The sequence below is a fragment of the Empidonax traillii genome, unplaced genomic scaffold (genome assembly GCF_003031625.1).
Source record: "Empidonax traillii isolate 1590-97213 ecotype Southwest subspecies unplaced genomic scaffold, ASM303162v1 scaffold428:size834259, whole genome shotgun sequence".
Taxonomy (NCBI): Eukaryota; Metazoa; Chordata; class Aves; order Passeriformes; family Tyrannidae; genus Empidonax; species Empidonax traillii.
The window spans coordinates 676,761-747,787 of record NW_020955621.1 but is presented as its reverse complement, the minus strand read 5'-3'; the positions used below and the strand labels follow the sequence as shown (position 1 = coordinate 747,787).

The following is a 71,027-nucleotide window of genomic DNA, read 5'->3' as shown; positions in this document are numbered from 1 at the left end:
GGAACAGAGCTCTCAGCCAGCATTTGCTTTATGTAGGGGAGAACAGTGGAGATCCCAGTGGAGACTTAAAAATGAGCCTCCCCAGCCTTCTCTGTGCGTGGCTGCTCTCAGCTCCAGCGAGTTAGAGGCATTGGGTGCTTTATCCCACCCCACAGTGCTGCCTGCAGGAGCTTCCTCCAGCAGTGAGACAGAGATTTTGGGACCTCCCAGATCTGGAAGAGGTGTGAGGATGCAGAATTAAGCCAGAGGAACTGCAGCTTTTCCCTCTCTCACAGTTTGACCCTGTAAGCATACAAGATACTATAGAGAAAATTAACTCTACCTTCACAAAACTTAAGTAAAAGTAAAACTTAACTAAAAGCATATCCTCCAGCATGTAATCTTGGTGAATTAGGAGAGACAAAGAGAATGGAAAGAAGGAATTGAGGGAAAGTCCCTTTTTTCTTCTCTGAGAGAACAAGGGCTGGCAACTGTAGAGCAGAGTTGTCTGACAGCTCCCCGCCATACCCTTGGCTCTAACAGGAGAGCTTGTCTGCACTGACTGATGTGGCTCCACACCAGACACAGCAGGAACCATTTTTCAGTGTCCTTCAAAAATGGTTGCAATTATGTTCTCCAGAGCCATCCTTCTGATATCCCTTGCTCTGACTCTTTCCCCACCCAGGAGCTAACCCTGAATCACTCCATGTGCGGATGGGGGGTCAAAGGCCAGAAACTTCCAAACTCAGAAAAGAGAAAAATTACTTTTTCCACCAAAGAAAGCAGAGGGGGGAAAAAAACCCCAACACATAAAACCAAGCAAACCCCTTGCTGGCAACAGTTTGCCAGGGCAGTGAATTAAAGAATCTCTATGGCAAGTAGAACATCAACATGGAATCCTTCTCCATTGCTGAAGGCTAAGAGTTGCAAGTCCATCACAGATTTCAACTTCCTGGCTCAAGCTGTGGAGCTGCAGTTTTTATTTCTGCTATTTCTAGTTCTGTCCAGAGTAGAGGCTATTTCAGTCATCCTTCATTTTGTTGGACATGCCTTATGGTTATGGGCCTTAACTCTGCTCCAGCTTCACCAGGAACAGGATTGGGGTCAATATGCTGAGTTCCTGGCACTGGGCACAATCTGCTCTTGCTTTTTGGGAAATGAAGGAAGTTCTGCTCCTTCTGCTCAGATCCACAGGCTAACAGTGCATAGAAAGGCTCAAAATACCTGAGAAGGCTGGAGAGCAAAAAATGCATTTTTGGGAACAGAAGAAGTCATCTGACCTCTGCTTCTAGGTCCTCTTTCTGTCTCCAGTCACCTCTTTTCCCTCTGAGTGAAGTAAGAAAAGATTTTTTTCTTTTTTTTTTTTTTCTTTTTTTTCAGAGAACCTCTAGCTGCCCCATCCCTACAGCATCTAAATTCACTTGATCCCTTCCAGGAAGCCACAGGGGAAATCCCACCCTTTACCAAGCACCCAGTTCACCATGAATGGGGTCTTGAGATGCCACTGTCTGCAGGTGCCAGGTGCAGCTCTCCAATGAGGGTTTCATCACTGGCTTGCCAGCTCAGGTAAAAACCAGCAGCAGGCTGAACTTGTGGTATGGTGACAACTCCTCCAGGACCAGGGCAGAGCTCTGGGATCAGGGCTGTGCCCAGACTGTGCCATAGGTCAGTCTGTGACACTTCACCATTACAGCCCATGTTATTTGGAGCCAGAGACCTGTTTGGGCACCACAGTTCCCTTCTGTACCCAGCGTTTCCCTGAGGAGAATCCCTATGTTGACATAAGAAGAAATCAGTGTTGGCATAGCTGGTGAAACACTGAAGACTTTATTTACAACACCACTCACACAGTGGGGAACTCCTCCAGCTCACCTTTGCGCTGGTGTAAATTAGGAGAAGCAACACTGTGGTACAGTGAGATAAACTCGTGATGAGTAACAGATTCCCGTGTATTTCCTTATCTCAGTGCTGTGACCTGGCTGCTGAAAAGCAACCTCAATCCATCACTTCTGGAGAATAAATTCCTTTACCAAACTTCAGGCCTGGATTCTGTCAGTCTCTGGCCATTAAGGTTAGGAGATTACTTTATGCTGCCTGACCTCTGACAGTATTTTAGGGGCTCATCTACAGCTACCGCTATTCATAACTTTTTAATATTTTCATATTTTTATAGTTTTACTTTCTTCAGCCTGGCTGTAATAATAATGAATGTGAAAAAAAAAAAAAAGTTTTGTTAAAATAGCTACCTCATAGGGGTACATACACAGTGGGCATAGAGGGCAGAGAAATTTTTCTGCATATCTATCAGATTCCTTTGGTATAACCTTGTTTTCCGTCAGTCTTATGAGCTCAGTCCCGTGTCTCATACTCATTTCAAATTGCATTGTCAAACTGTTTTGAAAGAAGAGTGTTACAGCTTGCTAACAGGTCATGGGATGCCAATAAAGCAAGCATTTACTTGTTCTCATAAAAAATCCTTGCCCCCTGTTGGATAACTGGCTAAATTTATACAGCCTCAAACAATTTCTGTATTGAGGTTTGTTCCATTCTTTCAGCAAACCCTCAAGCCAAAGGATGCTCCAGTTACAACACAAAGGGATGTGTGGCTTTGACAGCAGTTCCACACCTTAAACTTCCAACATCTTATATTTATGTAACTCAAAGAGAACTAGAGTCAGAATTGGTGATAACTGAGCATCCATAACTCCTTTGAATTCCACTGAGTTGTACCTTGGACTAATCTGTCGAAGGATTCGTTACTGAAGAGAACAAAGTCAAGGTGGGTTTGTTTTAGCTGGGAGACAGGAGAGTTCTGTCCCCAGTGTTCAGATGATTCACCCTGATGAATTCAGTTTTGCTGTGGTTAAACTCATGTAGCAAAATGGAGTGGGTACAAGAGCTGGTGCATTTAGGAGTAGGTGAGGGATATCTTCCTACACATTTCGCCATCCAAAAGTGATACAACGGGGAATCTTTTTCATCTTTTTATGGGTACTTTTACTTTTGGGTCATAAAGTGATCATTCCACTTCATAAGGACTGTTATTGGTTCAGGCAGAAAGTATGGGATGATATTTGAGGACACTGATCTTGTTGGATTCCTGGTACAAGGGGGACTAAATAGCAATAAGTAGGAAGGACATGAGGAATGATTAAGAGTGGGGGGATAAAGAGTGTTTTGCAGTCACCAAGAGAAAGTGGATGAGGAACAATAGGGCATTATTTGTCATCCATGAGGACTGAAGAGTGTCCAGTGAAAAGAGCAAGTAGCAGATTTATTTTAAAATAAACAAGGGGAAATACTCGTTCACACAATGCATAACTGAGTCATGACTCATTGCTGCAGGATGTTGTGGAGGCCAAAAGCCTACACAGGTTTAGACAAACTCAGGGAGAAGAAGTCTGTTGAGAGCTATTGAATAAGATGGTTCAGATGCTACTTACAGTTCATAGTCCCTAAAGCACTGGTTGCAGGGATCTAGGTTAGGATGGCATAAGCAGGGCATAGGCAGCTTAGTACTTACTGTGTTTGCTACCACTTCCCTCTGGAATCTGCTTCCTGTTGCTGTCAGAGAAAAGACCAGGCTAGGTGGACTTTCTCACTTAGAAGGCATTTGTGTTTTGCAACACAAGCCCATTTGTGAAACTAATGGTGGTTGGTATTGATGACTCGCCTAAGGGGAAGATTGCTGTGAGGGGGCCTGCTGTGAGTGTGGGATGTGTGTGCACACCTGTTGTATGGAATAAACCAGTGGTCAGTCATGCATCCGAGTTTGGGAGTACCATTACTCATCTGCTTTGCTTCCAGGCTGTGTGACAGGTTTTTGTGAGCAAAATCACCCCTGAGGAGTGCTGCGTTTGTCACATACTTGGGATTTTACTGTGGTGGGGAAGGGCAGAGCGTTCAGCCAAAAGCCAGGGTCCAGCTAGTTTTGCTGCTTCAGGTTCTTCTAAGAGGGGAGTGAAGGGAGGAAAGGCTGTGTTGGTTCTTAAATAAGTGATTTGTAATAGGCTGTGTAAATACAGGTTGACGCTCAGTGTTGTAGAGCACTCACTGGACCCTCATAACAGTTTTGGAGAGCTTGGTTTTCCTCCAGCATCTCTGCCTGCTGTCAGGGACTCTAAAACACAGAGGAGTTAAAGTGGTTAGACCTCAAATTTGTAAGAAGACTCTTGTTTGCATCCATTGCTCAACCTTCCAGGAAGATCACTGCAAATTTCATCCTTCTGTCTATTTAATCTACTTAATCAAATCTACAAGTTCTTATAAAGCTTTTATATCTGAAGTTGCCTCTGACTGCATGGGAAAAAGGGAGATTTGCAGCTGGGCTTGAGAAACAGTGAGGATTACAAAACTGCTGCTTTTTTTCTCCTATTCATCTAAGTGTATCCAAGTTCCCACTGCAAATTATGAGTATGTAACATTGGGAAATGGTGGCCAGGTAAGTGCAGGGTTAATAATATAACCACAGAAGAGAGCAAATCTCTAATTTTTTACCAGCCCAAACATCCCTGCAGAGCAGACAGGCCTTCAGCTGTCAAAAAATATTTCCTCTCTGAGTTTCAGATAGAGAGTGAGGTGGAGAGACTGGAATGGCAAGGAAGGTGTGAACAGGTAGAAGTCAGGGGCCAAGGTTGAGAACCAAGCAAATAATCAAGTGAAGTGTATCTTCTTCCATGGGAGTCCTTGCCATTGCAGTGGTGATCTGTAGTAAAACATATTCTGCAATCTCTTTGCTTTGGCTCATAGGGCAGAGATTAGCTGATCCATCCAGTTCAGAAAGCATTGAAAAATCACATGTTTTCCTTTGTTTTGCTTTCTCCTGGCCTTTTGTGAAGAAAAAGGATATGCCTGTGTTTTATTGGACTTGTTTCTTCTGTCGATTCTCTGAAAATATTATAGAAATTTGATCTGGCCATGTTTCCCCCTAAACCTCTGGAAAAGTTATTGGATTGGTCAGATGAAAGAAGCTGTACAAATTAGCTATCAGCTGCTAGATATTTGGCAGCCTGGGCAGTGCCAGTATCAATCAAGTTCACCATTTAGTGTTTCGCTCATTCTGCTGGATTAAAAAACAGAACTGCTCGGCTCATGAAGAAAACCACCAGAACTCATCTTCTCCCTGCTTGGGTTGCTCTTTGCCCAAGGAGTCCTTGAGAGCATTTTGTTTCCAGTTGCTGTGCTGTGGAATCACAGCTTATCTCCCCGTGCTATCTGAGAAGGTGATTTGTTATGCGCTGTTTTGGTGAGATGAAACAAATTACAGGAAATCGAGCTTGGATGGATGGGAACTCTGGCTGACACTGGGTGGCACTGAGTCTGTGCTGAATCCCTCAGGTTTTAATTAAGGGGCCTTTTTGCTTCTTGTTCAATTTCCCTGCTTTAAACCATATGGAATTAACTGTCCTTGGATGAGGGAGGAATGAGGTGAGAAACTCCATCAGCTTTGTGCTTTCCCTCTCCTGCCAGAACTGGCTCCTGGAAGGGATCATGGCTCCCGCTGTCAGTGGTCCCCTTCTCCAGGCATTATAAAGTGCTGCACTGAGTCCTGACGTTTGTCTTTAAGTCCCTAAGACAATAAAGTCATTAAAGGAAACTCCTGTGTCAACAATAAATAGAAGATCTATATTTTCTTAGGCGATTAATACCTGAAAAAAGAAGCCGAATCTGTTAGTCCTGAACTGAAGACCCTTGCAGAAAACCTGGTCCTGGCAGAACCAGCCAGGGGGACGGAGCCTGTCCTGCCTACTGCTCCCACAGTGTCTCACATACATCTCCTGGCAGTATGACATCATAGCAAGGATTTGCCACTACCAGCCAGCTCAGAGCTGAAGGCCATCATAGGGGAGAGGATGTGGGAGAACTGATTTTGGGGAAAGCAGCATCCTTTTAGCTTTGTGCCCTCTCCTACGTTAGAAATCCTCCTAACACAACAGTTCTGCAACCTTCCTACCAGCATCTCCACAGAAAGCCCCTGACAAAACACTCACAGCTCCCAACAGCTTGGTTTGAAGTGATCTTATTAAAAGTGAAATCCTTTATTCCACTGACAAAAAGAAGTTTGAGTTAAAGACAAATTACTTAAGCCATTTGGCAAACACATATATGCCTTAACATCTTGTTGACCTGATGGATTCATTGCTTGGATGGGGAGGCACAAATTGCTTCTATCCTCCCACTTGCTGCCTCTGGAGCCTGCTGTATCCCACAGTCTGCAGCCTCAGTGGCTGAAATGTCATACACTGGGGGCAAGAACTCTGCAAAGCCTTCAGAGACACCCTCTCCACCCATCTGTCCTTGCATCCAGCTGTCCTGTGGCAGCTCTGTGCTTTGGGATGTGCACGATGCATCATCCCATGAAGTCTTTAGGTTTGTTTCCCTAAGCTACAGAAAGGTGCCCTTAGACTAGATCTCTGTGGCTGTCCTTTCTTAACAAAAAAAAAACCTGTATTTCTTATATTAATTTTTTCTGCGGGTTCAAATACAGTTTTTTCTGCCCCATAATGCAGAATTTTACCAATTTGAACTAACCTAATTGCAAATCCAATTACATAATTGTTTTGACTACAAAAAACTAAATGAAGAGTTTCCAGAGATTTTTATTTTGCAGTGTTTAAGTAGGTTTGAAATGCTAGAATTTAACTGAGCTTTTAAAAAAAACAAAAAAAAACAAACAAAAAAAACCACAAAAAACCAAAACAAAACACAAAAACAAACAAACAAACAAACAAAAAACCACACAAACCAACCAACCAACCAACCAAACACACACACACACACACACACACACAAAACAAACACCAAAAAAAAACCTTTATGCTTTGGAAGATGTTAACTTTGGCTCCTAAAATGTATTAGCCCTAATACTAAACACATGCTGTCATAACTCAGGAAAACAGAGACACACAGACTCTTTTTTTTTCAGTGATTTTGGACATTGTCTCCATGTGCAACTTTATACATAAATAAGAATTCTCTCTCTCCCACCCCACCCATGCATTTTTAATATTCTCTCTGGAAAGGGTTTCCTTAAACACTTTAAGGAAGCTTCTTCAAAGACTTTTTCCTTCCTCCCTCCTTAAATCAAGAACTTGGGTGGCCTCTTTTCTGATAAAGGGTGTCAGCCCTTTGAGCTTTGGGGTTTCAGCTCTTTCCTGAGCATCTGTCCTGGCTGATGTTTGCACACACGGTGAAAGAAGCAGGTGCTCTAGGAAGGCTCCAGGAGAAAATGTTACGCCAGCAATGTTCCCGTAGCAATAACTGCAAGGAGCAGAAATTTAGAACTACCTTGGCAGCTGCACTCATGAGCACTTTGGATCCAGAGACTGATGCATTTTAAAAATTGCTGTTTTGGGAGTGTTTTGGAGCCCAGATAGCTCTGACAATGCCCCAGTAACCTCATTGCAGTTGTTCCTCTCTCTAGCACGATTGGACAGTGGGCCACTGTCCAACTGCACTGATCTGTCCTTGATTCAAAAAGGCTGAAAGAAGAGGGGGCTCAGCAGATAGGATGGGTGGGGGTCTGGAGCATGTGTTGTACAGGGAGGGGCTGAGGGAACTGGGCTTCTTCAGCCTTAAAAAGCAAAACCTGAGGGTGATTTTCCTGCTGTCTTCAGCTACCTTATGGGAGGGTATTGGAAGATGCAGCTAGATTTTTCTTGGATATGCACAGCAATAGGACAAAAAGCAGTGGACACAAGTAGGAGAGCGAGAAGCTCACCTACTAAGGAACAGAAAATGACTAGGAGGACAGACAAGCACTGGGCAAGCAGGCTGACCAGAGAATGGGAAATCTCCATCTTGGAAGACAGCAAAAACCTAGATGAGGTCCAGAGCAACCCATGTAGTTGGTCCTGGTTAAGTGAAGAGCTGGATTAGGTGGTGGCTAGAGGTCTCTTCCAACTTGAATTTTTCGGTGTTTCTGTAATTTCTCGTGTATTGTTCCTTCTAATTTTCTTCTGTGCTTGTGGTTTTATGTGCTGTGCCTGGTCATCTCTGAAAACTGCAGGAGAAACAATTTTGTCTGGCCCAGAATGAGGGTCTACTGAGTGATGCTTTTGGCATCCATCAACAGTGATCAATCTTCCACCTTCGCAAATATGTCATTATAAATCATGGCTTGCTTGTTTAATTGACCTTCCAGTCTCTGAGAACTTCTCTTGTGATACTACAGCAGTAAAAAAAAAAAAAATCACAGGATTGGTGTTACACAGGTTGGTAAGAGGAAAGGAGACAGTGCCACACACTAGTAGAAGATGTCTGGAGTAGTTTCATTCATTCTGCCTTCATACAGGATCTTCTCTCAACAGTATAATTCTCTATAGTATAATTCTTCCTTTTGATTACTGCAGCACACTGCCAAATGTGAAGATAAGGATCCTGAGTCACCTCTCTCGACTTAGTAAAACCTGTGGTCTAATCCAGCAGAATACCGACAGCACTGAAAGGTAAGATCCAGGGGAAGCCCTGTGTCACAGGAATAAGAGAAAAAAAGAGAATAATTGGACTGCCAATATTGCATCCAGTCAAGCCAGGAATGCTGGGTCCTTTCTGAAAAGAAACTACACACGGTACCCTCACCTTTTCTTCTGCCACTGGTAGGAAATAGGCAAATGTTCCTATATCTTCTTCTACATAAGCATTTCCAATAAAGTCAATATGATGATATAGGAGCATGACTTAGTTCTTTTTGCCAAGTACTTTTTGATATCTTTGGAAAAAAGTCTGTAAAGGTTTTAGCCATTATTAATTAAGATGATTATTGATTCTTGCAAAATACTGCCTGCTTGGAATAAGATAATGTCACTCAGTAAGTAGTATAATATTGCAACATAAACCAGAACATGGTCTGTGTTTGCCAGTCCAGACATATGTGCACACATTCAGACACAAACATATACAGAGAAGGGCTGCATATGACCCAGCCATGTGTCCTTCCTACCCTGGCTCCAGGGGAACAAGTGGAATATTCAGGAGCCTCAACTGGTTGCAGTGGGCATTTACCATTTTAATAACCAATAGAGGAACTGATGGGCCAAAGAGACAAGTCAACAACACTATGTTTGCTCAATCCAATGACTAACAACTCCTCCAAGTGCTCGTACAGTGCTTTATGAATAAATTATGTAATTCCCTATTAAGGTTGCAGAACACACTTTGGTTTGGGATGTAGACCTGTGGTTTGTGTTGGCTGCATCCAGCCAGTACATTTCAGCACCCCTGTAGCACTGTGAGCTCAGGAGCTGATGGAAGTGTGTCATTATCACAGCAATATGTGCCCATACCTCACAGAGAAACCCATCATCATTGCTGGGTACTTGGGCTCCTTAGGCAAGGAGCAGGCCCTCGATGTGTAATCCAGGGTCATCAGGCTGCTGGGGGAAGAGCAGAAAGAATTATATAAACTTCACCCTCATGTGGTGATGAAACTCCTCCCTAGAGCTGTTAGTTTGGGCCTCCATCCATTTGGGATCCCTATTCTGTACCCTGCAACAAAGTTTATACTACAGGATTCCTGACCCTCAAGGCATTACCTTAATATTAACATCTGTATTTGCTCTCTTTCTGAAAAAATGTACCTGTCAAGTAGAAGCTAGGAGAAACCTTCTCTCTGACACTCAGTGGTGAGAGTGGTGTCCTGGGAAGTGAGAATGTACATCCCTGTAGGCACAGGTGAGTAATGAATCTGCCTTTCCTGCAATCCCAGTGATTGCTTTGCTGGTGGAGTCTTACTTTCTAGGAGGCTTTGCCGTTCTCAGGCAGCCACAGGTGTCTGCACTTGGTGAGAGCCCCTTTCTGTCAGTTTCCTCAGTGTATTGTGACAGCCTTCTGTGTCAAGATCATGAGATATACACGGGCAAGTGCCTTGCTTATAGATCTGCAGGTCCAGAGCATGATGGTCAAAAGCCAGAGGAACTTTAATGTCAGGAAATTAAGGATCTTTGATGTTCAGATGCTCCAGACCTTGGTGTCTACTGAGGGAGGATTTTCAGAGCCACAGTTACTCATTTAAATGCCTATTCAGTATCTTACTGGGTGACTGAGACCCACATCCAGTGAGGATTTTAGATGTGTACTCCTTCTATAGGCTCCACAGTTTCACTCCTGCACTTGGCCCAACGTGTTGAGTGTGTGATGGATACCAGCACCTGCTCCCCCAGCTGGCACCCAATAAACAGAGGCCAAGGAGCACCCACAGTGCTCGGCTTCAGCACTGGATTTTTGGCTGCATCCAAGCAGGAATATAAAATGGTGCACAGGCTGTTTCCTGGTCACAGTATGCCACAGTCTGCATTGATACTGCTCACTTCTCTCTATCCTGGGACATGTTGGCTGTGACTGCAGGAGCAGTGTTGACCCTGGCAACTCTGAACATGGGCAGAAACCATGGTGCCCACCAGCAGCTTAGTGATGAGGATGACCATGTGCAGTTCTCAGACCCATCTCTTGCCTTAATTACTCACTGAGAATGAACATTTAGCTCAGACTACAGAGGCTTGTACGTCTATTTAGGGATGTGCTGGGTTTACACAGTGTGCTAAGGTCCCTTGAGAGATGTTCTGTTTCTGCTGCGCTTCCTCCCAGATAAAGATTGACATAAATTTTATTTATTTATGTTTAGTATTTACATCTGATGGTGAATAACAGCCACAGCAATGCTGGCACAGCTGTGGGGACAGACTGTCACCCACACAAATGAAATCGGAATTTTGGGTTATAAGTCTTTGATTTCAGACAGTATCTTTTTTTGTGGGTAGAAGAGTCCCTTCGTAGCCAAACAAGTCTGAACCCTCATGAACTAAGTACTATCTTTCTGATCTCTCTATCCCTGTATCTTAAGTTAGGAGTTACTAGGGAATTTATTCATACTTGTACTTCTGCCTCTGTTGCCAAAAAGTGGTCAGCTAGAACAAATCCTTTCTGCTTGAAACCCTGCTGAGGTTCCCATCAGAGAGGAAAAGCTGGTTGAGTCCAACAGATAATGTCATGGCTGGAAGTGAAAAGAATCAACATTCTTCCACAGTTTTGAATGAGAAATGCAAGTACTGGTTGTAATTATGAAGGTGAGCAACTCTAAAAAAAGATATAACACCTTCAGCTAGTACAAGTATTTAAATGTCAGCACTTAACAGATCATGATATATTCCATTCATATGGTGGCATATGAACTTTGATAGTATGCACTAGGGATGCACCATGCAAGTTACATCCAAGAATTTCCTCCATAAAATCAAGATCACTCATTTTCTCCTAATTTTGCAAGCAGAGAGCAGCTGTTCGGGCTTTGCTCTGCCCAGCTCTGGCATGTTCCACTTCTGAAATTCCTGGAGTAAAACCTTTGGGCCCTGGTCCACTGTTATTGCTGAGTGGAGGGTCTGCATGTCCAGAGAGGTCACCTGGAAAAGACTCTGCCCAGGTGGAGCTCAGAGGCATCAGAGCAATGGTCAATACATCTCTGGAGCACAGATGTCAGCACAGGAAGGCCAAATATGAAAGTCACTAGAATTGTTTCATAAATAACATGGAGGATAATTAATGACCCCATTATAAAGACACATCTGTGGAAACAATTGCAAATTGACTTTTGAAAGACATTTTTGGCAGAACTGATCTGAAATACCAGAGAGGGGCTCATGGGATTGGAATCTGTTTGCTGCACACAGCATTTGCCCATGGACTCCTGGGGAAGCTGAGGGTGTGCACAGGGCACCACAGAATCACAAAATGGGTAAGGCTGAACTATCCATAGGGATGAACAAGTATTCCTTTCATGTCTGCCAAACACTCACTTGCTCTTCATTGAAATCACTTCCTTCAACCTCAGTCCCTTCAACTTCAGACTCCATGCCACATTTCCTTCCCATGTTTCTTAAATCCTTCATGACTTGTTTGATAGGCTCACTGACTGCTTTACCCTTGTGTAATCCAAAGACAATTTTAAGTGCCTTGACATTTCAAGTGCCTTTTGCATTTTTTTTAGAAGTTCAAATGAAGACCAATTAAAAAATTCGGATCCTTCAGCTTTTCGTGCTGAGAAGCCTTGGCCTTCTGATGCAGTTTGCATTGCTGGTCCCAAGTGATTTGCCATCTCATAAAAAAGAAAACAAAAACACCAACAAAAGCACAAACAAACCAAGAAAACAGGAAAAAAAAAGAGAAAGGAAAATTATGCTTATGTGTCTATGCAGGGAAATGACACACATCCACCTCCTTTCTCAAGCAAACAAACAGCTTCAGAGTAGCTGTTTGAGTCACAGCTGCCTCAAGAGAGTTGAGTAGTGAGCTCCAGTCTTGCTCACTCAAGACACAAGAGATGCTGTCCTTTGTCATAACTAACAAGCAGAGCTGAACCAGTGGCAGTTTGACCACACAAAGATACAAATCTGTCTGTCACTTCATTCTGCATAAGCCCATATTTTAAATAACTGTACACAAAAGCCGCTGCAGCCATAGCAACACTTTTTTAAACAAACTGCTCCTCAATGTAGTTTTTATACATTTATGTAACTCCTTCTTAGGCAAACATAGGGATGTGTGTCTCTATAGTTAGTATTTAAACAGACATATACATATTGATACATATCTGTATGTATATATACACATTTATTTATAGGTACAAACATGTAATGCAGAATAGTGGTCATGCCCTGTAAGTCAGAGCTCTGTGAAGATGCTCAGTGACTCAAAGCACTCCTCATCAACCTCTGAGGGGGAGCCCAACCTAGAGAAGGTCAGGTCACCCCATTACCACTTCAGCCACCAGCCTGGCAGCTGACTAACCTGGTAGAAAAACAGGGCATCATGTTCTTCAGTGTTAAAAAGCTGATGTGACTGATGGTGCTAGTGAGTACAAGGGCAAGCTGGAAGGAGTGGACAGGCTGGAGGAAGAGACATTGCTCTTCTATCGTCTGTTCATGGGATCAGTTCAGTGGATCCATAACCCAAGCTGTTCTCCTGGAAAAGCCTTTTCTCTTTCCCATGGCTGTGGAAAGAGCCCAGGGAAGCAAGTCTTCCTTGTCTTAGCCTTGCTAAACACCCCTCCTATTGCTTACACTAGGATTTACGACAGCTTAACTAAACAGATCACAGGACCAATTAAAGTAAATCCATGGAATTCGAGACACATGAATTTCCACAGTTTAACCACATCAGTTAGTTTTAATTTCTTGACTTTTCTTGTTGCATTTTGCAGCATGTCCAAAGCAGCATCGCACGGTCCTGCAGCTTCAGGGTTCTTTGAGCTGTTTCTCATGTCTGAAGGCAACTTGTAATGGGAGGATTTCAGTGGAACAGCTCAGAGAGATTATTAACATACTTCAGAGGGATATTATGTGGCTATGACAGCTAGAACAGCTTGGACATTTCACCCTATGCCTCTCGCAAGTCAGAAGATAAGAACACAATCCCCCCAAGGCAAAATACTGTAAAATTTCTTGCTGCAATGTTTCTTACTCTGTATCCATGAAATATGCCTTTAAAAATTACTCAAATAATAGGAAAATAAACATTAAATGCTCTTCAAACACATTTTCCTTAAGATGACTATTTTGCAACTTTATATATGCACTGTGAATCATTTCGTCTGATTATTTAAACTGATGCATATACACCTACACTTTTAGCACTATGAATCCCTCTCAGAAATGTAAAATTCTGGATTCATTAATTCAAAAGCTCATCTTGCAAGTCTGTAAAATTACCTGATTCATTTTTATATTATAGAAAAATTAATTGGAGGAATCTGTTGGGTCAATTGGAACAACCCAAGTTTGATGTGAATGTATCCTATCATACAGTTATTTCATATTATGTAAATTGCTGCCTAAAAAGGGGGAAGAATATTTTAGTATGGAATTTACGGATCTTTTCTTCCTGATCTTAATTATTACAAAATTGGGATAAAGCTGGCAGAAAATCCGAGGAAATTAAGGAGGAGTTGTTATCCAAACACACAGGGAAGAGCTCTGTAGCCACAGAATACGTTTGTTATAAACACAGCACTTGTGACTGGGATGAGCTGGTCAACCTTGACGACTCACCATTATCGGAAAGGTGTGGACAAGCACCAAAAGCTATTAAGGTGCCACAACCCTGGTAACAGTCTCTTAAGTGCTTCCCATCTGGAAGAGCTATAAGAAAGCCAGTGTTTTGCAGCATGCACCATGGATGGCTGAAAATGCTTTACATTACAAAAGCAGAGGCCAGTTAAACTTTGTGTGGTTTTATTCGTGGAGGTTCTTGAGTATAGGACAGCTGGGAAGCTAACTGCCTGTTGACATAGAAAATTTAGGAAAATTGTATCCCCAGGTGTCTCCTCATACAACATCTATGCTCCAGTCAGACACAGTGATCTCAAGTCACTTGCTGAGCCTTTTTTCTTAGTGTCAGGGACTTCAGGGAAAAGCCAGCAGAGTGATGTCTAGGAAGCACTGCTGTAAAATCATGAATTCTGTGCCTTGTTGAAAAAATTTCTTCAGTTCCCAGGAAAAGCATAAAGACAGAAAATGGTCAGTTGATAGAACCAGCCTGCAGTTCTGCACACACATAATTTCTGCTGGTTGTAATTGATTTAAGACACTCTCCATGCTATAGGCCAGACATTTGAAATCAGTAATTTGGTCTGGTTCACTGAATGTTGAAATTCTTGCAGTAAATTAAGCCAAATTACCTAAGACTTGCAGATTTTTTGGAGATGTAGTAAAAGAAAAGGGTAAAAATAACAGCAAAACCAGGACAGAACAGACAATTATCTTACACAGAGTGCTCTGGATTGCAGACTGCTGGTGTGGCTGTCTGGAGAAGGAGGTGCAAAGCATCCATTTACACCCTTGGATGAAACACCATCTTATGGACAGTTAAGTTTGAGAAGGGGAGCAAGTGAGGGGTAATCATGTTTTTATCGTGATGCCCAGGGTGAGAAAGGAAAGAACCTCTCACAGCTCACCCTCAGGGTGTACAACCCTGTGTGAGGGACACAGGGCATGGCTGAGGCAATAGGCGTCCTCACACAGGGCTGGGTGAAACCTGAGCAGCAGATCACAGCACTCTGCACAGGGCATGATCAAACAGTAGCCACATGCTACATCCAAGCAGATGGAGTGCAGGTCCCCCCCCAAGACCTAGAGCTCATGTTCTGCTGGCTTAGCAAAATCCCCAGTTTGGGGGGCAGAGATAATGCACATGCCCCAGTTGAGCTAACCGGTCTGCCCAGCACCAACCCTGAGCCTCGCTCAGGCCGTCAACAGGATGGAGGGATGGAGTTCCTGCAGCTCTTTGGATGCCTGTGACATAAGATGGGCAAATTCTAGCATGTGGCTCACAGGACAAGAGGGTCAGCCTCCCTCACCTGCACTGCCAGCTGGAAGCAGAGCTGAGCTTGTTTTTCTCATCATGTCTAATGAAGAGTGGACAACACGAATATAATTTTTTCCAGCAAACATCCTGAGACTTACAGGGTGGGCAGCAGGCGCCCAACCAACTCTTTGGGTGTAGATTGTGGTGTCAGGAGGGCCTGTTCCTCATCCCTGAGGCAAGAGGAGCAGCAGTCAGCCTTGCCACCCACTTCCATGGCCATGGCACAAAACATTCCCAGCAAAGCTGCAATGCAGCTGCCAGAGCACAACAATGGTTCAGCCACAGCCACAGAGATCTCCCACCACAGTGGCTCCCTGGCTAAGCTGACATTTCCCTTGCAGCACTGACATCTCCTTTTGCAGTGCCATGTCCAAAGATTGTTTTCAGTTTGTGGAACCACCTCGGATGCTTTTCCCTCTGCAGGCTCTACTTCGTTGCTTTTCTCTTCCCGTGTCACTAATGGCCCTTCCAATACTCGGCAGTCCTGCAAGGACATTTTCTAGTCATAATTTACCTCAGTGGGGGAGTATGGAAAACAGGATACAGTAACACACACAGATAATACACCAGCAGCCTCAGCTGAGGGCCTAGGAAAATTTCACTGATGTCCTCCACAAGGATTCAGCCTGGAAAACAGCAGCTTGAACATGACTGTGGCTGACTCTGCAACAAATGGTGTCAGGATGTGCTGATCCAGATGTTCTCACTGCAGTCATTTGCCATCTAATGCCATTGTCTTCTGAGCCTCCATTTGGAACTCTCTGTGAGGAGCTTTGTGCTGTCATAGCCCCTCATACAGATGTTTGTCGAATGCGTCCATAGCCCTTGCTTACTTAGGGGATTTCTCATTACCTGGAACTAAATTTAGCCCAGTACTTCTGTGTTGAAAGATGCTGTATAGAAATGCAAAATTAATACATTAAAAATTAAACAAGGCAAAGATCTAAGATACTATCACTACCGCAATATATGGAGTTCAGTTCTCTCTGTATTCCAGAATACTTTTGCCAACCAGGCGTTGCATATAAATTTATTTAAATATAGAAACCTTGGTGTCATTATTTCAAAAGAGAGGACCCAGTCTTTTTTCCAGTTATAGCTAATGAACTGATCTTACTGACTGTAGGGAGAACAATATCCAGGCCTTAGCAATAATGTCAAAAATACGAAATTTTCAAGTCACCTTATTCTTCAAGGTTCTACTCCTAAACAACATATAAAGCATCCATAGCTTGTAAGTAGAGAGCAACTGGTGAATAGATTGACAGGATAGTGTATAGTTAAGTATTTTATAAAGTTTAATAGCTCATTAGATTTACTTTTTAAGAGGCTTTTAGTTAACTAAATGCCTTTCCTTGACATAATTCTATCCATATGACACGTTTTTCCCTGACACGTTCGCACCCATATAAATCATGTCTGTATTCAACTGAATAATAAATTAGTGCCCTCTATATTCAAAAATGAAAAATTAATATAAAATGTGACTGAACTTCTCAACCAGAGTTTTTTGGGGTTTTTGGGGGGTTTTGTTTGTTTTTTTGTTGTTTTTTAAAAGAACTCTTGGTGTGTCTGTGCATCTAAAGTTTATATTCTGCTGTATTATTAGTTGACACAAACTGTATGCTTTCATGTCTGAATTCAACAGCCTTTTACTGCAACTCCATTAATGTAAAATGTGTGTGGCATGATTCTCATTGCTAATTGCAACCTTATGACAATATCCTGCAGAGTCCTGCTGACCCCATTTACAATAGCATAAGAAGCCTAGGCCAGCTGCTAATAGATGCATGCTAAGCTTTTTCTATTGGGTGGAGGGGTTTTGCATAAATAGAAATGAACACAGTCTAAGTCTTAAAATGCAAGTCCTTGGGCATTTGGGGAGAGTTTGGATCCAGACCCAAACTTTGAATTTCCAGGCCAGACCCAGCTGCAGCAGCAGAGGCTCCCTGGTTTTACGGCTGATTTGTTTTGCTCTCAGAAATGTGACCTAAGCAATGGAGCAATATAAACCATTAAATAAAACACATGCTGCCCTCTTCCAGCTGGAGCTGTGATAGCGTCGTGAGTGCAGGAGGGGTTGGTTGTGTTCCCTCGTCTGCCCTCTTTTGATTTTGCTGTAAATTGTCTGGCCTTATGTTTGTGGTGTTACTGACATGGAGCTGGGAGCAGCCGCCTTTCCCCAGCCAGCTCCTGGCTGTTGGCTCCAACCTTGCAGGTTTAAACAGTTTTCTCTTTTCAAAAACAACTCCATTGTGATCCATTTAGCTGTGTTTAGTTTTTACCACTTGCAATGCAAACAAAATGAGGTTAAAGCCTGCCTTCTTCTGCAAAGAGAGCATCTGGAAACACGGCTCAAGGAGGTGGTTGAATAAGGCTTTAATGCAGTCCATATGCCACATGCACAGTTCTAAAACATTTGGAGTGTGGTACACACCATCTTTTTAGCTGTGATGGGAAGGGATAGACAAGGTGAGAGGATGTTCATGGCAGACATGGGAGAGAAGGGCTTGTTCCCACAGGCCCTTTCAATGCTCTCAGGCTTCTGATGAGATTTTTGGGGTTGTCCTGTGCAGGACCTGGAGTTAGACTCGATAAACCTTGTGGTTCCCTTTCAACTCAGGATATTGTATGACTCTATGATTCTATGACAGCCTGCCTGGCTGCTTCAGGCTCACCTGCATCTCAGTGCAGTGGAGTTAATGCAGCTTCATCAGCTGCCATCTGTCCCCTGTGCTGCCCTAACCCTGGAACACACATTCTCAGCTCACCTGGTTCATGTGAGACACACATGTCCTGTCTTAAAGCCAAGTGAGAGGTGTGAGACAGCACATTCCCACATCCCAGGGGTATAAGCAGGCACAGCAAGGGTTTGGAAGCTCAGGGGACAGTTTACCTCAGCTTCAGAAATTGTCACCTGTTTTGTTTGAGAACTAAACCACTGCCTGTTGTTTACACCACAGCCATACTACTTTACTGGAGAGGTGGCACCATCTGGCAGGAAAGGCAGAGGGCTGTCTTACACAGATATGCAAAACTCAAGCAAATTCTGCCTTTTGGCCATTTGATTCCAAGTTTGTTTGTTTTTTTTTTTTGCAAGGATCACAGAATCACAGATTGGGTCAGGTTGGAAGGGACCACAGTGGGTCATCTGGTCCCACCTCCCTGCTCAAGCAGGGTTGTTCCAGAGAACGTTGCACAGAACTGCATCCAAACAGTTCGTGAATATCTCCAGTGAGGGAGACTCCACAATCTCTCTGGGCAATCTCTTCCAGTGCTTCATCACCTGCACAGTGAAGTTCTTCCTCATATTCAGGTGGAATTTCCTGTGCATCAGTTTCTGTCTGGGCACTGGTGCCTGGGTTATTCCTCCCCAGGTGCAGGACCCTGCATCTGCCTCTGCTGAATTTCAGGTAGTTCTTCTCTGCCCAACTTTCCAACCTGTTGAGGTCCCTCTGAAGGGGCTGCACAGCTCTCAGGGTATCAGCCACTCCTCCCAACAGGCGAGGCTGGTATGCATTTTGCATTCATCCTTCAGTGTCACACTTTAAGCAATAAAATTGCACCTTTACTGATAATCAATATAATTTCATGGGGTTTGGGAAATGGAGACATCCATCAGGGACTTGGTGTCTTCTTTTAGGGGCAGGCAACTTAAACCATCTTTAATTCAATTTCCCACTATGCAAGGTGGAGTGGTGGTGTTTCCCCCTGTGCAAAGTGCAGTGGTGACCACTGATGCACTTCCCTCAGAAAACCCCTGTGAAGCTCACTTGGAGAGTGAAGAAGCTCCTTGTAATTAAGGAGCTACGAAGATGCTAATTATCATGATTTGGTGTTCTTTCAAATGCTGCTTGAAGTGGGGACTTGAGTTTTTAAAATATTTTTATGCTAATGCTTTATTTGCTTTTTTTTTCCCCCCTGGTGATTTGTTGAGTGTTAAATGCAATGACTTCAAGTTGAAGCGCAGCACTTCTAATGGAGTGCCTGACCTTTCCACAACCTCTCTGAACAGTATCAACGAAATTTCCAGGCAAGCTAATTAACGGACTGGTACAGCACCAGCCGGGTGTACCTCTAGCAGCTTAACTCTTAGCTGAGAGGATGAAATCCTCCTGCCCTCCCCACACCCACATCTCACTAACAACGACGGATTTGGGACCTAATCAGGCATTAAAACAGAGGATTAGTGAGCTGCAAAGCGCAGTGATCACGACTCCGTTTACAGGGCATGTAGGGCACTGGCAAAAATTACCAAGCATGGTCTCAGTAAATTAATGTCTGCATACCTGTGTGGGCAGCAGAGACTGCTGATTTAACATATGTAAATGACAATTTTGAAAGATCAGCACAAAAAGCAGTGCAGAACAGGAACTTAATGGGAAATTATAATAGAGCAAGGACGAGGTGTAGGGAGGTGCTTGTGAAGCACCAAATACAATTCTACTCTGATATCACATCCCACTGCCATACATTTAAACAGCCACCTTTCTGAAGATGTGGGATATGTAGCACCCTTCTACAAGCTCTAGAAGGTTTAGGGAGTATGGACCCCACTTTCACCTGTGTTCAGAAGAGGTGCCATAAGGAGAAGACCTGCTCTTTGTTTTTCTGCTTTGACTACACCCATGGCAAGGAGAGATTGAAGTACAAGAACACAGCACTAAGAGAAACAGGAATTGGAGGTTTCAGAGCTCAACAGGTGTAATTGTTTGCCTTGAGGATCCTTTACTTGACTGAATGGATCATAAGAAGCAAGATCTTTAGATGTCTATTGGCTATGCCCACAATAACAAATAATTTGGTGCAGTAAGACAGTCTCTCTGAGGACTGGGCCCACACATGAATTTCTGGAAGGTGCTGAATTCCCTCCTTCAGCTCCTGCAAGAAGCCTTCTGTTATGGAGTTGTGACACCTTTCCAAAGGCTGCAGTAGCCAGTCTGGCACCTGGAATAGCTGTCAGCCCTGCTGAGTGAAGGAAGGAACTGCTCTACCATTTGTTTTACACAAACATGGAAAGGTTTGTTTCCTGGCTTTGAGGCAAAGCCATCCATACTGGGCCAGGACTTGGCAGAGAGTTCTGATGCTGTTGGTATTTTCACATAGCTGCTGCGTGAATGATTTTTGCTGCAGCTTGTAGCCCCTGTGGACTTGCTTTTAGAGATGTGATACCACTCCTGGGCAGTCTGGTAATATTTAGCACTTCCCTGTAGACCCGAGCCCAGACCTGTAATTCCATCAGAAGCTTTGTCTCCCCTGCCGAGCAACCTGTATAGAAAAGCAGTGCTCACTGTGTTGGAAACAGGGGTACGGATACAGGGGTGCTGATGACAGCTATGGTGGGGAGGAGGTAAAAAAGGTATCTTACAGTATGATCTTCAGGGGATCTTCTGTGGGATACAGGAACAGGAACCTTGGAGCCACACCAAAGCACTGTCATTCCTCCAGCTCCTCCACCATGGTGACAGTCCATGTGAGCAGCTGCTGCTGTGTTGTGTTCACATGGTAGGTGCATGTCTGCTGTGCTCTCATGGCAGTGTAAAGGGACTTGAAGAGGATCACCTTTGTTCTCATGAAATTTGTTGCTGACCAGTGTTCTCATACCAAGAGCTGTCATAGCATTAGTAACCTGCTTCTACCAGCAAATTATTCTGCTACCCAGGAAACCTTTGTCCCTCTCATGTCATCCTCATTGAATAAAAAGCAATACTACTTCCATCAGGGGCCCAAGTCTCAGCTCTACTGAGTTTTCAGGAGGCTGAAGGCAGAAGAGAGAACAGTTGGCAAATGGATAGTAAGAAAAAGGTCTGATAAAAGAAATGAGAAGTTCAGCAAGTGGGACTGGCAACAGAAGGGAAAGCAGCTGAAGAGAGGAAAGGATCTCAAACTAGAAGTGTCAGTGGATGATGCCGTGGTGGCAGACTTGAAGGCAGACAAAAGCTGGCAAATAGGAAGGTGCCTGTGGCACTTGGCCCTTTATATATAGGCACAAGAAGCACTTCAGGATTTTGTGGGAGCTCTGAATGGTTTAAGTCTTCTTTTAACACATGTGCTGTGTAAATTGCTGGAGTATCTTATAGTACAGCCCACATATGGATTTGGAAGACAAAGTTTCCATGAAGTGCCAGAGTGGAATGGCATTTCTCTGCCTTTCCCCAGAAGACATCTAGTTTGTGCTCCCCAAAATCGCTCTGAGAACCAGACTGACCATTAAAGCAAATGTAAACCTTGCTTTGAAGCCACACTGCTGGACCAGACAAAAGTGCTCAAGGCAGCCACTGAACCCAGGGCACAGACATTTCTTGCACATATAAGCTTTTTTAAAAGGTGGATTACAACTCCCTTATCTTCCACACCTGATAGAAGAAGAGAGGGACCTAAAGTATACTTTATGCCTTCTGGCACAAGATGCCACTTTTTTTTTTACGGATAGATCTTTCTACACTGACAACCAATCACTGAAAGGGTCCAAGTGGAATGGCTTTTCTGTGGTCAGCACATAAACCCGGTGGTCCCATACCTTTTTAAACGTGGAGTGTAGACAGAACGCGTTACTTCCCCTGCTCAGGAGAACTAACAGATGTGTTGTGTGCACAGAAGAGAGACAAGGGAGAGCTGCCATCTGCTGTTGGAAAAATCCTGGTTCATCCTTTAGCCCAGGCACTGCTGACTGCTGCAGTGGCTCATTGATGCCAGTGACTCCCATTATGCTGGTTTAGCACCCAGAGAAATATTTCTCAGTGGGACCAGGGGATTCACAGCCTTCATGCACTGGGGAGAGGTAAAGTTTGCCCTGAGGAGCTGCTGTTCCCATGTCTAACTCGGGAAAAAGACGATGGATTTGCTGACCTTTTGAACCATCCATACCAGCAGCAAAGCAAAGTGGGAAGGTATGGCAAGCCCACTGTGCCTCCAGGGAGCAGTTTAATGGAATAATCAACCCCATTTTCAAATGTAAGCCTTAGCTAATCAATTAGATCAGTATTTAGACCTGAGATCTTCAGTGGGGTTTTTAATAAGCTGAGCATTCTGTATTACTAAGAAAATGAAAGAATTGCTTAAGTCTCCTAAAAATCTAAAATCTGGATACTTAGTGTGAAAAAAAAATTATTAATCACTGACTGAAAAGGCAGCTCATTTATTTAGATGTCACTCTGAGTCATTCAAAATTATTTATTGACTTCCGACAACATGTTTACTTCTATTTTCTAAATGACATTTTAAGTCAGTTTAGCTACAAGTAACTTCTTACTTTTTACAAGAAAAGACATCCAAGTATTTAATACAAATTAAAGAAAATATTTCAGTCCTTTAAATGGCAAGCTAATCTTGTTTAATGCTTCATTAAAAAAACCTCCAATTCAAACCAAAACAAACCCTGAAAATTCTTCATACAAAGATAATTCTGGCTTATTTTTTTTTTTCCTCCCTAGGAGAAAAAATGAATGAAGACAAATCACCCATGTCATTTACAGGGGAACCACACAATTCAACATTTCAGGACCAGATCTTTCACAAACAGATAGAAATTCCTCTTACAGCAGTATGGTGCTGGTTTGACCTGAAAGTAAACAGTTTTCAGTTATTCTGTTGAATTTTTTCCCTGCAAATTGGTATTTTTCCAAAGGATAAAATGAAAAAGAGAATAATTCTGGAGTGTGAGTACTAAACTCAAATAGTATTCCAGTGGGAATGGTGGTAGGAGCAATAGTAACAGTTGCAGATGAGTGTTCAGTCAATTCAGCTGTTTGCATCGATGAATTTTTGAGCAGTGATGTTTTCTCCTAGTAGATACACACATGTGAATGTCTAAATGTAAGCTTATAGTCCATGTCTGAAGCTTTTGGCATATGTACCTTTTAAATAAAGACTGGGTTATTTAAAACAAAACAAAACAAATGAAAATCCAAAACAAACAAACAAACCAACCCCAAAACCAGTTATAGTTCAAAAAGAAATTATTAATTTAGCATGGTCAGGCAAAATTGTAAAATTTTTTCCCCAAATAGATAAGAGGAATTTTATTCCACTATACTTCACAGAGGAAAATTCTTAATCCAACTGTGATGATGCTTTTAACTTGAACCAGTCTATCAGAAGGTGTCATTCAAAACAGGAGTTGGTGATCTCAGCAGCAGCTGTCACACTCGTGCTCAGCTGGGCCTGAGTCCAGATGAGTGAATTCAGGCAGGTGAAATCCACTTTGCAGAGTGGTTGTACTTCACACCGACCCCATTTGATGTGAAAACCTGTACAAAACACACCAGTGCAGGTTTTTCTTGTAATTCTATGGGTTTTCAGCGGCGTTTGCCTGAGAGTAGAAGCAGCAGTGGGAACACCCAGCAGATGGTGCAGCCGGTTGTTCCCCTGCGGGGACCCAGGGCTAGCAACTGGATTTCCCAAGGTGGGTTGTAGGGTGTGCTGGAGAGAAATAAACAACAGAGTTACGTGACCAGTGCTTTAAAAGAGTTACTGATGTTACTTTGGGAAGAAGGCACTACAGTTTCCTTCTGTTCCTACACCGTGGTTTCTAAGGTCTGTGCCAGTTTCTGATGCTCCCCCAGCTCTCCCACCACCCTGCTCGTGCTGCTGCAGACACCTCGAACCGGGCAGGGCAGAGACAGGTTTGCAAAACCCACACACCTTTTCCCCTCCGCGTGTAAAGCCTGTTAAAGGAGAGGAGCATCTCAGCCTCTGCACGGTCTGTTTGTAGCATTTTCCTTAGAGAAGACAAGGGTGAAAATGTAAAACCGAGTAAAACAACCTCAGTCGCTGCAAAAATGCTGAGCTCTCTTCAAAACTGAGGCGAGAGCCGAAACCCCCTAGATGGCCGCAGCATAAACTGCGGCGTGGGACGATGACACCATCCCAGCAAGTGTCAGTCAGACGCTTTGGGACTGAATCACAGTCTCGCCGAGCTGGTCGGATAGCCTCCGAGCTGCAGGCTGCCACGGGATGTCCGCGGAGGGTAAGAAACGGCTCCGAAGCAGAAAGAAAACAAATTAAAAAAACCCTTTCAGACAGTTGCCAATAAAATCTTTTTTGGCTCTGCGTCTGGGCGTCGCTCCCAAATGCAGCCTCTCGCCCTTGGATAAAGCACTACACCCTGGAATGAGAGGCAGATGCGTGGGAGGAGTGCATGTCTCTGTGTCTGGGCTGGAAAACATATGTACTATAGTGCCTAGAAAAAGCTTTCTGCTTTGGGCCTTGCTCCAGAAAACCTTTCTCCTTTCTTTTACAACTGTCCCCTGTTCCTTGGGACTACCCAGGTGTTTAACGCAGCCCGAGGACAGGGAGCTAAAGAGTTTTGTCTGTGCCCTTCCCTCTGCCCCCCAGCCCTGGGAGCAGCCAGCCTTGGGCACGGCGCCTCCAGCCCACACGTCTGGTCCTCGGGAGGTGGGTGGGATGGGACGGTCACCCAGGCCGTAGGCTCTCTGCAGCGCTGTACCCACACCTTCTGGCTTTACCTATAACGCGTGGATCAAGCCCCAGACTCAGCAGAGGGGGGACAGCCTTGGGAGGCAAGAGAGCAGAGGGAGGGAGAGGAGATCCTGAGAGGCTGTTACTGGCCCATGAGGTTATATTTCTGGGTGGACTGATTGTCACTTTTTTAAAAAATCTGTATCCTAGAACTTTGTAACTATGTGAGAATTCTAGCTAAATTTTACTCTCAGATTAAAAGCAAACAGGAACCACCACCATCAAACCACACGTCCTTAGCTTGCCAGGTCGCAGCAAGAAGCTGGTTGGGGAGAGGGGGAAAATTAATACTTTTTCATATGACAGTTTACAAAACCAGCCTCTTCCCGGCGGGCAGGAGCTGGTTCTGGTTGGAAGGGCGGTTGTAACCCAAGGGATGCGGGTGCGGACAACCTGGGGCGAGGCTGGAGAGCCGGAGAGGCGCCTGTCAAAGCAAAGGGGAGAGAACGGGGGCTGAGGAAGGGCTGGGGCTCGTCTGCCCTCGCTTCTCCCGGGCGGAGGGTGGGAGGGCTCCGCTGTCCCCGGCCGGCCCCGTCCCGCCCCGCACCGCCCCGCACACCTCGGCCCGCCCCTGGCGATCTGCCGGGCGGCGGCGGCGGGCCCTGGAGCGGCGGTAAGGCTGTTCCCTCACCCAACAGGGGGGAAAACGCGGCTGGAGGAGCCGCCGGGGGGACACGGGTGGAGGAGCCGCTTCCCCGGGGTGAAGCGCCGGTGGCTCCGGGACGCGCATCCCCTGCCCTGCCCTGCCCTGCCCTGCCCTATCCCGGGGGGCCCCACCGTGCCCCGTGTACCTGGCGGCGGGAGAGGGACCTGCTGCCCCCCCAGACTATGCCTGGGCCGCCTTCGGGGAGAACTTCAGGAAAAAAACACCCCAAATTTTTTTCTGTTAAGCGCAGAAAATACCCAAGAGCGGCTAGAAGTGGGTTTAGTGTGTGTTCTAATCTGCCCCCCAAAACAGCTCGGGAAAGTGCGTGAGGAGAAGGGGTTAATCCAAAGTGATAAATGCTAAAATAATCACCGCCTGTGTCATCTACAGATGTCCAACTGAACTTACTAAGCATGCCTCAATTACTCAAATAGTTGGAAATACTGTATTTTTATAGGATTACAATCGAGATGGGGCAGCCCGTGCAGACAGAAAGAACTCTACCTGGGTGTGCAAGAGGTGGATGAAATAGTTACGGAAAATGTTTTTGAAGTGTTGGATGTTGTCTATAGTTATTTTGGTTTGTCTCCTGTGCGCTCAGTACTGAGTTAATATCCAGCAGCTTCTGTTACGCGTTTGCTGAGTATTGTTCACTAATTTAATGGCTTTCTTGTGGTGTGGGCAGAGAGTCGAATGCAAATTTTAAATAATTTTGCCTCCAGCAATTTTCAGTGGATAATACTGGAATGTGTTTATTTTAACCCGAGCATTCTTTCTCCTACCTTATCAGCGATCTTTATTCCTACACAGCCCTTATCACAGAAGTATTTATTTCTAATCCTTTTTTTGCAGGCAAATATCCTACACAGAAAGTGAGGCTGAATTACGTGCACATGCCGATTACTGGAGGAGAGACTGAAGGACATCCTGTTTTGATTTAGCAGTGTTGTTATTCTTTGGGGTGAAATGAAGAATTTGATTTTGTTTTGGAAACACTCAGATTTCTAATGCAACTGAACTTCAGTAACCTTTTTGCAGTACAGATTTCAACAAATTAATTTTTCTCAAACAAAGATGCAGAACCTGTCAGTAGCAGAAAGTCTTACTAATACAGACATGTCACACCAGGGGTCTCCAAAAGACCTGGCAGCTGAAGCAGGTGGTGAGTCTGTCAATGGAAGTGACCGTAACTGGAATGACAAGACAAATAATGAAGAAATTATTAATCTCGAAGTAACGCAGCAAAACCTCCCTATAATGAACAGCAAAGGGAGAAGTTGCGAGGGGTTTTCTGAGAGCAGTTTTAGTACCTCAGAACCCAGTGGTTCCTGGGGTGATTTTGAAGGCTTCAGGGAGTCCTTAGACAAGTCAGAGCGGTTCAGTTATAATCCTGAAGTTTTGGTGAAGTCAACAAACCCTTCTGGGGCTGACACGGACTCAAGCAGCCGACGCTGTAGCCCTTCTGGTGTCCCGTTCTGTGCTGAGCCATCTCTGTGCTGTGGGATACAGGAGGCTTTGGGCTCTCCGAATGAGGTATGTGTTAATAGTAAACCAAGGACCAGAAATGTTTGTGTTACGGCTTCCTACATCTCAAGTTTTGTATCTGTCTTCTCTATAGAGGGTAATGTTGTACAGGGAGAGAAACTGTCAAGCTACTTTGCAGCTAACTCAAGTGGAACAAAAGCAACTTCTTTACAGTGTTTGACAAATACTTAAGTTGTCCTGCTGGAGAGCCTTGAAGAATGTAATGCACTACTTTGCTTCTAGACACTGGGAAAAAGTAAGCACGTAGAAACCATGAACCCTGCCCTGAAGCGCGTGCAGTTTAAAACCTAGGCAAGAAAGAGCACGGGAAACAAAAAAACTGGGAAGGTGGATGACAAAAGCAGGGTGGACAAAAATTCTAAGAGTTGCCTGCAAGCTCATTGAAGAAAACCAACCTAACACTGAGTTAGAAATTGGCAAAAAACCCACTTTTGTTATTTAATATCCTGCCTGAATAATATCAACAGTCTTTCTGGAATTTTAGGCTGATGGTTGTAGGAGTTAATGACACACATACACACAGAGAAAAGAATAGAAATCTTTTAATGTAATTTATTTTTATAGCATAAGATGTTAGATTTTCTCATATGATGTTACAGGTAATATCCTGAGTAAATAATGTAATTTATCCTTAGCAGCACAAAAAAAAGTTCAGGTAAAGGGTTCTACCTTGTTGCAATGAACGTTTTTCCATAAGGACCAAACATGCATCACCAAAGGGAAGGAAAGTAACGAAAGGAAAGAAAAAAAAATGAAAATACAGAACAGCCCCTCCCCGTTCTTACTACTTTCATTCTCAATTACAACGTTTGAAAAAAAAGAGAACAATCAACTAAGACTTCCATGGGGTTAGTGTGTAGCAGTAATAACTTACTAGTTGTAGTCTGTTAGATGAGTTTTAGTAGTTGCAGGGAACCCGGGGGTTTTCTGGAGACAGGTTTTCTTGCCCTTGCCTTGGAATTTTACTTGTTGCGGAGGTATTATTCCGGAAAGCACAAAAATGCAGATGGGATAAGCTGCCCTCGCTGACTGAGTGGAGATACACAGGATACCTGGTTATTGGTTATTGGTGTGCATAAACAAATAATTCAAATTTTTTGTAACACTGAAAATGGAGGACAAGTCTTCTGTTGAAAGAAAAGAGTATTGTAATGATTGAAACTGAAACAGAATATAGCAGGTTGCTTGGTTTCTTTCCAAAAGCAATGCATCTTAATCTTATTGAAGCGTTTGCTCTGTTTTGCATTTCTTAAAGGCAAAAGGAAATGTCCAGTACGAGCTAAATAAGTCAACCCTGCTTAGAGTTTCACGTTGGCTTTTCTTGTCTAAGGCAGAGAAACAGCTGCAGCGCTGCTGGAGATTTGAATGTAGAATATATGTGTGGCTTGTCCCTCATCCCTGTGCTTTTTGTACTGCTTGTTTGAGACCATAAACTCTTTGGACTGGGGCTCTGTCTTCCGTGTGGTCAATAGAAAAAATGCCAGTTAAGTTGGAGGGACCTCTATGGATCATCTGAGGTCAGGGGTCTGACCTTCAATATTTATTGCATCAGTTAATTAAACTATGTTGATCAGGAGCAGATTCATGTATTTTGAGATGGAAACAATCACTAATTTCCTTGTAGTAGCTGGATGTTTTGCCTACGTAACTGAACACTTAGAGGATTTTTCGTGTGCTCTTTAAATACTGGCCCTTGTGAGAGGGACGGGTGCACGTGTTTAAGCCCTGTAGTGTTCTGATATAATGGGATAGAGAGGATTTAGTCAGAATGCATGGTTGTGAAATGTGTGCATTCGTATTTTTATAATTAGTACAAAGCTACAAGATAAGTGGAAATATATCCAAATTTTGTTTTAGAAAGACACATTGAAGTAGACAGTAATAAAGGTAATAAAAAAATCTTGCATTTTTCATCTGTCTTGACTGAACTGTAAGTCAGTGACTTGTATATGTGTTGGAGAAGCATCACAGGCTCTAAGGAGATACTACAATTGAGGCAGAGCTGTGCTCCCCTTGATGCACACTCTCTATGGCTGTTATTGCCCCCCATCCTAAAGCCAAGACTAGCTGCCTGGCTTTTCCTTAACTCCCATCCCATTTCAGTTTTGGTACCTAATAGGAAGTATTTTATCCTTGACTATCAATGCTTCAGCAAGTTTGCTTTCACAGGATTCTGCTTCTCAGGCATCTTTCAGGATCCTCTATGTAGCATCTCTGATGTAAGCTGAAATAGTTTACAAAGTGGTTGAAAGTATTGTGACACTTTGGGCAAGATTCAAAGGATTTTACTTGGGATTCTCTGAGTGTCCCAGCAGCTGCTCATCAGGACAGGCATTTTAGCAAGGCCCTACTTCAGGAGGGAGCAGTGTGGGGCACAAATTCTGTTCCTAGAAGCAGGCTCAGAAGTACAGAATCCTTCTACCAGCTCTGTTGATTCTGCCCACTCATCATTGGATTAAATCTGTACTCTCTCAGGATTCACTGCACTTGTCTGAGTTCAGTATAATGAAACTGTGCAAGTACCTCAGGTAATTTCAGCTGTTTCAATTGCAATTAAATAAAACTGTCAAAATATGGAGCATCCGTACTTACATTTTTCAGACTAAATCATTCCTTGCTGGGCAAAGAAAACAAACTGACTCGTTCCATTCTCTTGTTTTCACACAATGTTGCTGCTCCTGGATTGCAGTCCCTTGGAGGGATGGTGAAGTCAATTAATTCCTTTTATTTAGAAAATTGCAGCAACTCCTTTGAAGGAATAAAAGGACACAGTTTCTGAACCATATGGCATGATAACATCCCTTTAGGATAGGATGTAAATTATGCACATTTTCCCTTGTATATGTATTTCTTAGTCATCAGATAACCCTGTTACTTCCAGTAGGCCTGTTTGGATCACTCCTGTGGCTATGTTCAGTTTCTCAGACTTCCTCCTCATCACTGCTGGAGGAGGAACAAGTATGCAAATCTGGCTCTGATTTTTAATATAGGCCAGAAAAAGTTCAGTGCAAATGCAAAGATACAGAGACATCCTCACCCCAGCTTTTCCTCAGACCTACACAGTGCAAATATTTACTGGTAACTGTAGCATTTAGCAGTTGTTTTACATTTGGCTGAATTAGGAGTATTTGAATACCGAGTTAGCAAAACAAGCTTTGGAGTTGATGCATGCATCAGATTTGTCCTCAATTATCTGAGTGCTAAACAGGCAAACCAGTCTGTGATTTAGAAGCTGGGAAGTTGGAGACTAAGGTTCATCAGAAACTCTTGGATTCTTGCTTCTCCTCCTCTAATTCTATGTAAACACTAAAAATGCTGAACTATGGGCTCAGTCGCTCTGTACCATTAATATTAATATAAATATTTAAAACAATAAGACCACCTCCAGAAAAATTGTAGTCTTTGGACTAGGTCCTTCGTGAACTGTGGGGGTGACCCTTATAACATATGTAATAAAACTCTCTTTTTTTCCTAGGCAGACCACAGCTATGAGGATATATTTAAGTTGGGCTTTCCAGAAGTCTTTGTATCACAGTCCACAGAAAGCATAAGAAGCTTAGAGCAAGTACTTGATACAAATAACGAAGACATTGGGATAACTGAACTTCTGGAGAATCAACTTTGGTAATGAGTTTAGATCAACATTATTAAAAAAAAAAAATCCTCAGCAATCTCAGCAATTACACTGTTTAATTCCTAATTTAAAAATCAGTGCTACACTCAAAAATCTTTCTAAACACTGTGCTCTTCATCTTAGCAATTTTTTACTGTATTGTTAGAGGAAATGGATGGTGTTTTAGCCATTGGAAAACAATGAAGGGAATATATCAAAATTACACATTCCTGCTTAGGGTTTTTTCCTGCTGTTGGTGTGCCTTCTTATGACTAAGCCTCTGGAATGCCAGAACCCAACAGGCAGCCTGTTCTTCTTGTTTGCTTGTCCCTTCTTTACAGCACATCCCACTTATTTCTTCATCATCGGAGACTGCTGCTTCAACCAGCAACCCACGAACCTTTTTTTCCCTCCCCACAATTTTCCCAGTTAGTAACTTCCTCTCGTGTTAAACCAGATGTGCTTCAGAATCTGTGGTGCATCTGGCTTCTTTACTGGGTTATGTTAACAGCAATTATCATCATTAACTAAGATTTATCTTGTGACAGCTGGAATACTTCTAGATTTGTTACATGTTTTTGAGGGATCAGCAGCTGTTGAGCAGTATTGTAGTTACTGAACAGTATTGGAGTTATTTTTGCATAACTCTGAGGCTTTGTATCTAGAAAGTTGGATCAGATTATACTTGGGAAATGTCCTAGGACTCAGAAGAAATGTAGTTAAAACATTTAATGTGGGCATCCTTTTGGCAATTTCCCTGTATATGTGTTATATTTTTATCAGCATCAAAATTGTGGAGAAATATATATGTAAAAGAGACTAGAGTATTATAGCAGAGTACCAGCTACAGACAAAAAAGCCCTGATCTATTGTGATTAATAACTTAGGTCAATAATAACTACATCCTGTACTAAATAAAATCCAATTGGATTTTTATATGGGATGAATGCAATGTGAGAATCGAAAATACCACGTGGAGGGAACTCTGTAATTCTCACCATTTCAGCAGCGAGTGAGTGCCTTTGGCTTGTTTTGTAGCACAGAGACATCCAAAGGAAGTGCAGGTCATCCACCCGAGCAGCAGGTGCTGCAGGGAAGAAGTGTGACCTATGGAATGGAGAAAGGTCTGAGAGACAGAAAATGCAAAGTGCAGAACTAATAGGGCTGAACTCTGCCCACATTTCACAGAAGCGATTGAAAGATGTGAGCTGTTGGCATATAACACTCTCTGAAATGTGCTTCTAATGCCCTTCTTATCTAAAAAGTCATGTTGACTTACTGTTTCCTCTAATTGTCATGCAAGCTAATTAGTACATTGGGCTGATAGTTTGACCGAACGTAGGAGTTTTAAGATAAGTTGCTTGTTAGATCAAGGTAGGGTAGTAGACAAATGTATGCAGTAAAAATAATTAAATTATTTACATTCACTGGAAACATCAAGCAGCTTATAACTTCAAACTGTGTTTTGTTTCCTAGCATCAGTTCTGGAAACCTATGGAGAACACTCAGAGACTCTGATAATACCCCCAGCTTAAGACATCCCCAGAGTAAATCTCATTGCCAAGAAAACCTCCTGAGTGCTCTTGGAATAGATGCAAATCAAAAGGTAATTGAACAATGGCTTGCCAGCATGGCAGCATAAACACTTGGTCAGGAGTCTGATCTTCCCTCAGCTGTATGTGCAGATGCACGAGGGACTAGATCTGGGTGAGTCAAAAAGGTTTTTTTTACAGAAAGCTTTTTGAAGTGATACTTTAGTATTTCCTCATACTTATGTGTAAGTAACCATGAAATTGTGCAGGATCGAACTTTGATTGTCTTTACACTGAACCCTCCCCTACATAGTGCCCTGTTGTTAGGTGGTATTTTGTTATAGATGGAGAATTAGCTTTCAGGTGTGTGTGCAGTAGGATTGTTTACTTTTTTGCTGAGAGCATGAGAAAATCATTAGCCTCTAATATCTTTCCATTAGGTGAAAATAAGATTTGAATCAGGGAGACTGTTAAAGTAATTACTGGATGTTTTTACTGTATAGGAACTGAAAGTGTATTCAACTTCCCTTTTCCTCAGATTATTCCTCTGTCTGCTTTTGCAAGGCTTGAGGGAGAGTATGTTTTAAATTGAATTGAGACCAAACCAACAGCGATGAAAGATCTCAAATAAGAATGTCTCTGTTTAATCTCTTGTTTTGAGAAGGTAAAAGTGTCTGAGATGATTAAGTATTCAGTTATTTAGTTGGGATCAATTAGTCAAAGTAATTTTCGGAAATAACTGTTTCAGTTGATAAGGTGATTGCTGAAGCATGGGCTTGGCAAGCTACTGATTTTTTGGGCATATTTGACTCTTCATGCAAGTTATATACAAGCAGAATGACAGTACTGAATGTGGAAGACCTATTCTGCACTTGTAAGTCACTTTTATAGAATTGTGATTTAACAGAGAGACCATGGGAGACATTTCTCCAGCACAATTAAGCTCCCATTTTAGAGTTAAGCTCCCCATTTTAGACCAAAGATACACCAGCATTAAATCAATGCCCAAGCAGCTTAAACTTACATCACTACTTCTTTTCTGTTACAGGAAAATTGCATTGTTTTTTAAAATACTGAGAAACATATATTTCTCAGCAATGTTTTGGTGTTAATTAAGGCTGATTTTAACTGGAAATTGCTTTTTTATTAATGGAAGTTACAGATTCATGTGAGTAGGTAAAACTGGTTTCAGCATAAAATTGTTTTAATGCAAAGGGGAACACATGATAAAACACAGATTCAGAAAGTAAAGCTTAATGGTGGATGTTATTTGAGGGAAACTTCTCTTTAGGTTCTATACTTTGAGATCAGACAGAAATGCATAAATAAATTCATAAATAAAATGTAAGTTATGGGGTTTTTAGGGCATTTCAGAGAACCAGGATGATATTTTGGAGGAATCAAATGTCAAAGACAATGAGGACTTCAGATTTGATGGATTCAATATCAATGACTGCAAAGCATTGATCCAGACCAAGGTAAGAATTACTCTGAAAGTGGGAATTTTCACAACAGAGTGTATTTTACATGTTCCTCTCTGCTGTAGCCAGCTGTTCTAGCATATGTCCTCATGTAACTGTTTGGTCCTGGTGTAATTATTTAGATATGGAGTTGTTTTTTGCTCTTTGAAACCTCTCTGATGGCTTTAGAAAAGGTACCTGGGCACTTGTTTGTTTCTCGCAAAAGCAATGCAAGTTGGAAGGAAAATTGTGTTGTTCTCCATTGTTGTAAAACACCTCAGTCTCATTCTGGTTTTTTAACAATTTATTTTGGAGGAATATTCTTCGTCCAAGGTCCCTTCCTCAGTGGAGAATAAACTTGAGCAGCTGTTGCTGCTGTGAACACAGATAGTCTGAGACTTCCATTGCTCTGTTTCATTCTATTTACTGCCACGGACAGTGGAGGTGTTGTAACTGCTCTGGGAACTTTGTACATAAGAGATGATAGGCTGGAGATTTCAGAAATAAAGAACTAAAAGAGACTGTCCAGCCTATTCCTTCATAAGTCAGTTCTGCTTTCTTCACTGAGTACGTGAGGGAGGGACCACAGTGGCTGAATCACACATGGAAAGGTTAAAATATAAAGACAGGGTTTAGACAAAGGAGAATTGGTTTAAAGCAGATGAAAAGGGAGTAAAAGTGAAAAGAATCGTGATACAAAGTTAAAGTAAATGGGCAAAATTTTGTCTGGAATAGACTTGCATTTTGGGGTCTCAAAGTGAAATTCATTACAAAACATATGTTGCCATCTAATTTTAAGTAAGTAAAATCATATAATGGGGTGTTTTCCACTTATCTTGTGGAAGATAAGTGGAAGTTGTGTCCCTCCCCCCCCATGCTAATTTTATTTTTATGAACGTTTATAAAGATTAAGTTGAAATATGCAAAGTGTTAAACTTTCTGTAGGACGGAAAAAAATAACTTTATTTTTCTTTTTCACTCAGTTTTCTGTATCGCCAGACTCCAGACATGGTCACCTTTTCACCTGTAACCTCTTTTTGAAAACCACACCATCGAATGAAAACGCGCAGTATATAACAATCCCAAGGAAGAAGCACCTTTTCACTACACAGAACCTAAAAATGAAATTTTTCAGTAGTGATGTTTGTTGAACTAAATGCACTTTTTAGCCTTTTTTTTGTTTTTGTTTTTGAACGGAATGCAGTTTACCTTAATTTTGTTACTGACTCGGTACTATAGACTACAGGTGTTCTTTAGGAAAGTGACATATTGCTGTATATGAGGTACCTGAAGTCACATTATTAGAAGAGATTTCTCCTCTTTAGCTGTGGATTTAAAGGTGTAATTTTGTCCTGCTAAGTTTTTCTGCAGAGTTGTGTGTCTTACAGTAAATGCTGCAGCTGCAATCACACTTTAAAGATACTCTGTTGGAGTCTCCTGAACTACTGACCTTTCAAGCCTTAATGCCTCCTCAATCAAAAACTTCCTTTCCCTGCCAAAATCTACACACACCTCAGGTGTGCTGTGCCTTGTCACCATCTCTGCTCATACTTGGCCCAGTTTGGATCAGCTGAGATCTGCTGCTTTGCCGCTGCTGGATGTAGTGAGAGGAGCCTTCTACACCTGGGGGCTTCCACTGGGGTTTAGGAAAATAAAACTCTGTTAACTTCTGTCTGGTAAAGCCTGCTGTGGTGATAGGGGTGGGGGCAGTGAAATGTTTTGTTCTGGCTTTGGTTTCTGACTGAAATAAATCACCTCATTGAAGCTGATTGTAACAGGACTTGTTGGATTCATTCAGCCACACTTAAATCACGCGTAACCTGCTTGTTAAAGCTGAGCAGTGTTGTAGTTCAGGACTTGCACTGCACAAAAACGCTGTAAATTGCTGCCCTTTTAAAATTTTATAGTAACTATCGACTGTTGCCTGTCTTCCTGCAGCTTGAGTGCCACAGGGGATGCACTTTACTGTCATTCAGAGAATCCATGGTGCTCCCCTGCCAACTGCAACAGCTTTATTTATTCATTGGTAGTAATTTTTACACAAGTTACTAATCTATTTGCTGCCTTGGCCATTCAGAATATGAAAATTTTATATGGCTTTTTGTTTTAAAGAGTTGCTAAGCACTGCAAGTGATGTTTTACATGTAAAAAGCAGAGAACAAACTTGGGTGTTCCAAAACTAAGTCAGTTAATTATTTAATAATGGGCCTTTTCTCTTCTTAGAATTAAAAATATTATAAAGCACTGACAGACTTCAACCCTTAACCTAGTAAACTGTTCATCAGTGACACTATAATTGCTGTAATAACTTTAGTAATGCTTATGATACCTTAGTGCTATTAGCATGGGATGATCTGTGCACTGGTTACTCAGTAAGTGAAGCAGAGCATTTGCAGAAGTGCTGTTTAAAAGCGGCTCTGCAGCTTCCCTGGCCCTGGAGGGTGTTCTGCAATGCCAGCCTGGAAACCCCATGTGAATTAGAAGAGCAGGGTTAACTTCTTCAGTTAACACTAGGTTTGAATTTATCTTCAGTTTCAATTGTGTTCTGTCAGAGCACCTTAATATGTATTAAATAGGTCGTAGTCATAAGCTCACAAAAATAATAAATTGCCAAAAAAGGGAGAATGAATGGTTGAGGTTGGTAATAAACATTATTAAAATCAATTATAAGACTAAAAAACCATGTTTTTTGCTTTCAGAGAAGCAGGGCTCTGCAGAGGGGCTTGAAGGGGCAACTTGTAGTGTGTGTAGCACTCGCTGATGCACCAGAGCCCGAACCCTCTTTCCCTCTGGGCTTTCAAGTTTGCCCTTGCTTTTGCTAACACTGGATAAAAATACTGAAGAATATTTTGCACTGTTACTCGGGGAGAAGGATGAATACGTCACCTGTCCTTCATAGTAGCAGGTTTTACAGCCCTGTACAAGGTCCAGAATGGAAATTAAAAGAGGTTCAGCCCTTATGATTCACTGGGATAAAAATACTACTGGGGCTCCAAAGGTGAGAGGCTCCACCTTTCAGGTCATTCTCTTTTGGGCAGAAGCTTTGGGCCACCTCAGCCCTGACTGTGGCATAAAACAACTGTGAGACCTTTTAACTCCTGTTTCTAGCCTGAGATGAATAAGCTCACCTCTTCAAGGGAAAAGAGTAGCAAAATTGAAATTATAAAGTAATTCAGTGGAGTCCTGCCCACCCACCCCCCCCACCTCCCCCCCCAGCCCACATCAGAATTTGGGTGCAATTTGTATATTTGGTGGTACCCACAAAGAGAAAACTGGACTCTCAAGTGACAAGAGATCACTTTCACAAACCAAAGCATAGCTAACCATTACCAGGCAATACTGCGTAGCCAACAGTAGCCCTGTCTCCTGTGGTTATCCTGGTAAACAAGGGGTGCCGGAAACCCCTCTGGCGTGTTTTGCACAAATAGTGGTTGCTGATTTCCTTTAGTCATTTCCTTGTTCCTGCCATCCCCGGTGCCTGGCAGAACGTGCCAGCAGCCGCCCGCTCCCCGAACGCACGGCTGCACCCAGAGGCACCAGAGGCCCGTGCTGTGAGAGTGGAGCACGGAGAAAACAAAACTTTGTGTCTTAGTGCGTTTTAAGCTAAGAATTTCATAATTTCTCGTCTTGGTTGTGAGTGCTCAGCTATGAAATCCCCAGTTTTGATGAACTAAGACATGTTACTGTGCTCTGTGTTTGCACGAAGCAAATACCACAAACTTCTGACACTTGCTTAGGATTTTGAACAGGTGAAAACTAGAGCAAGGCAAGAGTTTTGGCAAAGCAGACAGGAATGCCTTTTTCTTCTGCTGAGATTAGAGGGAAATATACCCATAGAACAAAGTTTTACAAAGTTCCAATCACTGATGTAATTACTGAAATGCTTGCTTTGTGGAAGGAATGCTGTAAACAGCTTTGCCAAAAAAACCCCAAACCCAAATTCATTGTGAAAGACTGAAATTTTTTCAATTCTAAAATGTGGTGTTTCAATTCTAAAATGTGCATATTCTAAAATGTGGTATTTAATTAATATTAGTAACAAAAAGAGATTAAAAAGGAGGAGAGACATTCAGACCCCAGGGTGGTTTCTAAGTATACCACTAAGTACACCACTGGTTGCATACAGAGAAGATGGAGTGAAAAACAAACAAAAGGAATCTTGTAAAAGCTGAACAGTTTTTTTCAAAATACAGTCAATCTAAAAGCACTCTGATATTTTTAATAATGAAGATCAGTTTTCATAGTTTAAAAAATGGGACTCCCTGGAGTACTACTGCTCCAGTTAAGATGCAGAGGGAATTTGGCTAAAAATGAGCTGCACTGAAATTAATTGTTAAACCCCAAACTTCTTTGTGGATCTGAGTTTAACTTTCCAGATCCACTCTGGAAGATTTGAAGAGAAGCAGCAATGCAGCCAGCAGATGCAGCAGGTTCACTGCAGTCACATCCAGCAGAAATTTCTGTTCCTTCTCCTGAGAAACGGGTGAGAACCTCTGAAATTGCCATCCCATGGCACAGCCTGGGTGCCAGAGCACAGCCAGTGTAGTTGTAGCTTAGTGCTCTGCTACTGGGATAAGCGGGTCCCAAGGAGAGGAAAAATGTATGGAATGAAGTTGCAACATTTTTTTCTTTTTCAGTTCAGGCGAGCTGTGAATGTTGGGCAAACTCTGAAATGCCAAAAATCTTCCAGTTTCCCTGAACATCTGCTTTAATAACACACACTTCTATAGACACACTTCTGTGACTTCAGATAGCTTAATTCTTCACTTCTAATACTGGTTTTTACTAGCTCAAAATTACAACTCATCTTCCTCGCAGAGCTAACAGGCTATTTTGTGTGTTTTACTCTTGCTTGAGCTGGGAAATTAGTATTTTTAAGTGTCCCTCCCAGCACACAGAACACAGAGCTGGGACAGAGCACTCTGGGTCGCACCAACATCTCCCCAGGCAGTCGTGTTTTGAAGCAGCTTTGCACTGAGCTGAGCTGCTCTGCACTTTTAAGCTCAGATCTTTCAGCATGGCTAAAATCCAGGTAAGTACATGAAACCCCTACACCACCTTTGAAGAGTCTCAGCTTGACCCGAAAGCAATACTTCAGAAGTATTTTCCTAAAAGGCTAAACAGCAGCACCCCCTCACAAGGCAGTGTTTTCTACTGCCATTGGCACAAGCTCAGCTCTGCGCTGCAGCATCCGCAGTGACGGCCTCAGTAACGAGCCAGTCACAATGGCATGGTGGTCACAAAAACAGGTTTCTGTGAAGTTCCCTCTAGGCCTGCTTTTCACCCTCTGGTCAGCAGGCTCCAGGACAAAAGGCAGGAAGAATTCCTGGTCTGTAAGCAGCAGCCAGTGCTGTCTCATAAATCAAATGATGAGATGGTTCATAACCAGGTTGGATGGGGCTTTTCAGCCATGGGCAGGGACACTTTCCACTTGACCAGGTTGCTGGAGAGTGCTCTGTTATGCCTCAGGGCCTATATGAACGTATTTTTCCCCTTAAAATCAAGGGTCTTCCTTCATGTAACTCTCACAGTGGCACATAAATAGGTTCCTCTCAATTAAAAACCCCTTAAAAATGAGGGAAAACTGAGATTCTGCCTCAGTTTAAACCGTGACACTCATTGCAGAAGACTCAGGATCTCATTTTAGAGCTCCACAACAGAAAGGGGATGGAAACCTTTAAACCTGAAGCTGCTGGTTTAATTTGTACACGCAGCCTTTTGCTAGCCCAGAGTGGCAGGGTTTTTGTCCCAGCCTGACAAGCACACAAGGCTTAAGTGTCAACAGTATGTGCATCAAGGACACTCGTATCTGACACTTGCTTTCAAGCTCGGCAACCCCTGAGGGGACACTAAGAACTGCAGGGGCTGGGAAGACTACACAGGGCAGTCAAGACAAAGCCCAGGGGACAGCTAAGTGCTGTCACCTGCTCCCAACAGGAATCCCCCCTCCCGCCCCACTGGTTGGAAAAACGCTCTGTGGGCCATCCCTTGTTTGGTGGGGACGCACAAAAGTATGCGATGGAGAAGGAATTAGTCAAAACTCAGAGCTAATAACAGCCAGAGCAGACAAAGCAGGACTTAAATATTAATAGCTAAAGTACACAAAGCCTACTGTAACAATGTTATTAGAACATGACAAACTCCAAACTACAGGCTGGGAAGCTGCGATGCTGTGCAAGACAAGGGCCACTTAGCAGTGAAACCAAATGAGTAAAAAGCACGAAGACCCCAGACCTTAATATTATCATTGGTCTGAATTATTTTTATTGCATAACTGCCCAGGAATTTCAGTGTTCCGGCTCTGTCTTTGGAATCATCCACCTTGAGCTGTGGTGCTTCCCTAAGGGAATCCTTATCCTTCAGGTTATGTGGAAACCTCAAGTGGAACCCTGTTACGGTGCCTGGCCTGTGTGATTTCCATACAGGTTTAGAACCTCTGGGGAGAAAGAGCAGGGAGAGGGTGCAGAGAAGCAAAAAAGATACAAAACCCTAGGGAAAATGTTATATCGCTGTGAGTGGGAGCTCAAAGAAAGGGTGGCAAGGTGCAACGTTTGTTTTGTTTTTAAAACACTCAAAGACCAAAGGTTTCACAATAGAAATGGTTAAACTGCAAAACTGTGGCTTTTATTTCCAAACATACAATAAATAGGTCCACCACAACTAGCCTCTAACTTCATTTTACATGGAAGGATTTTAAAATTAGTTTGTGCATATTTAAAAATTAAACTTCCCTTTGCACATAATTCCATACATAACCGAACTGCATTACACACCAGCTCATGGTCTTGGCACTGTGACACAAGCAACCAATTAGAAACAGAGCTTTGTAGCAAGGACTTGAACAAAAATTCCATTTTGAATTGTTGATAAAAAACATCTACCAACAATTTAATCTTTCTCTGCAGTATACAAAAATCTTTAGTCTGTAAATGTTGAAAAGCGAGTTGTCTTCCGTTCTGTTTCAGTAGGTGCTGCAAGGTAAGTGGATTTATTAGGTGTTCACTATTTGCTACATGATACAGTTTTCATACCAAAATATCTTTACTGCATAGTAACACTCCGTATTTTTTAATGCAAAAAGAAATTAGATGCAGTCTTTTTATTTTTTCCCTCATCACTGAATTTAAGGACTTTTTTAACCACAACTCTGTTTCATCACAGTGCAGAAGGCCCTTAATATTTCAAGGATTTATTCAGTCATTTTTTAATACAAAAGTAGAGGCTGAGGAAAAGCCAGAGTAGTCTATACACAATGCACAATCTGTGTACATTCTGAAGCTGTACCTCTTCAAGAACTATTTATACACTCTTCAAACAAATCCCTTTATCCAGCAATTCAAAATACTTTAGATCAGAAGTTTTATATTAGAATCAATACAATATATGCATATAAATACACTTATACCCTTCGGTTGCTAAACAACCTCGATGGCTGCAAAGGATGTGACCTGAAATGGTTCTCCATTGGCTTGGGATACCAAATGATATCGGCAGCTAACTGTTAACCAAGAGAGTCACAGTAAAAAATGAAGATCTTTGCACAAGGTAGGTGTGCCACAGCATCAGTTAAGACTAGAAATACCAGGTGACACCCTGGCCCCTTCAGTAGGGCCAGGATTTCAACTTCTGTGAGATGCAACATAGAGGCAACATTTTTTTCCTCTGCCGATGCTCCGTTCGTGAAAAGTCTCAGCAGAACAACAAAAAACCCCAAAAATACAAACAAACCAAAGCAAAGTTTTTAAAACTGCAATTTTTCAAGACAGGTGCTGCAGCTTTCAAGAACAAAGTAGAAGTTTTATCATTAAAAAAAGAAAAAAAAAACAAAACAAGGAGAGAAAAAGACAAACAACCCAAACCAAAAAAGTAATGTGCAAGTGTGTAATTCAGAAGATGGTAGCAGGGGTGGACACAGACCTCAGTTCAGGCTGAGACACGGTATCCAAACTGTCTCGTGGAAAAACAGCTCTCACTGCAAATCTTGTCTTCAGCTCATGAGTGTGTTTTTATATCCTTATTCACACACCTGCCACACGTGTCCCTCCTTCCCCAGCACGGGCTGGGGCAGCAGCACGATGGTTCCAAGGCCCAGGTGGCCCCGGTGCCGCATCCCCGCGGTCGGACCCGGAGCTCTCCCGGACGCAGCTGCGCGGCAGGACTGAGTCATCGGCACTGACTCAGCCTCGGGTGTTCCAGGAGCACTCAGAGCAGTGAGCACTCGTGTCGCAACAAGTGTTCTCAGCTTTGTTTCTTAAAGGACACAGAAATGGTTGACTCTCTGAGTATCCTCCAAAAGGTGCTAGAGGTTTTTAAGTTTTGAAGCGTTTTTCCCGCAATGCCAGGTATACAAAACGTGTATCTTTTTAAATAATATTGCACATAAAAAATCATCTTAAAACATTGTAGTGAAAGCAGGGTTGGAGGACAGTGTTTTCCAAAACAGAATAAAAAGCTACCTGTACATAGTAAGTTTTAATTTAAAGAACGCCAAGATTATTCAAAATCTAAGCACATAATACTGACAGAAAAATGTTAAATTGCACAATCTACATATAAATTACATTTGTAAATACTTAAAAGTTTTTAAACATTGAATACCCTTGATTTCACAAATCAGCTAGGTCACTGTCAAAGGATCAGCTCAATGCGTTAGGAAGTACTTTCCCCCAGAAAAAAAAAAAAAAAAGAAACAAAAAGATCTGCAGTCTTAGATGAAGCACTGGAAAGAGTTAAAGCATTTCAGCTCAGAGGTAGTGCTAAACACATCCAACTAGAAGTCCATTATATTTTGAACTATGATGAAATAACGTAGTAAAATGTAGAAAGACTATAAAATTTACAAAAATAAATAGTTCTGAATGCTTTAGAAAATGCAAGAGACTTTGTTGGTAAGTGTCTTGATCTGCTTTTCTGACCAAAAGAAAGCAAAGCGTGTCTCATTTTTAAAATATACCCATCTCTAGTAACGTGCCTGCAATCCACACGATCTAACTCTGCAACTTGACGGATGCCAACTTGGCATAGACTCTGATATTAAAAATAAAGTGGAGGCTTTGTAAAAGATCATCTCATATGAAATCTGCTTTGCATGTAAATTCTTCCGTCAAATTAAAAATTGCACATAAAAAAGTTTATTGAAAGAGGCATGAGGGGTGAGGAGGGTATGTGCCTATTGTTCCACATACACCCTGGAAGGAAAATGATGATTGCACAGTTCTGATAAATAAATATTTCTTTTTTTTAAAAAAAATCTGCCACTTTTTTGGTTTTTAAGTTTTGGAATTATTTAGAAAATCCTACTACAGACAAATTGTTATTTAGTTTGTGTCTTAATGAATTCTTTACAACTTTTCCAGTGGCTTTTATCCTGAAACCAAATGAAAGTGGCAGTTAAAAAGTATCTTTGGGTAAAAACAAGTATCAGGATCCAACCAGAATTTCCATGATGTGGTCCAGCTCACTGAGATCTGTTCTACATATCTGAATGTTGCTCGCTGAAGAAGAATTACAAGATGGAAAGTTTTTCAATGGTTCTTCTGTAACAAGAGATGGTGATCTGGGTGGCATCAGTGGAGGGCAACAGAAGTCTGAATCATACATTGAAGTGTCAATATCTTCAAAAATGTCATCTATTGCCAAATCCTTCAAGTAACTAGTTGAATTTGAAATCTCAAAGGAACCAAACACACATTCAGCTCCCTTCAAATCCTGCCTATCATCTTCTAGTTTCAGACCAGCATTCTCTGGAAACTTTGGCTGGTCATCTCCAGTAGGAACCAGACAAGTAGGTGGGCTTATATCTTCTACAAAGTCTAAATCCTTCAAAATAGATGAAATGGCAGACGACATGTCATCATCCGAAACTATCAGCAGGCTGTTTTCAATCGGGTCTTCTACAGACCTCAAGTCGCAACAGCTGGACTCTTGCTGGCTAATACCTGAAGGCAACTGAAGAGAAATCCCAGATGACTCCATCCCTGTGTAGCTGTGAGAACTAGGAGCAATGCCAGGGCAGATGTTCACTGGCTGCTGGTTACTCTCTTGTCTCATTTCCTCTTGAATTTGCCGCACGGTGTTGGCGATGAGGACAGAGCGGTGCAAGTTGGGTTCCACCAGCATTTTGTACGTCTGTAACTTTGTGAGGCACATGTTGAGCACCAACTGCCTCTTAAGTGGATATGGCAGACTTCGACTGGAATCAAAGGCACTCGAGAGACCAGCCATGTTCTCCTCATAGTCACTCAGCTTGCGCTTTAGACCTCTCCCCAACATGAACCTGGAAGAGAGAAATTGTGAATTAACCTTGGGCAAGACTATCACCTCTTCAGACAATTCTGAAAACCTTGTATTGGTTAACTTAAGACTGATGTTACAGAGAGAGACAGAACGAAATCCTGCTCAATACAACTTCCATTGAAAAGATGTACTTTCCAGCCATTGTTTCACAGCAACTTTTTCTTTCTAAACAGAAAATATGGAAGAAATAGAGTAATTTTTTTTTTAAAAAGCTATATGCCTCTAAGTTCTGTGTTTAAGGTTTACTTTTAACTTCACTATGAGAATATGAATTTAATTATTTAAAATCTTTACTAGGTGAGCTTTTTGGCCTCTTATCCATTTAAATTATATAGTGTACAAAAATTCATAAATATCTAAATGTCTATATGTGAAAGAAAATAGATGCTGATACTAAGCATCATAACAACTATACAGAATATTTCACCATTTTAATTTTAAAATTTGTTCCTAGGTATAGCAGTTAATATTTCAAAGCTGGTTTTCAACACTCATTTTTACATAATGAAGGTAATTTGTAATGTCTTGCTCAGTGTCTCTGAGAACTCTCCATAGAACTAATTTTTCTCCTTTTTCTTTGGTGACCAAAAGTTGTTTGACTATAGTTGAACCACCCAGCAAGACCAATAGCAGGGCCTCCCACGGGATCCTTATATCCATTCCATAGCTTACTAATTTGTGAGGAATCTGGCTGGGCCACTGAGCTCACACAGCGACAGTCAGTGCTCACGGCTGCTGGTTCACAAACTGCTACTGACTTCCTACTAAGGACATTAGGGAGGAGGTTATCAAACGGCATTCAAAAGTAACCAATTTTGGTAAACAGTTAAAAGAAAAGAAATAGAATTTAGTTGCTTTCAGTCTGCTTTGTGTGCTCTTGCATTGAAATACGGTGTGTCTAGAACACTGTGGTACAAAAAACTGTACACTCACCCCCCCCTAAAATACAGGCAATCCAAATAAATACCTGCTCGTGTACTCTGCAATTACCATTCCAAACCTAAAATGTTTCATTAGGGACAACGAGCACTATGCAATGACTTGTACAGAACACAGAAATAGTAGTAAACTGTGCACAGGAAACACTGGTAAAATCTTGGTTACATTCATCTTGATGTGTCCCCGAATACAGACACCGCACTGCCAAACAATTAAAAAAAATTAAGCAATCATAAATTAGACACCCAGTGGCAGATTAAGGGCAGATCCCTCATACACAATGATCCAGACCCTGCATGCTGCCGAGGGCCTCCCAACTTCCTTTTCATGTGAGCACTGGCTACTGCCAGCAACAGCTCAGCTGATGGCCGCAGCTGCCAGCTGCTAGGCTGTTGCTAGACTTTTGGGGACAAGGAGAAGGCAGCAGGATAAAGCCTCTTTTACTTTCAGGATTTCTCCAGATTTGCAGGAAGCACTGCAGGGCTCCCTGGCTGCATCCATCTGCCTCGACAAGGCTGTTGGAGAACTCGGCTCCTCTAGAGGAACAGAAAGCAAGCAAGCAGTGCCTCCTCCTCAGTAAGACACAAGAGAAAACAGACAGCTGCCACAGGAGTTTAGGTTGGAGACTTCTCAATTGTACCTTTTCTTTTTTTTTTTTTTAAGGGACATACCTGGATGAAATTCAACTTTTCCTGAGAATGCATTTCTACTTAACAGGCCTATTTTAAAAGTTCACTAACACAAACAATCTTGGAACAAAAACAACAACAACAAAACCTCACCTTTAATTACTGGTAATTTCACCAGCACTGTGATTTTTAACTTTGGAAGTCTGTTTATTTATCCGAAGTTTTCTGCTAAACTGCCACAGCACCAGCTGAATCTCTTTAAAAACCAGAAGGTGTCTGGATGTGGTGTGCCTGTTCACCCAGGTCATCTTCCCACACTGATCACGTATCGCTCCCTCATTCCAGCACCCCATTTAGAGCAGACAGAACCAGCCAGTACTAAGCACTCCATGACTAACAAAATCAGAATAAATCTGGATACAAAGTTCAGGCACCAAATATAATAACAAAGTATTCTGGGGAAGCAGTGTGTGTGTCAGGCATCCTCAAACTACTGACAACACTGTCAGTAACTTACAATTTTTTACATAATCTATGGAAAATCACAATTATACAGGACAAGTAAACTGTCGCTAAATACGCCAACCCTCATCATGAAGACAGTCAGTGCCTGCAAATCACAGAAAACTCAGAATTAAATTGTTAACTCTCCATTTTAAGTAGCATGTAAATGTTGTGCACTACCTAAAGCACGACCTCATAACATTACTATTAGATGGCTATTTATTCCCTAAGTACCACTGTTCACATACACTGCATACTAGGCTTTTAATTTTTTATTTTTTTTTCCTCTCCATTAATTAAAGCAAACCAAAATTCACACTCATAAGGAATGAAATTACAACTATACAGGAAACAGTAATTCTGACATTTCATACATTCAGAATGCTTGGATTTGATAATTTACTTCTTCTAATATTTTTTAAAAAATATATATTTACACTTTGTTAGATACATAGTACATACTGTTCTTATAAATTTGAATTATATAAATGATGTTAATTTCTTACATCCCAAAAATGTGCTAGTATTTAAATTCTGTGAGCAAGCCTAAACAGCAAGCAAACTATTATATGCAAGGATGTATAATTTCACAAAAACAACTTAATAGTTTAACTTTTCAATTCAAACAGTAGTCTAGTTAAACTAAATACTTCATGCTCATATAGGCAGACACCCTTCTTTTCATTGCTCAAATTTCCTCCATAAAATTTGTCCCAGAGTATTCTAGAAATATGACAGCACTCGACTAGAAAAATGAAGTGCAAGAAACATAATTTGCTCCAACTTCAAAATGTTTCTACTTAACATAGTCCCCACTCTCTAGATGTCAAAGATGGTTTTGTTAAAATACACAAACATAACACTACCTTATGCATAAAATTTCTCCTGTTTAACATGATTTTCCCCTAATTGCAAGGATCCCTAACTCTCTTCCTGGAGCTAGATGACTTCAGAGGCTGCACAAAAATTTGGAAAAGGCTAATTAAAAACAAAGTACCACTGGTACAGTGGATTTAAAAATGACTAGTGCCATCGTTGCTACAGGAGACATTACATTTCAGTTCTTGTCAAACACACTCAGCTGTTGACCTACAAAAGACACAAAGCCCCTTTGTTACCAGCTAATCTACATTTTATCAGGCCTTTTGCTTTACTTTCTAACACAAGAATTTCTGACAGGGTCAGATCCTTAACAAACTACTCTGTATTTTTTAAGTAGCTTGTCCCTTCGTAGGGCTGTGTAGACATCACACCCCGAACCCAAAATTCACGCTCTCAAATGCTCTCTTTGACAGCACTACTTTGGAACAGAAGATGCTGATCACATTATTCAGTTATGCAACGCTCACCCCACTTCAATTTTGGGTAGTAAGGAGAAAAAAACACACAACCCCACACTGCCATGCCCAGAGCACGAGCGGCTGCTGCACAGTGTCAGCCCTTCCCTCGGCTGACACACCAGCACAGCCAGTTCAGAGGAGCACAATCTGGGCACCAAAGTACAAAGGGTCTCTAGAAACTGCACTCTTCCTTACTCCAGCCCAATTCCAGGAACCTACTCTGATCTCAAGAAAAAAAAAAAAAAGAAAAAAAAAAGGATCAAGTAACAGAATTTTGGAATGTGCCAATCTGATAACTCTATAATTTGTAAGTAAATAAACTTAACAAAAATTAAAAGTTTATGCCGACTTCAAATGTGAGGTCTGTACATCGCTGTTCAATTATAAAAGCAGCAAGCTGCAAGTTACCCTTTTCTTGGAGCCTGAAAAAGTTCCACAACCAAATTTTCTTTTGAGTTCAGATGATCTATTTTAGAATCTTTTGTTGTGAAAAAAACCCCAGGAACAATGAGAAACAACACATCTCAGTAACTTTTTTTCTGGCATTTTCTCATCATCTCTCATTATAGTAGTGCAAATGGAGCCACAGGCCATTTATGGAAGAATGCTTTTTTAATTAAAATTATCTTGCACATACAGAGACAAGGAAGCAGAGTGAACTCAGTATTTTAGGAGTACCAAATTCTCTATCCACATCATTGAACTACAATGAAGTCTGTACGTAGAAATTCTGCCCCTGACAGCATATTCCTCAGTTTCTTCCAGTCCTCCATGGAGGACATTCCATAGAAACTCCTCCCTGCTAAGATGGGAAGAAGCATCCATGCACTGTAATCCTACACCGCATCGGGGTTTTGAAAAAACTTGGGAGGGAAGAGACACGTCCCTGGTTGGCAAATCCATGCAGAATACCAAACAAACAGGCCTGGCCAGGGCGCAGCTTCTCAGAAGAAACATTCCAGGCTACCAAGAAAAATTCACATTGCTATGTGCCGTGGACAATACAGGGCTCGTGCCACCATTTCAGCTCCATCTGTCACAGGGTCTGATAGTGCAGCGCAGCTGCCACTGGCACATGGTTGGGAAGTACAGCTGGAAGCGGTCTCAAGGAATAATGGAACGTGAAAACCTTCAATTACTCCTATCTGAGCAAAGTACTACTTAAAAACTTTTTTGGAAGATGAGGAAGAACTAAATAGCAAGTTAAACAATGTTTAGAACTCAGAACCTCACAAAGCTTAAATTTTCAGCAGGGAAAAGCTTCAAAAATAATGAGTATATCAAACATTACTGCCATGGTTAGTATTGTGTGAACATGAACTTTTCATGCATGAAACAAGCACTGCAGTCAACTACACAGGAGTTATTAATTTACCATTAAATAATATGTTTAAATAGCAAGATCTTCAATAAAATACCTGGCTTTCACAATACAGATAAAAATAATTTAATTGACAGTGGTCCCTTTTGGCTTTTCTTTTTGGAACATTAAATTCAGACTTGCTTGACCCTTTCCATGCAGCCACACTGTTGCATTTTTCAGCCCAAGACTGTCTCAAAGTGAAATATTACTTCTTCTTGTGGGACAGAAATACCAGCTCTGCAGAGATGTAAGCACGTCGTGAGTGAAAGCCGCCTGCCCAGTTTTTAGTAATGCAACTTAGGTATTAAAATCAAAATTAGAGACTCCTTGCTATTGTAATTTCAGCAATTCCCTTTCAAAGTCTCCTTTGTCTCATAACTGTAGAAGCCATGTAACAGTAAAGACAGACAGAAGTCTCTCTGGATTGTAGACTAGTGTTAGTGGCTGACCAAGGTTGGCTGATAACCTGACATCCTGCTCTCCCCTCTCTTCCACAGACACATCTCACAAGCACACATCTATCTGCAGGAAGTGCAAAGGAAGACAAACATCCCAACAGTTATGGTTACTTCCCAGAATTATTTGATGTATACTGCATACTGTTTTTAATGATAACCCTTCCTCTCTCTACCTGACACACATTTTAGCTTAGGCTACGCAACATCATGAATAATTTTAATTAAGTGCTGGACTGGCTATTGACTTGTATGCCATATTTATCCACGCATATCCACGAATACCCAGCTGCACAAGAAAATGGGAAGGCTGAAGGTACAGTGAACAGACAGAGCACAAATCCCTTCCTCCCATCCGGACTTAGCACTGATCACTTGAACATGACTTACATAACACAGTAAGCTGTCAGACCACACAGAACAGAGCATCTGATCTGGTGTCCTCAGCAAGTGCTGGAGGTCCCCACAACATCACATCTTGGCTGCTAGCAAAAATTCAGAGCAAGTGAGGGAAGGAGGACTTAAACACTTTACAAAACACCCAAAGTAAAAACTAATTTGTACTTGAAGACACTTTCAAATATATAAAAATGTATTCAAGTCCACTGCTTCCCCACCCCCCTCAGCCCTGCCCCAGTTTAGCCAGGATGAGTAACTGCTGGAGAAGGCACAAATGACTAAAAGTGTGCATACAGGGAGGAGTGCAGTCCTACCCGCTTACTCCCATAACTAAACTCCTATGAAACAACTTCTTCACAGGGGTGAGAAATTACCAGAAAATAGCTGCTCAAAGAGAGGAGAATTAATGCCAACTTCTTGATAAAAAATCCTGACCTATAATACACCCATGTCTGTTACCAGTAAAGCAACTGGAACACAGAACCAAGATATGCTACTGTTCAGACTTAAGAAATCCCAACAAAAACAACAAACAAACCCTAAACCAACCAAACACACACCAACCTCAAAAACAAAACAGAAAAACCTCCACACCTAAGGATTTTCCCCACATTTTGAAAATAAGCTTAGGCTGAATAACATTCATTAAGTACAGGAAAGGAATGAGAGGAAGACTGAGTCTAGCACAGAATTAATCTGGAATTCATAACCTACCCAGTGTCACTCCCTATTTGTGGAAGTAGAGAATAAACCTGTATCATACACAAATATTTTAGGAGCTGAAATGAGGCTTATGAAGCACTCAGGAGTAAGTTTTACCTTGATTTCAAAGTTAGTTTGAGCCCCCCAATCTGTTTGAAACCACACAATCCGTTTGTTATGTCTAATGGGATGTGGAAAATTCCTGCACTTAAGGACATCTTCCTAAATTCCTTACTCCCATTTTATTACACAAAGCACTGGTAAGAGCTTTGTTTCACGAACTGTGGCAACTAGGTTTCAGAGCATAGAAGCTTCCTCTGGAGAAGGACCTCGTCTGTTAGGATGTGCACCTTCCACAGCTTAAACAAGTGAATCCAGAATGTTTGCAACAGTAGATGAACCATATTCTCAGCAGCTGATATCTAACACTGGAGGCTGAGAGAGCTGCCCAGGGAGTACCAGCGCTGGGTAGAGAAACTTCCATCCTTAAAAGAAAACAAACTAAATCACTGTCACTCTTCTCTATCACTTTTGTATCTAGTTGCACATTTACCAGTAAAGCTCACAGGTGTACATTTTAATGACAGCGTGTTTAGCAGACTTTTTTTTCCAGGGATTTTGGGTGGCTTTCCTTTTCTTTTTAGTGCAAGAAGAGCCTGGGATCATTTAAACTAAGGAGCAATAGTAGTTGGCAAAAGCTAATACATGATCAAGACTTACTAAACCTGGAATCTCTCATAGTAAAGCTTAACTGTAATTAAGTGAGAACATAAAGGAATCACAGAGGAAGCAACAAGAATTGAACCCCCACCATTTCACCAAAGCATTCCACTGGACAGGCAAATGATCATTAGAACTGCAAGTGTGATAACATTTCACAGCCTGTTCTAGTCAACTGAACAGTTCTCAATCTGTTTTCTTTACAGTATCTCTTTACTTCAAATACAGAGATACTGGATGCATTCACCTGCATGACACTAGCATATATTTTAGGGTTACAGTGATCTAGAAGATTCACTAATAAAGGAAGTTATATCTTATTAACTATAAAAATTGGCATGACCACACAACACCAGAAAAAATGGACCATTAACAGTAAAAGCAATCAAGAAAAAAAGGTTCTTTTCCTGATAGAGGACCATGCATTTACTCTAGCTGTATGGCATATTTAGATACATAATTTTCAGACATCACTTTGAACTTTCTCTCATAGCACACAACTTTTAACATCCAAAGTGCTGCCTTCTCCAAAGATACGACTGTAACACTCAATTTTAGCAGCTGAACAGTGGATCTCACTGAGAGATTGAGGTCTTAGTTAACAAATTTCCAAGAAAAATGTGATCTTATGGCAATATGCTTTGTTGAATTATAATAATTCCTCATTACAATGGAAAAGAAAAAAGCAGTAATGCAAATTCAGAACACTCAAACCAGAGAGCTTATATGATTCGCTAAGTCTAAGCACTTCACTTTATATGCTATACCCTGTTTTTAAAAGATATTTTTCAGTTCACCATTCTAACCCACAAATAACATCTGCAGTCGATTATCAGAACATGGCCTGTGCACATAAGATACAATTTCATAAAAACATATAAGAAGTTACCCTCAGAAGACGGAAAGGAGTCCAGGCAGGAAGATTCTGGATTTTGCATAAAGCGTGGTCATCCAAGAGTCTTGAACTACCCAAGAGGCCAAGCCATCCACCGAGGTAGGATGATGTGACTTAAGAGGAAAAACAAAAAAACCCAGAGTGTTTCATTGCTGTGTGGTGGTTTTATTTTTTTTAACCAGAAGCATTGAGCACACAATTCAATACAACTTTTTAAATGATTTGTGCTAAATCCTATAGAAACAGATAAACATGAGCAAGAAAAACTGATGTTCGTGAATACACTGAAATAAGAAAAACCTAACAGTTTCACCTATGAAGATACGAAATGTGGGAATTATCTTTTATAAATGAGTACTACAGAATGCTGATCCTCTAAGTGTTAGGCTTTAGGATAAAATCTTGCACTGATACTTCTTCAGGTTACTGAACACCAATTTACATTTGCAATCACCTCCAAACTCAGATAATCAGGAGACAGTACCATGCACTGTGAAGAACTGCATTGCAGAATTATCCCCTAACACTTACAGGCTGCAAAAGCAGTTAAATTTTTATTAAATTCCCTAACTTTCCTCGTTTTCAGCATAAACAAAACCAGTATGAGAAGACAGCTGGCAAGGTATCCTATGATTGCATCTAATATTCAGTGTGGCATCGTTTCCATCAAAACCCTGATAAAGCAACATCTGCAGTTTGGCTGGAGACCACACAGATTAAATCATGGATTAGCTCAAGGCGTTGGAAGCTCTGGGAAATGTGGAAAGGCTGAAGTGACAGCAAACTATGGACTACGCTAGGTGATGTGGAGGGAATAGCATGATCCATGCTCTTGGGGTCTCACCTCCACCTGAAGAATTAAACAGTTATTAATTCCAAGAATTAAAGCCCTTAAACAGGCTAACAGCCTAGAGCCGGGATTGGACCTAACATGCCTGTTTGTGCACAACACACACACAGACACCTGACCCCAACTACAGCAAACCACTTCACAAAACGTACCACAAGAGCAAGGATCAGTACTATCCGGGTCAACACAGTCCTTCACGATCAAAAATCAAGAGTTCATACATTATTTTACAAATCTGAAAATAATACATAGTGAAAGGCAGTCTTACATTGAGACAGATGGGCAAGTAAATGCCTACAGTTCATCTTACATAGCAACTCATAGCCTGATGCTACCAAAGGGCTCCTCCGCTTACAGAACCTCGGAACTGTAAAGATGCAGTAAAACAGCAGTAAAAGGCCGGTGACCTAAGAAAGCCAAATCTAACCCACAGCAACAAACACATTAACATCTCCCTCCTCCTCCTCGAAGCTGACTGCTTTCCCATTATAAAGAAATCCACGCTATTTGTACATTAAAAAAGCCCCAAACAAAGAGACAAATGAAGATTCATAACCTATTTGCTCTGAAACAGCAGGACATCAGAAGGTCACTATTGAGGTTCATTAAAGTGCACTTGTTAGGTCACAGGGAGAGGTGTGCAGTCACTGCATTTTCTATACACTGAATATAAGAGAACATGTTTTAGAATGTGAAGTCATATAGCATTAAAAATCCCAAAAAAGCTAATAAGCAAAATAAAATGTTGAAAAGTTTTAGACTTTAGCACCTTAGCTAAAAAGGAAAAACAAAAAAAACTGTTTGTTGCATTTTTAGAAGGACAATCTTTTGCTAGAAGGAGCTGAATTCAAGAAGTTGTCAAATTTAATTCCTTTACTATATACTTTAAGGACTCCTGCAACAGTAACTGTTGAGGTTATGACTTCTTCCCCGTATGATTTCACACTGGGATAAGTGTCAGGAAGAAGTACAGAGTTAAGGTTATTAGGTTTAGTTTTTCCAATCTGTTAGGTAAAAAAGAACAACCATAAAAAACACACAGTAGCTGTAAATCACTACAAATTATATCTCTAGTAGATTAATTTTTTCACCCCGTCTTCCCTTCCTAGTACCTGTTTAGGGGTCACTTTAGAATTTTGAGATTATACCATTCATTTCAATATTAATGGTATTTTTCACATTGTCGTTAGATGTCTGAACTACAGAATTTCAGTCACATCAAAAACAAAGCACAAAACTACTGCAAAAGGCTCCTACCTATGTTTTTGAAAACTAGTTGTTCCAACATAGTTTGAAAAATTCCAGGCCTAACTAGGGCAGAAACAATTAACTGCATCTATTAGCGAGATTAATCTACAAAATGTATACAGGAGACCAAGCTTATTTCCCTCCCTTCCCCCCCCCCCCCCCCCCCCCCCCCCCCCCCCCCCCCCCCCCCCCCCCCCCCGCCAAGTCCTATCCACCTGCTCGCAGCCCGGACTGACACACGTTTTACTGAGCCAAACAAAACCCTGCTATTAAAAACCGTAACCGCAGCACACACACACAGGTCGCAGCTACCGAGCGGCAGCGATCGGGGGTGGCGGGATGGACACGCCGGGGATCCAGGGGAAAGCCCTTTCCTGCCGCCCTCCCGCGCGCTCCTGCCACCATTTGGCCTCTGTGGAAGGAGCGTCGGTGCTTCCTGAGGCCGCCCGTCCTCCCCCCGCTCCCCGCCCCTCCCGCGGCCGTGGGCAGCGGTAACCAGAGACAACCTTGGGCTTCCCGAGCTGCGAAAAGTTACACTCCTCCCCCTTCCTCCTCCCGGCCCGCACAGACCCCGGCCGGGCTAATTATAACTGCGCGAACAACTTCCACCGCCGGCCGCGCTCGGGGCGCTCCCCCCGCGCCCGGCGCGGCTCCCCCGGGGCCGCAGTGCCCGCACCGCCGTCCCGCCGTGCCCTCCGCTCCCTGCCCGGCTCCCCGGGGCCCCACACCCTTCCACCTGTCCCCTCCTGTCCCCCCGCTGTCCCTCCGTGCCCTCACTCCCCTCCCTGCCAGGGCCCCCCCCCGCCCCGTCGGGGCTCCCGCCTCGGCCACCCGCTCGTCCCCCCGCTGCCCTCCCCCTGCCCGCAGCCCCGCGCCCTCCCGCCCCGGCCGTGCCCGGCGCCTTACCCGGCAGCGGAGGAACCCCCGTCCGTTCGCAGCCGGCTGGGCTCCCTCCCTTCGCCGGGGCTGGGACTCGGCGCGGGAGGAGGCGGAGGCAGCGCCACCCCCGCCGGGCCCCGGCAGCCTCCGCTCCGCCCTTCCCTCCGCCCGCGGCGCTGAGGGACGGGGGGAGCGCTGCGTGCGCCGCGCCCGCCAGCTGGCCGCGCTCCCATTGGCCGGCGGCCCGTTCAACCTGCCCGGCAACCATTTTCCGACTGGACGGCGAGCTGCGAGGGGCGGGGCTACGGCTGGGCCCGCGGCACCGTCCAATGAGAGCGCGGGGAACGTCGCGGAGGGCGGGGCCGAGCGCCCGGTTCGGCCAATGGGGAGCCGGGCGCCGCCGAGTCCCGCGGCTCCGAGGGCGGCCCCGCCCGCGCCGGCGGGGGCGGCCGGGCCGGGCCGGGCCGGGCCGGGCCGTGCGCGGAGCCGCAGCGTGGGCTGGAAACCAGTCGGGGGCTCCGACCAGCCCGGACACCAGCGCACAGCCGCCCCGTCTTTCTTTTTTCTTAATTTTTTAAAAATATTTTTTTTTGTGTGTACTCGCAGCTCGTCTGTGATCAAAACTGCCAAAATTTCAGCAAAAGGCACGCCCCAGGGCCTCCGTAAGAGCAGCGTTCCTCCAACTCCCGGTGCCAGGGCTGTTGGGAAACGAGGTGCGCACCAGCCCTAGTGCTACGTCAAACGTTGCACAATTCTCCCATGAATATTCACTCGATTTTTTTTTCCTTCAAAGATGGGGTGGTTTTGGCCACGCTCAAACCTCGTATTTGCTTTCCCCGGGCATTTGCGTAATCAAGTTACACAGGCACAAGGGTTTGTACAAACCGGATTTCAAAATCTGACGTTGAAGTATTTGTAAAGATTGATTTTGAGCCTTTTGTCGAACCCTGCAATGGGTTGGCTGCCTGATGCATCCCCAAGAAGCTGCTCAGCTGAGAGATGGGTTTAGATCAATCTGCAGGACAGTAAAAACAAACTCCAATATGTTTATACAGACACCTTCCTACAGTGAAGGGGAGCACAGACCAAATGCACACAAAGATTCCAGGTTGGTCTAACAAATGCTACAGAAACACTTGCAGTTGTTTGGTGGAGATAGAGTACAACTTTGATGAAAGATAAGCTGCTTTTTGTGATTCAGCTAAAAAGAACCTACTTTTTTTTTTTTTTTTTTTTTAAAAAAAGCCTCAGATCCAGCATATTTTAACCCTTGTGTCTCCTGACAGGCACTTGTGACAGGGTAGGAGGGTGCAGGGCCCAATCTGAAGGGCAGCGAGGCACAGAAAGCCGGAGCTGACCCCGTAGTCCCTCACTTGGGGTGAGGGGACCCTCTCTCTAGGCCACCTCTCTCCTGCAGTGCAGTGCCACCGATTCCCGGGCCACAGCTGTGCTCTGACCTTGCTGCCAGAGGTCATGGAGCACAGAAGGGGAGCGAGTGCTGCTGCAAGAGGCATTAATGAATCCTTTTTGACACGCTGCTGGGGCTGTGTTGGAGGGGAGGATGCCTCCCCAAATGGCTGAGGGGTGACACCCCTACCCTCACGGTCCATCTGCTGCACCACGACCAGTGTCAGCATTGAGGGGGAGGAATGGACCAAAAATCCCCCCATGTATCCCTTCCCTTCCTGACACACACTGTGGCTTAAGTGGAAGAGTAACTCAGAGATGTTCAGGATTCTTCTGCCTGCTCAAGTCAGCCAGGGACAAGCAGGAGTATTGCACCAGGACCGACCCCTGCCATATGCTAGGGATTATCTCCAAGGAACAGACAACAGATAGGCATACAAAGGTAGCTGATGCAGAAGGGACAGATCTGGGATCCTTATGTCTAATGCAGCATATGAAGGGGTAGCTGAACCAGCAGCAGCACCAAAGTGTCCTCGTAACTTGAGCAAAGATTAGGTTTTGTAGACCTGAGCCCCACTGGGGCAGCTTCACAGCACTGGCACAGTCCTGGACAATTCCTCCCTTTCTACAGCTCCAGGGAGCAGTGCAATGCCTGAGCCTCTGGTGCAGTCATTCTCCTCCTGTCCAGCAGACACCCCAGAAAAGACACCAACACCCTGCTCTGCCCACTCTTTCTTAAGTGATTGCCCTAATGTGGTCAGCTGTTCTGTCCCCAATTTTTGTTCTGTGCAACAGAAAAGGGTGCGCGTGCCTTCTACAGCAGGCGCTTCTAGAAAGGGCAGCTGTGTTTCAAACATGCTCTGACAAGAGCTACGAGAAAAATGAACGTGGAGTTCTTTGAATACACACATCAGAACTTTGGATTTATGGCTTAACATTTGGAGAATTAAATAGAAATTACACAAAATACGCTGATTATTTGCAAAGGGTTTTGTCTTTTTTTTTTTCTTGTGTCAACAGTGAGATTCATGTAAGGGAACTGAAAACTAGTTCATCTTGGTGACATGTTCCATGCAACTTGCACCTTACACTAGAGGAGTCGTGCTTGTCTCACAAGGTGAAGAATTCAGAGGGCTGAGCTCCTATATAGTCTTCCTCAACAAAAAGTTTCCATCAAAGGCCCTTACTTTCTCAAAGGATGTCATGTTTTAGTAGTCTGGTGCTCTTCCATTTTGACTTAAGCTAAGCTCGAGGCAAACAGAGGACTAATATGATTTTTTAATGTTAAACGTGGCCTTTCAGTATGACTATACTCACTGCAGCAGGCCTGGGTACCATTCTCATGAGCAGCCCTTTTGCTTTTGCAGCAGATTTCACATGAACCAGAAAAAAACCCAACCCCCAAACCAATCAAGGTCTCTATATAACTCATCTGAAAGGATCACTGGAGGTCTCCTACTTCTCCTTACCCTCGTACCACGCATCTACTCAAAACATGGTTCCAGGAACTAATGAAGACTGCTTTCCTATGGATTTATGCCTGTGATTAATTACCTCTGTACCTAAGGTACAAGCTCTAATTGAAGCTGGTCTCATGCCTGGAAACTTATGTCTTTCCCTTATCTGGATTACTGGATATCAGTACAGAACGCGGTTTTCTTCTGATCTCTCATCTCCACACTTAGAAAAATTCTAAAAATGTAGTGACTGTGAGATCTGCCAGATTTGGTTGAAATTAATTAGGTATTCTAAAGCTGAATGGCAGAATGACCCCGTATGCCATGTTTCCATAGGGAAGTGAGAAAGGCAGAGCATACTGCACTAAAGCCTGGTTAGTTTTACCACCTTTTTTTGGTGGTAAAGCCTCTGTGAACAAACTAATCCTGCACTTAACTCACGCTTTTTTAAAAAAAGAGCCATGACTCAGGATGGTTATTAAAACAACACCACCACTACCTTACTGAATATATCCCAAGAGTAGTAAATCAGCCATTATTCTGTCAAAAGAATCACAATTTACAAGAAAAAGCACTTTCTCCCTATACATTTCAAACAGAGACACAAAAGCAAACCGCATTACTGAGCTTCAATTAAAACAAAAAAACATTCAACATATTTATCTTAAACTTGACAGCTCATGGGACACAAAACAATCCCAACACCCAGTTCTTTCCATATCTAGCCTTTCCCTCAGTAATGATCTCAAATACAGTAAAGTGAGTTTGTCACAAGTACTGTTTTTTTCCCCTCTAAGTATTAAACTCTTCTGGCTTTTGTTTGAAGGTTTGACATTTTTTAGAACCAGACCTGTTCTTCCCTTTAGAAGTCCTGTTTTGGAAGCTTCCACAATCCCAGTTTGAAGTTGCATTACGCTTTCTTGATCTCCTCTTCAAAACTTGTCTGTAATTGGCACATGAAAAATATTATATACCGTTCCTTTGTTGCAGCATTTTACTGTTGCAGTATATACTTGCACTTTCCACATGCTCCTAAGGGACTTTCAAATGCGGCAGACATGTGGATACAATTTCTTTTTAATTCTGTTTTTGAAAGAAGTCACATATTCACCTGTATCTTCAATTATGCTTCCCTAAGAAGATGACAGTTGAAATTCCTCAAATGTTTTCCCTGCAACGCAAAGCTGCCTCTAGCTTTAGTTTTTCCTGTTGACATGTTGGTCATGCATGAACATACCACAGTAATTCTTCAGGTCATAAAACACTCATTTTGGGGGAATCTTGGTTAAGCAAAGGAATAATTGTTTTTTTAAACAAGAGCTGCCATATAAACTTATGAAAATCATGTCAGATAATGAAATCTTAGTATTATTCACTGGATTTTTTTAAAACGAGACACTACAAACATCTAAAGTAAGTCTCTTTGCTGACAACTTAAATTATTCAATGGGATTTCATCTCTTCATGGAACTTCCTTGAAAAAAATAGGAAAATTTATCTTAACTGTCAGCTTTGCAAGAGACAGCAAAAGGAGCTCAGACAATCTTTGCAAAACCTTGTAGTTGAACAAGTCAGATTGACAAAAATATGTATGTTACCAAGATGTTTATTTCATTTCTTTGAAACTTGGTGGCTTTGTACTTTTAGTATTAGTCACAGAGTGTGAAATCACACTCATTTAAGAGTTGATGAGCAAACAAAATTTGTCATCATGTCATGTTTTTTTGCATATGGGACTATACATCCTAGGCCTGAGACATAAGCACACTTTCACTTTGAACAGAAGTCACTTTTGAAAGCATTTTTATTTGTCTTATCCTAGATGTCAGCAAATAAGTAGATTTTTTTTCATTCTACCTTTTGACAGCTCTTCAGTTGTATGGGAATATGGAATAGTTTGCAGGACTGTAAAGCAGCCATACACTCAAATCAATATTCCGAGGCACAAAAAAAATCCATAATGGTCTGGTAATTACAATATGAAACTACACTCCCAGTCAATTTACAATAATGTCTTTTAAGATGCCTACTAAAGCAGCCCAGACATATCCAAGACTTCAAAAAAAGTCTAAAGACAGCTTTGAAAACAGGTAATTCCTGGTGAGTCTGAAGGCTCAGCTCACGTGTGAATCCCCACTCTGTTCAAGGCTGGAACTCCTCACTGCTGCACTCCTGGAGCAGTCTGGTCAGGAAAGGTGCTTTCCATCCAAAGAAATTATTCCCCTCTTCATTGACCAAATTTGTCCTTGAGGCAAATATGGCTCTGTTCATAGAGACAGGTGACATCTTTTGCTAGACAGGCTTACAGATACAAAGAAAACAATAAATGCCAAACAAACAGGGAAGCAATAGGCAGACAAGACCTTGTTACTGCAGCCTGGATTCTCACACTTCTTGCACTTGCTACAAGAGCTACAGAACCTGGTATTTTCTGGCAAGGGAGAAGGAGAAATAAAACCACAGGCACAGAGGCAGAAGGGGACAGAAACTCAAGGTTACCTGAGCAGGAAGCAGATTTTATATTAGCTATGTGCTTGAAAGTTTGTTTTGTACAAGTCTGCAGCCAAGTTACATCACGCAAACCAACAGCCTTGTTTCACACGTGGCACTGACTGCCATGCAAACTCCATGACACGTTTCCCTAGGAGCACAAAAATGGCAGCAAAATTTGTCAGAGGCCTTTCCTAATTCAACAGAGGCTAAATTATTTCCCATTTATATGCAGAAATTAAGAAAATCCCCAGCAGCAAGTACCATCTCTTACCACTTGTATTAACAGCTCATTAAGTAATTTAGAATTTACCATCTTACAGGCTTTGTATAATTTCTGATGTTTCTCTGTACTTCAGAGGAACAAATAGAGGGGAAACATTGTATTAACCTTTAAGTGATGCATATTTAACCAATACCTCTTTAAACTAGCAAAGAAATTACAATGGCGGTTAGAAAACAAAGCTCTTTTTTTAAATTCCTTCTTTTCCTCTTTTTCTGCCACTACAGGCAAAACACGAGCAGCTGAATTAGACTGAGACACGTTATTAAAGCAGAGGGGAGACAAGCTGATTTTACACTGACTGGTCTCTGCAAAGTCAGACCAGTTGCAGGCACACATCAGTACGGTGACTGTGCAAACTTCAGCAACGCCAATTCTTATACCTGCCAAGCCAAGATGTCAGGCTTGTAAAAGCACTTATTTGGCGCAGGTTTTAAGAATGTAATAAAACAGGATATATATTTCTGTTTAAATGCGTAACTCCATAAAAGCATACTTACCCAATACCTTTCCCATTAAGCCAAGCAGTCTCTACAAATTGTTTTAATTAGGCACAGCTTTCCCAGTAAAGGAATGAACCCAGCTAGATCCACTGTACGGTAAAAAGGTATAGAGTTATAAACACACACACATGCATCTGACGTATATAACAGTTATGAACAAATGATACTAATTCCTACCTGCAACATGCAGACAGTTTAGACTGTTTAAAGACAGTTTAGAGCAGTTTTGGGGAACTTTCCCAGAGGAACAGAAGATTTTTTTGTTATTCAACCTAACGTTGATGTTCCCTTTATAAAACTGCCTGGCTTTCTGCTTTACCCTCACATAGAGAAAAGCATCAGGAAAAATTACCTGCAGGTTTATAATTTTGAAGGAATTTCTGATACTACAAGAATCACTACCAAATAAAACAGACTGTTATTTCATTGCGAGGTATGACAGTTTGCATCAACATTTGTAGACTCCTGAAGCAAGATAAACTACTGTAACACCTGTCTTGATTGATTAAGACACGTAGCATTGGCTTTTCTTTGGTCCAGCTATATCATAGGGATTGAACTTGCAAGTGCCTATGTGGTATTTCATCCTTTAATATGAAGTTATTAATCAAGCTTTAATTGAGGAAGCAATGCTTAACTACTACAGTCACTACAGATTGCGTTATGCCAAGTTTAATACAAGAAACACTTTCAGATTCACTGAAGACTCACAGCCAGTGTGTGATTTCATGCAGTGGAACTGATATTAACACATCTATTGAGTTTGAAAAATTTAGCTACATGCTCTAATTTTTCCTCAAAGCAGATGATTCTAAAGCACTTGTTTAAACCATAAGCTCAGTGGTCTCTTTTTCTCAAGGTGATACTCAAATGTCCTTAACATCCCCTTGATATTTCTCCCCCTAGCCCCCTTTTCAGGAGTTTGAGGATCTGCCAAGGACAGTGCATATAGGGAAGGTCACTCGTGGGAAGGCAGAGCCTGTCAGACGCATCAAGGTTTTCTCTTCATGTTCAGCAACTTGCTTGGTTCAGAAAACAACTGAGTCACTGGCAGATGTCTGCCCTGGCAGAGCCAATGCCAACACATTCCAGAAACCAGTCCATCTTTTCCCCTTCTCCCTGCTAGCTTGTGGCTTTTCCCCAGTAGCAGCTTGTGATGGCAAACATTTGTTATTTTGTAACAAAACCATAGGCTGTACTCAAATTATCCCTTTCCCCCAAAAAAGCCTCTTAGGAGGAAGCCTAATTATATATACTCTAAACCGAATGTGAAGAAAAGACCACCATCCCATGTTGTATTATCTTTTGTTATTAAAAAAAAAAGCCAAGAGGAAACCCTTGGTAAGAGTGGAGCATATTAATTATGACAAGACATCATGACATACCAGTGAGATTTAAAGGCCGCTAATAACACTTTTTGTAGTAATTAGTGCAAGATAGTTATCCCAGATAAACAAATATTTGATGGTAGACTTCAGTGATAAACAATTCACTTGATGACATTTACATATAAATACACATAAATAAAAACCTATGTAATTTAGGTTTGTAGTTAACAAAAAGTACGGTCTGAAATGAATTAAATGTAATTTTATCTAGCTGGATCAAAGCTCTTCCTATAATGATACTCAAGTATGCGGGGTATGAAAAGCATAAAGGTACAATTCTCAATTTAGTAAAGTACTACTCTATAAAACAGAATAATGAAAACAGCTCTTACATTTTAATGTAAAGTATAAAATTGCATATTTACATTTACATACACTTTACTGAACTACATTGGGTAGCTCATGGTAAAAAAAAATCCCTTTTTGAAAATCTTGCAAAAAATACATCAACTGCAGATATGATCAAAAGTTACTAAGTTAGCAGCTGACATAACATCTGTAGTAAAAATATATTTTAGGAAAATACCTGGAAAAATCTAAACACCGGTAAACACTTTAAAACTATTTTTGAAGTAAAAATTGTAGCAAAACCCAGAAGACGCTAGCGAGGGAAACAGGAACTATTGCATACTGCTCTTTAAGAGCCATGTAGCAACTTAGAACAGAAGCAGCAGATATGGCAGGAGTTTTGTGGGGTAACAAAGTGGAAACCGGAGGAAAATAGGAAACCAGTTATCCAACTTCTCTCTCGGTTTATTACCATTTTTATGGGGGGAAGTATAAGAAGAGAGAGAATTCCTCTCTGAGCTTATCCTCTATCAAAGGCTAACTAAAATTGGTAAAAGGAACCCAATTTCAAGAGCCTTGGACCCCGAACTTAGAAACATTTACCGTACGTACTTACAGTTCCGTGGACAATAAATCACATTATTACACTACAAGTTGCAGGTTAACTTTAAGAGTTAACACTATTTTGCAATATGAAGTGCTTCTTAATATATATATCTATATAATATATAGATATTTGTAAAATACTCGTGCAGATTTGATAGGACAAACTATGGAGTCTTTTCTTCCCATTAATATTAAACTCTCCAGTCTTTTCTTCCCATTAACAGATCTTTACCTCCTACACAAGGAGTTTCAGGATTCAACAAGGATTTCCACAATATGATCAAGCTCATTAAGATCAGATTTACAATTAGAGTTAGAAGCTGTATTTGCTGGAGAAGAAAATGTTTCAAGACCATCACAATGTCCCATTTTTGTGTTGCTCATCATGCCTGTTAACATAGTATCAAGATCATAGTAAGAATTGTCAACTTCTGAGAACAGGTCTTCAACGGAATTAGGACTTTTATTCTCCAGTGTCTCAAATATTTGATCTAAAGACTTCTGAAAGTTTCCTTTATTTTCTTGTGGATTCTCCATTTCCCACACGTTGCTCTGCAGGTTTCTTGGAGCTTGCACTGAAGAGGCTGTTGACATAGTTTCTGAACTATCTTGTCCCTGGTCACCCTCAAAGTCTTTATTGAAAGTACCATAGCCCGGAACATGCTTTCCCTCAGCTTGTTCCCTAGATGAACGACAGAGGATATCTGTTGAAACAAGACGATCCAGGGATGCCTGCCCTGTACTCTGTGTATTTATCATCTGCCAAGTCCCATCCTGAGTCATTTCCTCTTGGATCTGACGTACCGTGTTGGCTATAAGTACCGAACGACAGAGGTTGGGTTCAACCAGCATGTGACACAGCTGAAGTTTAACCAAGGACATATCTAAAAGCGACTGCCTCTGAAGGTTATAGGAAGGAATAGCCTTAATACCAGCCAGAGTTCCTTCAATATCTTCTTCACCATCAAAACACTTTCTTTTTAATCCTCGAACAAACATTGTGTCCTGTTAAACAAACAAACAAACAAAACAATCTTGTACACTCAACATCAACACTCAAGAGGGAGGGGAGAAAAAAAAAAAAAGACTGAAAAACAGAACAGCAAATTTGAATCTTAACTTTAAAAAGCAAATTCTTTAAAGACAGAAACATCAGAATTATCATACCAGGTTATAGAAAGCCAGTGTGGTACAAGAGGGGCCAGGAATATATGAACTGGGTCCCAAAGACGGCATTCGGGAACCAGGGGTGAGCAGGTCCACAAGGCATGGCATTGGAGAGAGGCAGGGGCTGCCAGCTCCTGGCTCCCAGGAAGTTCCACACTTGATGGAAGTCAGGAGCCGCTGCTTCGCACAGAAGCAACCATCTCAATGGCTGTATTTCACCTACTGGAGAGGCAGTGTCTCCTCGCCCCTCCCGAGTTTCTACTGGCATGCTTAACCTCTGATTTTGGAAATAAAAATACAGCCTGGCACACCATCTTTAAAAGATATGACCCCACCAAAACATTAACATGCCTAACAAAGTAACATGAAAAAAAATACTACGGGCAGCATATGTAAAAAGATTAGCTTATTTTGGCTACAGAGAAAGTAGTATCTGGATTTGTTCCATGTAACTTGAGACATTCAGCTGAGGTGCCCAAAGCAGTCCTTCCAGTTCCTTTACTCAGGTGAGTAAGTGAACTGCATAATTCCAATAAGAATTGTGCAAGTCCAGTAACAATAGTAACAGTCATCCTCCATATGGGCTACTGTACTCCTTTCCCAGTTGACTGTAAGACAGCTAAATTCCTGTATCCCTAGTTTAGGTTCACCAGCTAAAAACACACAGGGTGCATGCAGGCTTCTCATTATTCACATCTAAAAATCACTTGCTGAACTTTCCAAGGTGTATCTCTCAAGTACCAGCCTCAGCTCTTCTTCTGAATTGCACTATTTTTGACAACAGTGCCTCCTGCAAATATTGCAGCTGATCCTTGGAATACAAAGTAGCTTTTTTTAAAATGCAGTAGGTATTATTATTATTTTAGTCTTACGTAAATCAGGCTGCAAATGAAAGCTAGTACCTGATCCTTCCATTTATGCTTCTTTGTAACTTCACTTCTAAGTCTTCTGTCCTTAAAATTCCTGTTTGTCCAATATTTGAGGATTTTTTTTTTTAATTTAGTAACCCAAACAAAGCACAGTTTTTCAACTAAAACCTGATAAAACCAAAATACAATTGCAGTGTCTTTCTATATAATTTCCCATTTCCCTTGGCAAGCCCTAAACTCTGCCTTGCTTTTCTGGTTGCTACAGTATATTCCATGTATTTTCTGAAAGCTCTCTCTCAGCTTTTTCAGAGTCACTCAAAATCCACCAAAGGGCAACAACACTGTTCTTTTCAAAATACATTACATGCTTATCTACTGTGAAAACCTGGGGATAGCACAGTAACGAGATAAACACTTGGTCTGACTCTGTACAACACTTCTTACATTGCTGTACATACCCATGAAATAACCTTTTTTGGGATTTGCCAACTCTTAAAAGATTCCTTTCCGCTGAAGGTACAAAGCTCCTTAGAAATCTTAATGTGCAGAGACTACAATATAGAGTACATGAACTTGGTCTTACGGTTATTTTTATTAATTTCTTAAAAATTATGGATTAGCAATATATTAAATACTTTAGAAGCTTCTTTAAAAATTTTATCCTGTAACCTATTTGCATTATTCCCATTAAATACAACCCATGTTTCTGCCTGATAGTGCCTTTTCCAGATTTTTAGACATTCCTGCAAACTTCCTCTCAAAGGATATCCTATTTATGCACAGTAACTCACCCTCCCCTCCATGTGAAACAACCTCTAGAAACATCTTTTGGGACTATTAACAAACCATGTCATCAAACATTAAACACTGTGTAGAGTTTGAAGCTTCTTTTGCTTCAACTTATATTCTTGTGAAGAGTAATTAAAACTTCAATTGAACGTTATCCTGGTTTACACACACCTAACGTTTGGCATTTGCCTTCGAAGGCACACCAACAGAAGAACAGAACACAGCAGAAAACTTGAAAACCTCAATAAATCACTCACACGCTTGAGCAGGTAAAAGCAGAGGAAAAATGTTTATGGATTCTTCAAGGTAAACCTTTCACAGCATTCACTGGGGTTTTTTTATAACACTCGCTTCCAATGAGCATCTTACATCATAAAGCCAGTTCTTTGTCACCTTTTTCTTGCGACTGCACAAAATACTATGTTATGGTTTAATTTAAGAAACAAAAAATGACATACCAGTAACTGTGTTTGATGCAGTCCTTCCTCTTCTCCCATGCTACTGAGCAAGAGTCCATACAGCAAAAGTGAGAGCACCACCTACCAAGTACAGGGAAGCAGGATGTCAGGCAAGGACGGGAGATGAAGAACAAAAATAGTTTTGCTTCGATATCTCTATCCTCATATCATTCCTATAAACTTAAATAGTACTACTGAACCCAATTCACAGCTAGAGCACAAAGGTTTTGTTCCAAACGTTTTGGCCAACAATACACCCAAAATCTGCAGCAGAAGAAAACTGCCAGTTTCATTCCAAGTCCTAGATTGCTACCCTGACCTTTGGACCAGCCTCTCCCTTATCCTTACACCTTTGCCGTTTAAAGAACAAACAAAATCTTCCACGCTGATCTGAAAAATTTAAGTGAGCACAAAAGCTACTGAAAGCAAGTCTTCGTTACTTTTGTTACAAAAAGATACAATTTTCATCTTGCTGTATAAAGCCGTGCTTATCTCTGTAGCACCTAGAGAAAAAGAGCAGGCAGGCACAAACACAAAACTGAAACACAGCTGAACTAGAGAAAATTTTCCTTTACCAGCACAGAAACTTTACGACTAAGATGATTTACTTTGCAAGATGTCAATAATGCAAGTAATGACAGCAATGAAATAACTATAAAGGCTGAGTTTTAAAAACACATTTAAGGCAAAATAAGATTTTATATATCAAATACAACTTCCAATCATATGCAACAATTCTTTTCATTACTGAATCCGAAAAGAATGCTGTTTCAACAGGCTACAAAAACTTTTATGATAAACTATGAAAACAATTCAGATACTTTTCTAGACATGTCTGTACAATACAAGACAGTTCCGTGTCTGCAACTGAAATGCATACTTAGAAAAGAAACAAGTAAAGAGGATGCACATGGACATCCCCTCTTGTTTTCTACTGTGTGTAGTAACAAACAATTTTTCAAGAGTGTTTGCTCTCTTGGGAGGGAAGAAGGGGGTCAACAAAGGACTTGGGGGTGGGGGTGCAGAAAACCTTTTTTTTCCTCAAGAAGCTGCACAGTCATTAAAATACCACAATGGAAAAAAACCCCACCTTTAACATTCTCAAGCCAAAATCCTTTGACTTGACCCAAAATATTCAAACTAAATGCTGTTATGTCATGGAAACTGTATTTCAACCAACTCATAGTCTCATTCTCTTTTATGGACTGAGCTCACAGCAACATTTAAAATAGTGTCTCAAGGCATCTGAACTACAACTTCAGTCAGATATCACAGTATCAAGACAATAAACTATTTCTTATTTCTGGCAAACACTTTATGAAACTATAAAATGTCAGAAGCTTTTGCTCCCCAGGTATACTTTCAAAACATTCTATAAATGAAAAATTACCTCTTTGAGAGCCTGTATATGGTAACTATTAGAATCCCAAAATGTCTACTTCCCTGTAGGGTAGGTGACATAGCCATAAACTTCATTTAAAAAAAAACCAACCCAATAAAAAATACTCCACAATAACTACAGGTAAAGACGGTGCAGTCACGAGAAAAAAAAAAGTGAAATATTTTCTGGTGCTCTTTGGTTTATCTGACAATTTTAGGGGAAGAGGCTTCGGCCGTTTGCCTCCCAAAATAGCGGACCAATACCGGAGAGGACCGTTGAAGGAGCTCTTGGTAAAAGGGCCATTATCACATCTACCAACTAAATGACAGGGGATGCTGGCAGACCAGTCCAGTCTGTAACCTATTTACATACTAAAGAAGAAAAGTTTTCCCATGCAATATAATAATGTGCATGTGATTCCAGGTTCTTCCCTAGAGCAACTGCCAAACCACGTGGACCTCTGTTAGTATAAACTTATGAGAATATGCCCATCACAGTAATAATTTCTTTAGGTTCTATTAACTGGCATACACGTGTGCATCAGAACCCAAGTTCTCTGTAAAAGCACATTAACTTCGAAGCTATTATCAGATGCAATTAAAACCTTGCACATAAATGACCTCCCGCAGACTTCTCTGCACTGTCTCCAACAAGCACTCATCTCAAGAGAATGCTGAATTTAAAACTTAATTAATTAAAATCTCAGTACCTTTTCCTACTGATTTATGTATTAAGGTACTCAAAAAGGCACTATCCATTGTGTAAAGCCCTTTGGTACACAGGAGCAAGACTGCTGCTGCTTCAGAGTCAAGGTGTTCAAAATCCCCCAGTAATTTCAAGCAGCACCTGTCTCTGCCCAAAGAGGCAACATCTGGACTAGTTACATCATCTCCTTTCTTCCACTGCTATCCCCGTGTCATGAGCCCAAACCTGGTGTGTTAAACTAAACTTATGTTTGTAACAGCTACAAAAAAACCACCCAACTGTCAAGGAGACAACAGCCAGCTGCAGCACAATACACCAGGAAAAAGGAGTTTTGGTGTTTGATTTGTTTTTAATAGTAGCACAGGGAGCACAGTATCATGTAATTCATTACAAGTTTTGGGTTTAGGATCGAAAAATTCCCAGTCTGCTTTACAAATAAGGTGCTTGAAATCTGATCCAACTCTTACTGGAGCTTCAACTTAAGGCATTCCAGATTCACACTCAATTCAGACTCATATGGTGATATGCTGCCAAAGATAGAGCTAAGTATTGAAGGGAAAAAGCTGCTTCCCATTAATTGGGTTAATAGAGAAGACAGGGAATTTTAGCAGTGCTCATTTTTAGGAGAAAGCAGACAAGACCTACCCTAGGCTGGAGGTTCAGTGAAGCACAGTCTGCCTTCTGTACAGCTTTAAGTACAGTGGTGATGGTTAGCAAAGGAAGACAAGAAGGGGCTGTATCTCCCCTCTATCACTCTAACCCTCTCCACTCCAACACTGGCTTTTCTAAGAACCGTGGGAAGAAACAAAAGCTCTATGTAAGAGCTCTATGTGTAATGGTGAAAAAAAGACGGAAAGAGAACTACTACTCCTCTTTAGACACGCACGTGGGCGCATATGGTGGTGTCGAATTATAAGGTGGGATGCAGACACAGCAGAGGGCTGGCAGGGCCAGAAACATCCCTATTCGGACCGGGACAAAGGACCCTATAAAGCCCTGGGGTCTGGTCCACCCCCGGGGCATAGGGGGCTGGCAGGCACCTCTGCGAGGCACGAGGGATTCGGGAAGGGGCTCCAACTCCCGGGGAAGGGCAGGCTGGGCAGCAGCTCGTGGAAACGCAGACGGGGCCGGGGAGCGCCGAGCGGGGGGAGCTCGGCAGAGCCGGGCGGAGAGGCGGGACCGGGGCGGGGAGCGAGGGGGAGCTGCCCGGCGGTGGGAGGGCAGCGGGGCGCCCGGCGGTGGAGGCGGGGGCGACGCGGGACCGCGGCTGGGGATAGGACCCAGCGGAGGAAGAGAGGAGAACGGGGGAGCGGGGTCCTTGTCCCGCCCGCCCCGGCCCCCTCAGCGCGCCCGGCGGTTACTCATCGCCCAGCGCTCCCGCCGCCATTTTGAATCGGCTCCAACCCCTCCGCGAGCTCCGCCGGCACCGGCTCTCCACGGGCCCGACCCAGCCCAGCCCGCCGTACTCACTCACCGCCTCGCCGCTGCTGTCGCCGCCACCCGCGCAGAAACCCCCGCTCCGCTCACGCCTCACCGCCCGCTCCGCGCCTCAGGGACGGGCGGAGCCACCCAACCCCGCCTCCCCCCGCCCGCCATCTTATTGTCAAACCCCACAAAGGGATCCCCGGCCTCGGGGGCGGGCCTTCCCCTGAGGACACGCCCACCAGGGCGCGGCGATCGTTGCTATTGGCTGCCACCAAGCCGCGCAGCCGCCGTTCAGCGCTGAGATTGGCCACGGAGCCCGCCTGTCCCGCCCCCGAGCTCCGCCCCCGGAGGCTGTGGGGTTGCCATGGCGGCCGGGCCCTGCCCCTCGGCCCTGAGAGGCTGAGGGAGGCGGGGGCGGGGGCGAGGCGGGGCCGTCCCGATTTCAAACGGCGGCCAGGGCCCCGCGGCGTGTCTGGGCTGCCGGCCACGGGCTCCGGCGGGAACAGGTTCAGACCTGGCCGCGCTGCAGCCCGCAGGGAGCCGCGGCCGGAGGGCGTTGGCTGTCCCGGCCCGGGCGGTCCCCGCCGTCAGGCGCCGCTTCCCTCAGGGCCGGGGAGCCCCCGGCGCTGCGTCCCGTGGGGGTGTCGGGGCGCCCCAGGACTCCATGAGCAAGGCCTGTGGCATTTCCTGTTCGGGCCCGGCCGCTCGGCCCTGGGTCTCGCAGTCGCAGCCGGGAACCCGCGTCCTCGGGGAGGGGGTGACGCCTCGCACCGGGGGGGAGCCGCTGTCCCAACACCAGCCCAGGTGGACAGGAAGGCCAGTGGCATCCTGGATTGAATCAAAAAGAGTGTGGCTGGCAGGACAAGGGCAGTGCTCATCCCCCTGTCCACTTCTGGCCCCAGGAAGTCCGGGAAGGACCCTGAGGCGCTGGAGCAGGCCCAGAGAAGGGCAATGGAGCTGGTGAAGGGTCTGGAGCACAAGTC

The 71,027-nt window shown here is 42.6% G+C and overlaps 3 protein-coding genes across 17 annotated transcripts; 1 reads left to right on the top strand and 2 right to left on the bottom strand.

Annotated features, from left to right (window-relative positions):
• The first annotated feature begins 25,381 nt into the window (after positions 1-25,381).
• Positions 25,382-35,343, top strand: CLBA1 (clathrin binding box of aftiphilin containing 1). Its single transcript, XM_027894476.1, has 6 exons — positions 25,382-25,426; positions 26,312-26,992; positions 30,480-30,628; positions 32,094-32,223; positions 33,514-33,627; positions 34,593-35,343. Exons 2-6 carry the CDS (start codon positions 26,534-26,536, stop codon positions 34,758-34,760), a joined length of 1,020 nt encoding a protein of 339 aa, XP_027750277.1. The 5' UTR covers positions 25,382-25,426; positions 26,312-26,533; the 3' UTR covers positions 34,761-35,343.
• Positions 35,344-40,205: 4,862 nt separating this feature from the next.
• Positions 40,206-54,963, bottom strand: LOC114062719 (SERTA domain-containing protein 2-like). Of its 8 annotated transcripts, none has more exons than XM_027894463.1 (4): positions 54,856-54,948; positions 52,970-53,068; positions 51,836-51,964; positions 40,206-43,885 (listed from the first exon to the last, which is right to left on the bottom strand). In XM_027894463.1, exons 3-4 carry the CDS (start codon positions 51,892-51,894, stop codon positions 43,030-43,032), a joined length of 915 nt encoding a protein of 304 aa, XP_027750264.1. In that variant the 5' UTR covers positions 51,895-51,964; positions 52,970-53,068; positions 54,856-54,948; the 3' UTR covers positions 40,206-43,029. The 8 variants fall into 8 exon arrangements, with proteins under 8 accessions (XP_027750264.1, XP_027750259.1, XP_027750263.1 ...); XM_027894458.1 differs by lacking the exon at positions 52,970-53,068 and adding an exon at positions 52,854-52,936 and having other exon boundaries at positions 54,856-54,938; XM_027894462.1 differs by lacking the exon at positions 54,856-54,948 and adding an exon at positions 53,258-53,467.
• Positions 54,964-62,261: 7,298 nt separating this feature from the next.
• CDCA4 (cell division cycle associated 4) lies at positions 62,262-70,251 on the bottom strand. Of its 8 annotated transcripts, none has more exons than XM_027894466.1 (5): positions 70,094-70,251; positions 69,261-69,432; positions 66,534-66,614; positions 64,418-64,597; positions 62,262-64,255 (listed from the first exon to the last, which is right to left on the bottom strand). In XM_027894466.1, exons 3-5 carry the CDS (start codon positions 66,570-66,572, stop codon positions 63,500-63,502), a joined length of 975 nt encoding a protein of 324 aa, XP_027750267.1. In that variant the 5' UTR covers positions 66,573-66,614; positions 69,261-69,432; positions 70,094-70,251; the 3' UTR covers positions 62,262-63,499. The 8 variants fall into 8 exon arrangements, with proteins under 8 accessions (XP_027750267.1, XP_027750270.1, XP_027750272.1 ...); XM_027894469.1 differs by having other exon boundaries at positions 64,418-64,594; XM_027894471.1 differs by lacking the exon at positions 69,261-69,432 and having other exon boundaries at positions 64,418-64,594; positions 70,090-70,251.
• Between the last annotated feature and the right edge of the window lie 776 nt (positions 70,252-71,027).

Excerpts from the sequence above, each read along its gene's own strand:
- LOC114062719 (XM_027894460.1), bottom strand. The coding sequence starts at position 51,894 with ATGCAAAATCCAGAATCTTCCTGCCTGGACTCCTTTCCGTCTTCTGAG. Across the intron at positions 43,886-51,835 it reads TCTTCTGAGGGTAACTTCTT|GTTCATGTTGGGGAGAGGTC; the intron begins ATATGTTTTTAT and ends TCTCTCTTCCAG.
- CDCA4 (XM_027894466.1), bottom strand. The coding sequence starts at position 66,572 with ATGGGAGAAGAGGAAGGACTGCATCAAACACAGTTACTG. Across the intron at positions 64,598-66,533 it reads TGCATCAAACACAGTTACTG|CAGCGGCTCCTGACTTCCAT; the intron begins GTATGTCATTTT and ends TTCTGTGCGAAG. Across the intron at positions 64,256-64,417 it reads CACTGGCTTTCTATAACCTG|GACACAATGTTTGTTCGAGG; the intron begins GTATGATAATTC and ends TTTGTTTAACAG.
- CLBA1 (XM_027894476.1), top strand. The coding sequence starts at position 26,534 with ATGCAGAACCTGTCAGTAGCAGAAAGTCTTACTAATACAGACATGTCA. Across the intron at positions 30,629-32,093 it reads CTTCTGGAGAATCAACTTTG|CATCAGTTCTGGAAACCTAT; the intron begins GTAATGAGTTTA and ends TTTGTTTCCTAG. Across the intron at positions 33,628-34,592 it reads AAGCATTGATCCAGACCAAG|TTTTCTGTATCGCCAGACTC; the intron begins GTAAGAATTACT and ends TTTTTCACTCAG.